Source organism: Telmatherina bonti (genome assembly GCF_933228915.1).
Source record: "Telmatherina bonti genome assembly, chromosome: 10".
In the NCBI taxonomy this organism is placed as follows: Eukaryota; Metazoa; Chordata; class Actinopteri; order Atheriniformes; family Telmatherinidae; genus Telmatherina; species Telmatherina bonti.
The window spans coordinates 5,721,373-5,787,542 of NC_136628.1; the positions used below are offsets into that span (position 1 = coordinate 5,721,373).

The 66,170-nt window shown below is 40.6% G+C and overlaps 1 protein-coding gene across 1 annotated transcript; it reads left to right on the plus strand.

Moving 5' to 3' along the window:
- Positions 1–3,781: 3,781 nt before the first annotated feature.
- tecta (tectorin alpha) lies at positions 3,782–35,245 on the plus strand (the record flags this gene model as incomplete). Its single annotated transcript, XM_079247970.1, has 23 exons — positions 3,782–3,851; positions 3,942–4,081; positions 4,183–4,470; positions 6,536–6,673; positions 6,751–6,916; positions 7,013–7,425; positions 7,538–8,108; positions 8,200–8,810; positions 8,895–9,465; positions 11,228–11,856; positions 12,401–13,052; positions 13,971–14,170; positions 14,303–14,683; positions 18,672–18,958; positions 19,183–19,463; positions 19,953–20,063; positions 23,799–24,001; positions 24,124–24,287; positions 24,388–24,636; positions 25,761–25,923; positions 26,004–26,088; positions 26,582–26,701; positions 35,163–35,245. Exons 1-23 carry the CDS (start codon positions 3,788–3,790, stop codon positions 35,243–35,245), a joined length of 6,570 nt encoding a protein of 2,189 aa, XP_079104096.1. The 5' UTR covers positions 3,782–3,787.
- Positions 35,246–66,170: the final 30,925 nt, after the last annotated feature.

Sequence of the window (66,170 nt, forward strand, 5' to 3'; positions counted from 1 at the left end):
GCTATCTCACCAGCATCTATGGAAATGAAGTTTCTTGTATAACCCTGTAAATGAGGCTGTGCCTAATTAAGAAAGGGGGTACTCAGTGTCCAAAGTGACTCATGTTAATGCTGTAACTCTATCCATCACTGAGCTTAGAAATCAAGGTTGCAGATGGTAAGTGTGTGTGTGTGTGTGTGTGTTCTTTTTGTCAATTAATGTCCCCAGAGTGAGACTGCACTGTTTTGGTGCTGCTTTAAGTGAACCGAGTGACTGAACTTGAACAAAAATTACACCACCACCTAAGCCAAATTGGGGCAATGTTTTCCTTATTTTGAGCCAAAATTTGCATTTTTAATTTACACCAAAATTACCACCAGATGGGCTTTATTTAGATCCACATAACCAAAAATGTTGGGCATCTGCTTAAAAGGGTGTGTGGGTTGTTAAATAGGCCTGTTCCATCTGTTATCTGTTATCATTTCAAAATAATAATAATGACCTCAGTGTTTCCTACCAAATTCTACACCTAAAGACATATTTTATCATTATTTGGCACTTTCTTGGCATTAATGACAGATTCTACCCAAAAGGCTTGCATTCCTCCATATGAGAGCCTCCCTTTGTACAAAACATTCCCCGCCTCCCACATTTAAAACATGTCTACAGAGTCGCTCTCTTTTATTTTTCCAATGCTCTCTTATCATTTTGAAAACTCTGACCTCCCCTCTCCCCTTCTTACCCCTTGCTTTATTTTCACTCCCTCTCTTCCTCAGATTCCAGCGCCGTCCCTTCCCCTTCTTACCCGCCTATCCACCAAACAATGATCTCAGATTAAGCTGAACACTATCCCTGCTAAAGTTTGCTTCTTTTAGGTAAAAGCTTCTTGGTCAAAGCTTCAGCAGGAGCCCCTGAATCTTGTCGCTTTATGCCTCAAACAGCATCACAGATCTGAAGCAACTGTCTGGATTGTTCTGACATCTGCTGGTGGAGAAAGTTGTTGATCAGTTCTGAGGAGACGTCCAGATGCAGTAGAAGTATCACTTCTACTGCCTCCATCACTCTGCACTCTGCTTTGCTGGATGGGAGTTACAAGGCTAGACTTCTGAGGTGCTAGAAGTCCCTGTTCTGGCAGCAGGTGAGTGCATCATTTTCCTCTTTTGTGTTTAAGTACATTATCTACTATGGGTGCAGAATGAACCATCAATCAGCAAGTTTATTACACATTTTTTAAATAATTCAGCTTAATAAAGAAAGCTGCATGCAAATAGAATTTTTAATTAATATTAGCAACTGTTTTTTTTTTTTTTTTTTGGTCTGCTTAATCATTTTGTAAACTTTCATATTCAACCGTAATAAAGGAACAACGTCATGATATTCCTGCTTTTACTTGCTGGTCCATTTCTATTGATGTTATAGTTACATAAATAAAGACTGAAAAGAGATATTTCTTTAGGCATTTGCAAATGGCATTGAACTGGAAATGAATAAATTAACAGTGTTTGTGCAGCTGTTCAGGTTTTAGCTCAACTGCTCCCATAAAAGCCACTAAAAGGAGTTAGTGCCAGTCAGATAAGGTGCTGAGCTTCATTGAGTCTAAAGAGCAATTGTGGTAATCTTTGTGCTGACAGCATATGATGAGAGACCGATGACATAATAGCGGCTCTCTCTCAGCAGGGTCCATTAACCTTGGCACACTTGAACACAATTTAACTGAAGCCTGAATAAATTTCACACATAAGAGAGATGATGGAGAGCCGACACCAACAGAAAACGGATCCCATTTTTGTGCAAATACAGTCACATTTCAGTGGCTGTGAAATTCCTTCAACAATTTCAAATTAGCAAAAAACATCATAGTTTTGAAAATGGTATTAATTAGTGTTTATATAAAGTTGATGTGTAAATAGTCATCTTAGCCAGGTTTCCTAATAATATTTAATCACAGTTGCTATTTCACTAAACTTTAACTTCATTAAATTCCTATCCCAAAAATCAACATATTACTTCATCCAATACCAATATGATTTTATCTATAGCATTTTTTTTTTTTTTATAAAAAGCATTATAAGAAATGGTAGTTTCTCAATACAATAAAACTTTACTTTTCATGGTTATTCTCTTTTTCCCCAAGTCAAATAACAAGACGGGGCTCTGTAGACTGGGATATATATATATATATATATATATATATATATATATATATATATATATATATATATATACACGTATATATATATATATATATATATATATATATATATATATATATATATATATATATATATATATATATATATATATATATATATCATAGATGATAAAGGCTATATCTGTTTTATGTTTTATTACACAAGTAAAGTAACAACAGCAACAGGTGAGTTTAGCTTATTTTATTCATTCATGAGGTTGCTCGAACAATACTAATGTTGAAGATAATAAGCCTTTTGGCTAAATATGGCATATTTACAGAGGTGTAAGAACAAAACAGGATGATTTTTTTTTTTTTTTAGTTAGATGGGTATATCAGCCTTAAAATATCTAAAATTAACTTCCAATGCATGACTTTAGAATGAAAAATATCTGTACTTATTGTGTCTGTATATGTGTTGTATGTGGGCTTTTAGGAGGCCAGCTCTTTGAAGAGAAAAGCAGAAAAGAGAATTAACTCCTCAAATAACCAAAACAAAAATTGTCTCAAGCTATTTGAGATCATGTTTCTCTCGTTTGTTAAAATTTAATTTATCTTTTTTAAAGTTAGCATCACTGAGAAGAATGAATAATTTCTGATTGTTCCACATGTCCAGAGGCATTTCTGTCAGCTACAGTGGTGATCAGTCCAGTCATATGAAATGTGAAAAAGCTGCCATGCCAACAGGTTTATTATGTCTGTTGAACATTTCATCCATTTGACAGTCACCATCTTGATCTTTTCGGAGCAAAGAGAGAGCACATTTGAAGCCTTGTGAAGCTGAAAGATCCAACTTATCAATATTGACTTTACATCTCATCCTTGATGTTTATGTTAATCTTTAATACACATCTTTCTAGTAGTTATTTAAATAAATAAACATTTACAACTACTAAACAGAATTTCATGATAAACAGCAATTGCTGTAAAAACACTTATTTTATTCACTCTGACTTAGATTTTGTACCTTATGCAGTTTTATTACCAGCAAACAATCCAGTTTAAAGTTAAATCTGTGGTGACAAAATCTGCCATCTTGGCTGTGCATTTAACTTTACCATAGGGAAGCTTGCTAAGACTGACAATCCAGCTAAATCCAGCATGGACTTGCTGCAAGGCAACTAAAAACCTTCCCTTTTCACGCTCCTGTCCCTTTAGCCATCAAAACATGGATTGATCCCAAACAGAAGTGGTAATGAGGTCTTAAGCAGCTTCACAGATTCAGGCAGTGAGAGCCCACAGCAGAGCAAGCCAGCCCCATCAGCGGCTGGGAACCAAGGCAAAGCGAGACCTGGGCTCCACTCCTGCCGGTACACATGGGACTGTAGACAAATGTGATCCTTATACATTGTTCTGGCATGCATAATGGGGCCTTTTCAGGGATCCTTGGGAGACCTGGGAGCCTGATCTTAAAGAAGTAACGCAGAGCTGGATGGATGTTGCTCCCTCCTCTCTGCTTTGTTTAACAGTCTCTTTTTTTTAATTTTTTTTATGCAAAGTCATCTTATGACTCAGATTTTCCTGCAGTTCCATCAGTTTTAAGTGAAACACAGCAAAAAATTAAGTTACAAGATTTCAATATAATCACTGTCCTCATCTATTAGTTTTTTTTCCAGAATGGTCAGGTTATGCTGTCCAGTAATTCTGCTCCATCTCTTCAGCATCTTTGCACAGACAGGAGGTACTAAGACACCCCAAATTCCATAACAACCCATTTCTGACAGAAATGTCCTCATCTTGCTGTAACCAGTTACTGTAATCCCCCTGTTAGCTAGCACTCAGGATGTCCTGTATCCATACGGACCAGCTCATAGGGATCTAGAGACGCCTAAGATGGATGATGGGAGTTCCCCTGAAATTACTCTGCTTATCTCCTTCATTTTCTTCAATGTGCCCTACCGCTCCATTTATGTAAGCCTTACATTTACTTACATCATCAACTATAACAGAGTACATGAAGTTTTATAGTTTCTGAAATTTAAAAAACAACCCTCTTACTTTCCTGGTTGCAGGTTAACAACAATGGTGTGATCTCCTTCAATGTACAAGTTAGTCAGTTCACACCTGAAGCTTTTCCTTTGAGTGACAGCAGATCCTTCATTGCTCCACTTTGGGCAGATGTCCACAATGGCATCCGTGGAGATGTGTACTACAGAGAGAGCACCGAACCAGAACTGCTGGCAAAAGCCACACAAGATGTCCGGAAGCACTTTAAGAACATGGCCACCTTCACAGCTTCATGGGTGTTTGTTGCAACATGGCACCAAGTCACCTTCTACGGAGGAAGCCAGACAACCCCGGTAAAGTCTCTAGCTACATATCTGGGTCAGTCATTTACCCATGTTATGGTAAACATGTTGTTGATGTTGGAAAATACATCACATTTGTGTTTTGTATTTAGTTCTAGGTGATCAAATCATGAAATTGATCAGTACTTCTTCAGGGTTCATGATGGAGTCATTCAGAAAAGGACATAAGCTAAAGATTAGACAAAAATTCACCAAGAAAAGCAGCTTTCAATCCTCTTTTTGGGATCAAAGCTGAGTGAAATGAGAGTTTGCAGTGATGACTTCATTAAAGTTTTGCAAATCACTTCAGTTGATTAGGGTCTTCATTAGCTTCATGGGATGATAAAAGCTGTAACTGTTTTTATGTTTTACGACACTAGTAGGGTAACAACAGCAACAGGTGAGTTTAGCTCATTTCAACTTCATAATGTTTCATTTTCATTCATGTGGATGCTCGAATTTTATGCTGAAGACAAGAAGCCCTTTGGCATATTTACAGGTGTAAAACAGGATGATTGAAATATATCACAAAAGTGTAACAGAAACAGTTTTACTGATCATTTACTTGTCCCCGGACACGACGCAAGGGTCAGATGGCGCTGCATGGACCTAGCAACAGAAAATTTCTGAGTTTTAGAAAAGAAAATGAGGAAGAAAAGCTATAAAAAGCTGTTGCAAATAGTCTTCAGCAAGTAGAAAACCCCCAAAATAACGCTACATGGCTACCTCGCATATGTAGATTCTCGTGGTCTAGCTGACGAGATGTTACGAGAACTGGAGCTTATGCACAAAACAGTGTTCAATGGAAACACCTGTAAATAGCAACTGTTGTTTGTCTAAACCTAAAAATATCACTTTTATTTTGTAAAAAAAAAAAAAAAAAAAACTGGAATGGAAATGTGGAAGTTTAAATCTACATGTCCACCAATCAGATGTTTACGTTTAATAAAAGTGAAATGTGTGGGTTGCAATGTTGGAGGAAAAAATAAAAATCATTTAATTTAGATTCAGTCCCAAAGGAGAAAACATACATGCAGGACACTAAAAGTTAGTTAAATACGATGGTTGCTGGGATAAGCTCCAGTCCCCCGCAACCTTTAATTGAATTAGGCATAGAGAAAATGAAGGAATGAATGAATACATCTTTAAGTAATGTAATGTACAAGGCCATGACATCTTTAACGTTTATTTCATACTGGCTGATAACTCCAATATTCACTTATACACCTAGTGTTTAAACCTTATTTTAGTTTAAACCTATAGTTTAAACCTAAACAGATGCTGTTTAACCCATTCAATGCACATTCTCCCATCTAATAAACTGACAGATAATGTCCTGTATCTAAGTGAGACTCCAACCAACTCAAACAGAGTTTTCCCCAACTGAGGTGGAACTACAAAATAACCCGCTTTCTGAAATAGAACCCTAATGCCATGATGTCAGTACATACTCTCAAATATGCACAAGGTTGTACAAAGTACAAAGATCACAAAACATTAAAACCACCAAAGTTAAAAATCCAAAGTCTACAATGTCAAAAGTTTATAAAATTCAAATCCACTCTTCTAGCTGATAGGCAAAGAAGACAATGAGGCAAACTGTGATGAACCCACACGGCTTCCCTGCCAGCCTGGGGATGAGCCATGACCAGCTGGGGATGAAGAGGAGTAGAGCTGTTAATTTGTCTAGATGTAATCACTCACACAAAAGGCTGTGAAATGTAAAATTGACAGAAGTACGTCAGCCTCTTGATATCACATGACTGAATATGAGCTATGAGGTGGACGTGAAATGGAAGTGGTACAATTTATTTATTGTGTGAAAGGTTTAACTCGACAAAAATAATTATTTTTCATATTTATCTGTTTCCAGAGACATAGAAAAAAGGGTTTTAGCAGACAAAACAGTTCATGTCTTGTGTTTTGGTTCTGGATGGATTTGACCATTCTGGTTTTGAGACACGAAAACATGTTAACAACTTATATATTTTATTGTGATGTTATCTTTTCACTGATATTTTATTTTGCTTCATTTTCTTTGTAATAAAACAGTTCCATCCTTTCTTCGGTTTAACAGGTAAACACATTCCAGACTGTACTCATCTCAGATGGTGTGGCATATTTCTGTATGTTCAACTATGGCGAAATAACATGGAGTACGGGAACAGCCAGTGGTGGAGATCCTTTAACAGGACTGGGCGGGACAACAGCACAAGTATTCTTATATCGCCCCACAGATCTCATGTTACAGATATTATATGAAAACTTCAATCGTATGTCTCCCTTTTTCAGTCAGGTTTTAACGGTGGAGATATTGGACACTTCTTCAACTTGCCTGGATCGCGGTCAAATGACGTGGTAAACATCGAACAGACAACCAATGTCAACATTCCTGGACGGTGGTTCTTCCGCATCGACACTGAACTCATCAATCCTGCTAATGGTTGCAGCTACAATGGCAAGTACAAGCATCAAACGCTAAAAACACCCAAGACTTTACAGCTAACCTCAGCTTCCTAATAACCTCTATATGTCCTCTTAACTTATTCTCCAGGGCGTTACTACAGACGAGGGGAGATCTTTTGGATGTCTGACCAGTGCTCACACCGATGTCGCTGCCTTGACATTAATAATGAGGTGCAGTGCCTTGAGGCTCCATGTGGACAGCTTGAGACCTGTGAACAACAGGAAGGGGCCTTCTACTGCCAGCCCTCCCGCACCAGCACATGTGTGATTTTTGGTGACCCACATTATCACACCTTCGATGGCTTCCTCTATCACTTCCAAGGCACCTGCTCTTATCTGCTGGCCCGGCCCTGCTGGGAGATGGCGGGGCAGCCATTCTTTAGCGTAGAGGCCAAAAATGAGAACCGAGGGGTTGCCTCTGTTTCCTGGCTCAGAGACGTCACAGTAGAGGTGTATGGTCACAGAGTCATGATACCCAAAGGCAGTCTGGGATCAGTTCAGGTGAGAATCTTGCGGAGGTTAAGATAGAAAGCAGACAGAAAATTAATGATCATTCCCATTTCTATCATCATACACAGCATCTTATCAGAATTTTCTGCTTTTTACTCTTTAGGTGGATGGCTTGATGAAGACTTTGCCTGTTCAGCTTGAGCTTGGTGCTCTGAGGGTGTATCAATCTGGAGTTGCAATTGCTTTAGAAACAGATTTTGGACTCCTGGTTACCTATGATGGCCAGCACTATGCATCTATTTCACTACCCAGCTCCTACTTTAATAACACCTGTGGGCTATGTGGGAACTATAATGATGACCCAGCTGATGATCCCACGCTGCCTGACGGCTCTTTGGCAGAAAGTGTGGTGGAGCTGGGTGGCAGCTGGCGTGCAGAGGATACCGACTGGAGGTGTACAGATGGCTGTGCTCAGAACTGCAGTGTCTGCGACCATGTTACAGAAGCATTCTACTTTCGTTCAGACTACTGTGGGCTCATCAACAAAACCGATGGACCTTTTCGGGACTGCAGACCTGTTGTGGACCCGACAGCCTTTGTGTACAGCTGCGTTTATGACATGTGCAGCAATAAGGATAACATCACAACACTATGTCAGGCCATCCAGGCCTATGTTTTGGCCTGTCAGGCTCTTGGCGTCACAATACGACCATGGAGAACTCGCACCTTCTGTGGTGAGGTTCATTGCACATTAAGTATTTATTACATCTTGAAGTATTCTCATGCCTCATCTGAAATAATTTCTTTTTTCTAATTGGCTCTAAGCATTGACATGTCCAGAGTTCAGCCATTACGAAGTATGCACAACTGCCTGCCCAGCTTCCTGCTCAGACCTCACCGCTCCCCTGTATTGTGCTCACTCATGCACTGAAGGCTGCCAGTGTGACCCCGGTTATGTTTTGAGTGGCAGTCGCTGCGTACAACATGACGAATGTGGCTGTGAGCACAACGGCCTCTATTACCCTCTTAATGACACTTTCTGGGCAGGCCCCAGTGGCAAGGAAGCTGATTGTACCCTTCGCTGCACTTGTGGTCTTGCTGGGCAAGTTTCCTGTTTCAATGAGTCGTGCAAGGAGGGCGAGGTGTGTGTGGCCGAAGTGGGCTTGTTGGGCTGTTACCCTCGGAGGGAGGGAGTGTGCTCAGTCACCCAGAACTCGGTGACATCCTCTTTTGATGGCACCTTCCTGTCATTCCCAGATGACAGCTCATACTACCTGCTGAAGCTGTGTAGTCCTGCACCTGCTAATGCCTCGATGGTAGAGGTGAAGATTGGCAGGCAACTGGTTAACAAAGGCCCAGCTTGGAAAAGGCCGGTGGTAGTTACTGTAGCTAATCTGGAGGCACACATGGGAGGCTCCGATTTTGATACTGTAAAGGTCAGAATACTACAATCATCTGTTTTCTTGTTTGTTTGTTTTTTTCATTAGATAACATAACCTTAGCAACTCTTTCCATTCCAGGTGAATGGGGAACAAGTGATACTCCCATATGTTCATCCAATGGAGACAATGATGATCTACAAAGCACCAGGAAATGCTACTGTGGTGGAGTCCCGCGGTCTGCTTCGGGTCCACTATACTCGCCAGGGATTTCTCAACATTTCCCTTACAACGATATTCTACAATGTTACATGTGGTTTATGTGGCGTGTTCAACAGTAACACCACTGATGACCTACGCCTCCCGAATGGACGCCTGGCAGAGTCTGCTGAACAGTTCACTGAGGGCTGGAAGTCGATTGCTGATGACCTCACCTGCAATGGGGACTGTGATGACCTGTATCGCATGTGCACAGACTTGCGTCTTTACCAGAGCCCTTGGATGTGTGGCAACATTAACGATCCAGGGAATAGCTCCTTCCTGGCATGCCATACAGTAGTCAATCCTTCACCGTTCTTTAGAAATTGCTTGTATAACATGTGCGTAAGGGAAGGGAACCGTTCGGCCCTTTGCTCTTCACTGCAGGCATATGCCACTGCTTGTCAAGATGCTCAAGTAGGCCTAGCATCCTGGAGAAGTGCCACCAACTGCCGTGAGTAAACATTATTTTACTATACTAAAAAAAAGTCCATATAATGCTTTTAGGTGTTTGCTATTTCTATTAAGGCCAAATGTAGGTTTTAATGCATGTAAGTAGTTTGCAGCATTCCACTGCTCCTGAAATTCCTGAAACATCACATCTGTAGCCAATGCTTTTCTACTCATCACTTATCTCCTTTCATATATAAATTACTTAGAAAATAAAAAGTTTACCTTCCACCATTTATGACCAATCTCTTGACTGGTCAGAGCAAAAAGGAGGGAGGTGTGTCAGACATTAAGGTGATAAGAGGTCCGAAAGTAGACATATACACACAAATGCACTTATATACTGATTGGGCAAGATGTGAGGATTTATAGAAACAGGCTCTTGTTTTTATGAGACTTAAAGTGTGGCCAAGACAAGCTGTGTTGCAACAAAAGAAAAAGGCAACATTTATTGAAGAGTTTATATTAACCGTTTCTGTCTACTTCATGTGCATCAGAAACAGCTCAGATATTTCTTCTGTCCCACTCCCTCCCATCTTCCCAAGACTAAATGGAATAAAATTTGTATTTATATTGTCTAATATTGAACGATATACAATGATACATGAACATGTCAACTATCAACTCTTCCTGGTTGTTTTCACTTAGACATGATGGATTCTTGTTAATCAGAAACAAAGTAAAAGCAGGGCAGCAGTATAGGAATTTCCCTGTATTGTCATTCTAGCACTGTGGCAACTTCAGGAAATTTTGGGACTCAGGTAGCTCAAATGAGCAAAAAGCATTTGGATGTTTGTTCATTAAAATATTCAATACTTTTAACAAGTATCCCAATAGCACTGAGCTAATACAAAACTTGTCACTCGTCTTCACTTCTGAGAGTTTTAGGCAATAAAATTACAAGCAAAAACTAGCAACAGAAGATCAGCACATTTTTGGTGTAACTTTGGTCTTTCTGCATTGGTTTAGGAGTGTTTCTCATCTTTGTCATCTGTTTCATTCAGAATTTATGACTCGTATTTCATCTTATTGTTCTTGTATAAAAGAAATATATTTCTTTATAATTATTCTTGCTTTTGTTTTGTTTTGTTTTTTTTTACAGCTTTTTTGTTTTGTCCTGTACATCTGTCTAAATGTTTTATAATTTCCAGAGTAGTTTAAATACTCCAAAAGTAATCTACAGAGGTGAACAGGTAATGGATTTGATTTCAGAATCAAAACATCAGAGCAATAAATATTTGATGAACAAATAAGTCATGAATGGTGGTGTAGTGGTGTATTCACCTAAGTGGTTGTAAAGTGGCTGCATGAATTTAATGATTGGTAGTTTTTGGATTCTTGACAGGTGTAGGAACTGCCACCAAACACCAGGTAATCACCCATGTCTGAATCTAAAATAGGTGGCAAAGCGTATAAACCTGAACCTCATTTATTGTTCAGCAGCTTGTAAAATCTAAGTTACTAATGTGTTTCTGAATTTTTTTTTGTTTTTTAAAAAAAAAATCTATCAGGGTTTTAGGTTGTTTCTTTTCAGCATGTTTTAAAATGTATTTAGTAAAATCTATTGCTATTATAATAAAGATATTGATGCACATCATGTGTTTAAGTGGCAAAAAGTATGGTTATCTGTGCTTTTCAGCATTACTTTAAATAAAATGACAACCCCCCCACACACAATCCAGAAATCACTTGGTGTTTTGTTACTTTCCATTTACATGAGTCGCTGTATCTTCATTTTCCCATTCATTCCTCCCCTCTGCTTTCAGCTCTGCCCTGTCCAGAGAACAGTCATTTCGACGAATGCACCACCGCATGCCCTCTGACCTGCGCCAACTTGGACGAGCTTGAGGAGCCATGTGCTCTGCCATGCCAGGAGGGATGTCAGTGTGAAGAAGGCTTTGCAGTGCGGGATGGTCTGTGCGTGGCACGCAGTGATTGCGGCTGTATGAGTCATGGACGCCAGCTAGCCACTAATCAGACTTTCTGGACAGACTGGGAGTGCCAAGAACGCTGCTACTGCAACGGCTCGGACAACAGCGTGTACTGTCAGTTTGCATCCTGTCACCCTGAGGAGTACTGCCAGGAAAGCGATGGCCTGTATTTCTGCCAACCACGCACAGAGGTTTTGTGCGTGGCTGCTGGATATAGCCACTTTCTGCCGTTTGGAGGAGTACCATTTGAGTTGCAGAGCTCTTGTACTCTCAGGATGGCAACCACCAACTGCGGGACAGACAACAGAGACCCTCCGATGATGAGTGGAGCATTTCCTAACTTTAAACTGGCAGTGCGTAATGAGGAAAGAGACACAGGACAAGCCATCTGGGTGAGGGGCTTTGTACTGGAGGTCTACGAGTATGAAATTGAAGTGTCTCGAAGCTACAAGAACACAGTAACTGTAAGTACATGAGCCAAGCCAAGAATATCTGATTGATAATTTAAACACATTTTCTTCATTTTTTTTAAATTACGATATTTGTGTTTGTGAGGGCATGTTATTTCAAATCAAGCCGATAGAATATCCAGGCACAGGGTGAATTCGTCTTTGATTGGCTTAAGGAGGATCTCATTTCAATGGGAATCTATTATCAGGCTGGATTTGGCTCAGACAAACCCTGACCCTGAGTGACTCTTGGACAGGGTTCACAAACCAACTAAAAGATCTGAGGAAAAATGAAACACACTTACACACAATACCAACCCACGAACACACACCTTTCCCCCACTATTTCTTCTGTCACTCTCTTTTTTTTATAGTTATACTGAGAGGAATCCACAAACCCTCTTAGTTAGTTCAGCAACAATTCATTACCTGGGTTTCCCCACATGCTTTGAAAACTGTGGAATAAGAAGATAATTTAGATGCTAAAGAGTTGAACATTTAGGATTGTGTGTGTCCTGGAATAAAATATGTTTAAACTGGTTTTACTCTCCTCACTCAGGTTAATAAGGAGCGTTTGTACCTTCCTCTGAAGCTGGGCCCAGGAAAGATCAACATGTCCACAATGGGCGTGATGCTCATTGTGGAGACCGACTTTGGCTTGAAGGTGGCATTTGACTGGAACACCCTCCTCTTATTGACTTTACCCCGAGACATTTACAATACCTCTTGTGGGCTCTGTCAGGGCATGCCCCTATCCCCACCCACCCTGACCACCACTGACTGGGGCATGACCTGGGCGGAGAGAGACACCTTCTGCCAGGTGGGTTGCGGAGACTCCTGTCCACGATGTGGTCTTGGAGACAAGATTTTGCTAAACGACGGCCCTCTTATTGTGGCCGGTGGCAACATGAATGCAGATGAAGAGGGAAATGAAGTGGCCACAGGAATACGATTCCACATTGGAGATGGACTGTATGTGTTTGTGGAACCTGAGGCGGTGAGGTTATGTGGGCTGATTGTGGATCGAGGAGGTGTCTTTGCACGCTGTCACAGCAAGGTGGCGCCAGCATTTTTTTACCAAAGCTGTCTACAGGATACTTGTTTGGATCAGGGGGCCCAGGATACCATCTGCAATTGGCTGCAAAACTATGCCAGCACCTGTCAGACTCTTGGAGTGCCTGTTACTGGCTGGAGGAGTGAAGCACCATGTGGTGAGTGAGTTAGTTTGAAATTTCTACGACAGCCTATAAAAAGTGTGGAAACTGCAACATTCAGCACTGAATTAAAATTCTTTTTTTTTTATCTCACTGCCAGCAAAGAAAACAATTGTTTCTGCAGAACTCCATTAAACATTTAGAGAAATATTGCTGATCATTAATTTAATCTCTAAGTCTATTACACTTTTTATGCAAAATGCAACATCTTTAAAGATTCAGGACTGAACAAAATCTGTAAAAATACAAGTTACAGAGGGTGACAGTGGCCATGCTGGAAAAAAAAAATCTTCTAAAAAAAGTTATCTTGGGATAACAAATTAAATTACCTGAAGAAAATAACATTATTTTCCCCAGACAGTACTTTTTTAGGTTTTAAAATTTTTAATAAACTAAAGATGTCCTGTTGTTAGAGTTCAAGGAACCAAATAGAAAAACACGTTCAATTCAATGGATATGCAACAAAGAAATAATAAAATACAGTATAAGAAAATACAATTTTTTCACATAAGTTTGTATTGGATTTGGAAAGATGCATGGTGGTGACAGTCAGTAGTCATGTGATCTGCGATGAGAACAATGTAGGCAATTGTGTATAAAGCATAAGTGCACTATGTAGTAAACTTTGGGAAACGGTGGACATTCGGACACAGCTACTGTCTGTTTTTTGTCAAGGATTGATGAAGCTCTAATGGTAAAATGATCCCCATCCCTTCATAGTGAAGAATCTTTGAAATATTTTTTAATTTAAGTTTGAGTTTCCCAATAAATTGGAAAAAAAAATTAACAGGTTCACACTTAAAAGTCTATCTTCTGTACCAAACAGTCTATAAATTAATATATTGTGTAGTGTATATTTTACACTATAGTTAGCATGTTTCTTAGCTAATATTTTTCCAACCTTCCTGCTTTCAGTCCAAAACTGCCCACCTAACAGCCATTACTCCAGCTGCATAGCAGTTTGCCAACCTCAGTGTGCCCCAGCTCGAGGCCAAAGAGACTGCAGCCAGGACTGTGTGGAAGGGTGTCAGTGTGATCAGGGTTATGTGCTCAATGGGAAGAGCTGCATCCTGCCTCAAAACTGTGGCTGCTACACTGATGGCAAGTACTATGAGGTCAGTCTCACAACCAGTCTGAAGTGTAACAAACATGATTGCACAGTCCATGTTTCATTTGGAAGCAAAAAAAATAACATTATTCATTACAGTTCAGGCTGTTTTAAAAGACTGAAAAGTTTTTCTTTTCAGCCCAAACAGCTGTTTTGGAACAGTGACTGTACCAAACGCTGCCAGTGCATCGGAAGAAACCTGATCCAGTGTGACCCGAGACGGTGTAAGGCAGAGGAAGAGTGTGCTTTACGGCATGGAGTTAGAGGCTGCTTTGCAAGGCGTTCTCAGCACTGTGTATCATCAGGAGGTGGAGTCTTCAGGACATTTGATGGGGCATCGCTGCGTCTTCCAGCCTCTTGCTCCTTTGTTCTGTCCACCAACTGTCACAAGCTGCCTGATCTTTCCTTCCAACTCATTGCTAACTTTGACAAGTGGAGCACACCCAATCTCACCACCATCTCTCACGTTTACCTTTACATAAATGAGGAGAATATACTCATTTCTGGTAGCACTATTAAGGTAAGAGAAAAAAAAAACTCTTTGGCAATTGTTTAATTCTGTAACATACTATTTTTACCAACTTAAACTGGAAAAAGGGAGAATTTTAAATATGGCAATTTTTAAGTATCAAATACATGGCTCAGATTTATGTTGATACTGATGTCAGTCTGCAGGACTCCAATCCAGCATGATGAAAGTAAGAGCCAGTACAGAAGCACTCTAGAAATCAGCTCCATCTTATACGACATAAACCTGATGGCCTGGTGCAACCATGATTCCTACCGGTTTTTCCAAAGATAACTAGGTAGCTGCTCTAACAGCTAAGTCTTCCAGTACATAAGCTGATCTAGTGGAACCTGAAGCTAAAAACACAAGTTGGCTCTATTAGGTCTTTCTTCAACTATTAGTCTTCATAGACTATTACTTCTATTAAGCCTTTGCTAGCCACTATAAACTTAAGAGATAAAGCTAAGCCCCTAGTTTTAGAGCCATAGCTAGAGCTGGTTGTTCTAGTCACCAATCCCACAAATAGCCCAGTCTTTGATATGTAATTTTAGACCCATTCAAGTTGCCTAGCTGCTATAGCTGTTCATAAATAAGGTGGCTAAGCAGGCTAGGACATCACTGTAAACTACTAACAGCTGCTTGCTAGCAGGACTCTAGTGGGGGCATATACAAATGAGAACTTCTTCCAGTAGTTTTGAACCCATGCTAAACTTTGTCAAGGGTGTGTGGGACATTTTCACACTTTGTCGTGCCCTAATGAAAGTAATTCTGTCCTGCATCCTAGCTTTGCTCAGGGCACAAAGTTGCCATAACTCACAGTTTATGAAATAAATGCTAAAAAAACTCCACAATCTTAGTTTATAAACATCCCACTACTATTTTCATGAACTTACGGCATTGCCCCAGTGATGATTGACAGTGGATGATGTTGGAGGAAGTTTAGAGCACCCATAACATGTCTGCCATGCTTGTCAAGAGAGCCAGGAAGAAGAAGGTAGTTACCCAACAGTAAGTGACATCAACTGCTGGCTCTTTCAAAATAAAACTTCCTGTGTAACTAAATCTTTAATTGAAATGAACTTGTCTCTTCTAATAAAAAAACAACAAGCTAGCAAAGAACTGGATCAACCAAAAATATAAACACATGCCTTAAAGTCATCACAGTCATGATATCGCTGGACGTGTCCGTAGCTTTTGATACCGTCAACTATCAGATTCTCCTTTCCACACTCTCTGAGCTTGGCATCTCTGGATATGTCCTCTTGTGGTTTACAACCTAACAGGAAGAGCCTTTAGAGTATCCTTGCGAGAAGTGTTCAGATCGCTTGAGTTGAAAACAGGGGAGCCAATCAGACCAAGTCTTGTGGATTATCCTGATGTGAATGCACCATAAATCACCAGCCAGACTACTTTCCTCTGTTGTGCCACAATGGTGGAATGACCTCCCAAACTGTCCAATCTGCAGAGTCCTTGTCTTCTTTTAGGAAAAAGACTCAGCTCTTCAGTGAGCACCTACGCACTTACTTTAACTATATTTGTCAGAGGAGTTGGAGAACTTAGCCTAGTTGTTTGCAACAAACATTGTGGTATTGTGGTTGCATTTTAACACAGGGAATATTATGAGGTGGGAAGAAAAAAAAGCCTGTAGCACTACTTGTGAACACCTTCGTCCAACTGGACGCAGCAGCTTGTTCTGTCATTATGCCTTTGCTCCTGTTCTCCAGACCACAAGAACAAAATTACATCACTTTGTTCTCTCTTCCAGGTTGGTGTAAATTCTTCTTCATTAATAGGAAATAATACAATTTTCATGGAGTCACAATCCTACTGCAATACAGTGATGCATGGAAGATGGTTCATACAAAAAATATCTAGCTACCTGATGATGGGTAAAAGTAGTTAGTCATGTCAGATCAGTCTAATTGTAGATGGAATGAAATGAAATTAAATTAAATGAAAATGAATGAACGGTTAGGGTTAGGGGTAAGGGTAATTCAGATACAGTGTATCTGAGAAAAGCTCAACTTTCCTGTTAGATCCATGCATCCATCCTTTTTCTATACAACTTAGTCTAATTGGGGAAGCTGGAGCCTAGCAATTAGCAGGCAAGAGACATGTACACCTGTAAAGGTCTCCAGTCAATGTTACTAGATATTTAGTTTGAATCCACTTTACTTTAGGAGTTAACACTCACCATGCATCTTTGCTTCCCAGAAACAAAACCTGTTCCATGTAGAACATCAGCAGCAGCAGCAGCAGCAAAGAAGCAGAAGTTACATAGATACTTAGTGGTTACACTGCAAAAACTCAGCCTTAAAAAAACAAGAAAAAAATATACAAAAATGTTGCTTAAAATAAGATAAATTATCTGCCAACATAACAAGAAAATTTGGCTTGTCAGGACTTCAAAAACAAGTAAAAATACTCTTAAAACAAGAGGAATTCTCTGGCATAAAAACTAAGAATGATCTTACCTTTAAGAAAATAAGCATATGTGTACTCAATTTAAGATTTTTGATCTAACTTAGATTTCAGTTTTTGCAGTGTAGCATTCACTGCTTCTGTTGTGTTAGGTTTATGAATATGCCGTGCACACCTAGATGTGCCATTAAAGGTTTAATGCCCATGAGAGCCTGACAGACACACTATATTGTTTCTGTTTCTATTTGTGTTCTCTCCTGCACAATTTCATTCTGCTGTTGTGTAAATGTTTTTTTTTTTTCAAATATGCACGGCAAAACTTTTTGTGTGGAAATGTGGTGTGAACAGACCATATATAACATGACCGATGTCAAATGTGGCCCATGAGGAAATTGGTGGAATCTATGTCCTGCCCAGCTCCTTATATTTGGAACAATATGGCCCATACAAGATTTGCCAGTGCTGTAAGTGAGCCAGCGCTGTATTCGGCTCAGTCTGTCTGGCTTTAGGTTGAATATGCATGTTTTGAAAAAGATTTTTACCAAGGCTGCTTACATTTTTGGTGACTGATTGTAAATATTGTGATGACAAGGTTGTTGTCTTATGATGAAAGTTAAAAGAACATTTTAAAATATCAGCTTTTTTTCTCTCTCTTTTATCAGGATGATAAAGGTGCATTTCAGATCATTTTCTAAGGCTGAAATTTCATTGTGGGGATCAAGCTTGAAATGTGACAGAAACATATATTTTTCTCTGCTCAGATTATGGTCAAGTTACTTTCTTTTGCCTACATATCCAAGAAGCTTTTACTAAACTAAACAATGTATCTAATTTCAATCGCCCTTTCTTTCCAGAATACTTTAAAGTTCTTGTGGTTTAAATGACGATTTACTTACCACTGATAGTCTGTTAGAACTCCTCCAGTCCTGGATGTAGGTCATACCATTCAACTGAAAGTGCACTAAGAGGTAGATTATGACAAACCAAATTCCAGTGAGCTCTAGTCTTGCTTCATCCAGGTGAGCTACAGAACTAAATTGGCATCAGATGTAGCGAGGTTGCACTGGTCATATTCTCTTTACCATTGAGAAATCACTGCGCCATCACAATCTGTGCTCCTGGCTGTCTCCTTCCTTAGTCACTGTAGAGCGTGCCGTCACTTGGTATTGTCTTTTATGCATATGGACCAGCTTACACAAATGATACCAAAAAAATTTAATCACTGCTTAAGGAAACTGAACATATTCAAGCTTAAACACACCTTATTTGCTTCAGCCCATCAGCCAGTAAAATAAGGCAGAACTCTTTGTTCAAGTGTTCACTTTCAGATGCCACCTTCCAGCTAAGTGCAATTACTACTAAAGTTTCTAAAATTACATAGTTAGGCGACACCTTGAATTCTTTTTACAACAAAGGAGATAACTGAAATCACGTAAAATTTTCTAGGAAGGACTTGGGTCTCCCAGAGGTCTTATTTTCCCAAATGAACACTCCCATGGCCTTTTTTAAATCATTAAGCTGAGTTGATGTTTAAAAGAAGGGTTATCATGTCATGGTGCTGCTTTTGGTGTCTTCCCAGGTCAACGGCACACCCGTGTCAGTGCCGTTTCTAACAGGGCTGTTGACACGTCTGTCCACATCTGAAGGCTTTATTGTTATTGACACACCGCTGGACATTCAGGTTCGATACAACCGCTTCAACACTCTTAGCATCTCTATGGGCCAGCGACTTCAGAACAAGGTGTGTGGTCTTTGTGGGAATTTCAACGGGGACCCCAGCGATGACTACATGACCTCCAGGGGCAAGCCAGCAGTCAGCGCCCTGGAGCTGGCCCAGAGCTGGAAGACCAATGGTATGCAGAACAGGTGGGTGAGATTTACAGATACAGTGGAATTTATGGTGCATTTTACAAAAAGCAAGTAAAACCTTTTTTTGAGACCATTTCTAAATAGTTCTACTTTGCTACTGAGAAGAAAATAATTACCAATCTGCGCAGATGTGTCTGCAGATGTGTGCAGATTTTACCTGCCCCAAAAATCCAGTTAAAAGTGATGATCTTAAAAGCTAGAAGTTTCTCTTTTTCCTCTAGTTGTGATGAGACCCAGTATGTGGCTTTGGCTCAGTCTTGCGACAACACCGCTGTGCTGGCTCTGCAGAGTGAGGATGCCTGTCAGAAGCTGACACAACTGAAGGGCTTCTTCCAGCCATGCCACGGCCTGCTGGATCCCCGGCCCTTCTACCAGTCCTGCTACCTGGATGGCTGCTACAATCATCGCAAGGCTCAGGTCTGTGGTTCACTGGCTGCCTATGCGGAGGCCTGTCGCTCTTTGGGCACCCTCACCACCAAGTGGATCACCCAGGAGAACTGCTGTAAGAGCACCGTGAGATACCAGCCTCATGATGGCATTATGCTGCACACACAGTGGCGTTTTTTAAAAAAATGTTTAATTCCTGCTGATTTGATTGGCAATTGGAATCTAGTTCTGAAACATCTGCAATGCAGGTGCACATGATTTAATACAGTTACACACCTAATTTACGACAAGCACACCTCAAAACACACAGTCTCATAACAACACAGAGAATTAGGCATGAAAGTCAGATGCAGAAGTACAATATTAAAAAAAAAATTCTATCAAAGATAGACATATAGATAATGTGATGGAGAGCGAAAGAAGTTATATGCAATTTTGAACAGGTAAGTTCTGAGTCTCAATTATACATTATATGATTTGCTACTTTAACAGATGCATGTCGAATAGTTTTTAAATGAGCCACAGTTGAGCTGATTCCTCAGCTTTTTACTGTATCTTTCCTTGTGTGTGTGACAGCTAACGTTGTGTGTGGACTCGTCTTTAGCAGAATGGATCTATGACCCGTGTGCAGGAGAGATCTGCACTAACTTTACCTGCGAGCTGGAAAACGGAGGGGACCTGTGTGGCTGTCCCGAGTTACCTACCAGCCCAGTGGGTAAGATTTTGTCCTATTTACATGTGAAGTCCCACTTCAGCAGTTATCAGTTCACTAAAAAAGTAACATATTCATTTTGTTTTTTTAGTAAATTGGGATTTGCCAGTAGATGAACTTCTTGTCTTGTTTAATCTTAGTCATGTTAAGGCTTTGTGCCAAACAGTGAAATAAGAGACAACAAACTGCACAAATAAGAAATAACAGAAAGCATTAGTGATTACCGTATGTATTTTTCACTTTTTTATTGCTACCAGGGTGAAAAAAAGTAACAATAGAAAAGTATGGCCTAACCACAAACAAGCAGCTATCTAGTTGCTGGGCTAACCAGTAGCTGTTAAACCACAACAAAATAGGGACACTATAGGAAGTAGTGATGGAAGCATGACCCAAATGGGGCTCACTACATTGAAATATTCACTCTTTACAGTCACCTAGCAGCTATAACTGTTCATAACTGTGGTGTCTAAACTGGATTTATATCCCTGCTGCCTAGGAGGGCCAGCACAACTGACATGAGTGAAACCTAAGTGTCTGGTTGGGGCATTGTGTTGCAGGTTCTCTTCTATGCTTACTGCACATAACTTCCTCATAACTGCTCTGCAAGCAGGGGTGCACGTCAGATTTGGAATAAAATGAAAAATACTTTATTAATTCCCAAAGGGAAATTCAATTTTGTAGTATATAATTAACTTGAGGAGGTCTTGTTCTGGAGGCTGAGGGCTGCTGGCAGGAATGATCTTCTGTATCTTTCAGTCTTACATCAGACCTGAAGAAGCCTCTCACTGAACACACTTTGTTGATTCATCACTGTGTTGTGGAGAGGGTGTGAAGAATCCTCCATCATCTTCATCAGCTTGTGCAGCATTCTTCTTTGGACAATCAGCTCCAGCGGCTCCAGAGTTACTCCAAGCACAGAAGCAGTTTTCTGGATCAGTTTGTTGATTCTCTTCAAGTCTCTGGTTCTGATGCTACTACCCCAGCAGATGCTGCAAAGCTGACTGCACTCTCCACAACAGACTTATAGAAGATATGCAACATCTTGGTGCAGACGTTAAACCATCTCAGCTTCCTTAAGAAGTACAGTCTGCTCTGACCTTTCTTGTAGATGTAGTCAGTGTTGCATTTCCAGTCCAGTTTGTTGTCCAGCTGAACTCCAAGATACTTGTATTCCTCCACCACCTCCACCTCCTCTCCCAGGATGGAAACAGTGCTTTGTTTATTCTTCTTCCTCCTGAAGTCAACAATCATCTCTTTTGTTTTGCTGCTATTTAATATGAGATGATTGTCACCGCACCATTTAACAAACTGACTGACCAGTTCTCTGTACTCTGCTTCTTGTCCATCCCTGATACACCCCACAACTGCAGAGTCATCAGAGTATTTCTGCAGATGACAGGACTCAGAGTTGTACTGGAAGTTTGAGGTATACAGAGTGAAGAGGAATGGCCAGAGTACAGTTCCTTGTGGTGCACCAGTGCTGCTGACCTCCATCTCAGACACACAACCTTTCAGTCTCACAAACTGGGGTCTGTTTGTGAGGTAGTCATAGATCCAGGTGGTTGTGGAGGTATCCACCTGGAATTTATGGAGCTTCTCACATAACAAAGCAGGCTGAATGGTATTAAAAGCACTTGAGAAATGAAAGAACATGACCCTCAGAGTGCTGCCTGAATGGTCCAGATGAGAGTGTGCTCTCTGGAGCAGGTATATGATGGCATCTTCAACCCCAAGTCCATTACGATATGCAAACTAGAATGGGTCCTGAAAGGTGTTGTTGTTTGTTGAGGTGAGCCAGTAAGAGTCTCTCCAGTCTCTCCAACTCAGCGGGGGGCAAATATGGCTGGGGAGAGGGAAGTCTGGGCTTCCCTGCTTAGGCTGCTGCCCCCGCGACCCAACCTCAGATAAGTGGCCAAAGATGGATGGATGGAATGTATTTTGTAAATCATAAACCATTCCCAGGCCAGCTGAGAGATATAATCCCTCCAGCGTGTCCTGGGTCTTCCCCGGGGTCTCCTCCCAGAGGGATTCGCCTGGAACACCTCACCAGGGAGGTCCAGGAGGCATCCTGACCAGATGCCCGAGCCACCTCAACTGGTTCCTCTCGATGCGGAGGAGCAGCGGCTCTACTCTGATCTCCTCCCGGATGACCGAGCTCCTCACCCTATCTCTAAGGGAGAGCCCGGCCACCCTGCGGAGGAAACTAATTTCAGCCGCCTGTATACGAGATCTCGTTCTTTCGGTCACGACCCACAGCTCATGACCATAAGTGAGGGTAGGAACGTAGATCGACTGGTAAATCGAGAGCTTCGCCTTCTGGCTCAGCTCCTTCTTCACCACGACAGACCGGCGCAGAGTCCGCATTACTGCAGACGCCGCACCGATCCGTTTGTCGATCTCGTGCTCCATCCTTCCCTCCACCGTGAACAAGACCCCGAGATATTTAAACTCCTCCACTTGAGGCAGGACCTGACTCCCGACCCGGAGAGGACAATCCACCCTATTCCGGCTGAGGACCATGGTCTCAGAATTAGAAGTGCTGATTCTCGTCCCAGCCGCTTCACACTCGGCTGCGAATCGCTCAAGTGAGAGCTGGAGATCACGACCAGATGAAGCCAACAGGACCACGTCATCCGCAAAAAGCAGGGACCCAATCCTGAGGCCACCAAGCCGGATCCCCTCAACACCTCGGCTGCACCTAGAAATTCTGTCCATATAAGTTATGAACAGAATGGGTGATAAAGGGCAGCCTTGGTGGAGTCCAACCCTGACTGGAAACGAATCCGACTTATTTCCAACAATGTGGACCAAGCTCTGACACCTGTCGTACAGGGACCGGACAGCTCATACAAAGGGGTCCGGTCCCCTGTGCTTCCGGAGTACCCCCTACAGGAGCCACCGGGGTACACAGTCGGACTGGTTGAGCAAACTTCCATGCCCCCTCCAGGACCCCAAAGAGGTTGTAGAGCTTGTCCACTGTTCCGCGACCAGGACGAAAACCACACTGCTCCTCCTCAATCCGAGATTTGACTATCCGGCGGACCCTCCTCTCCAGGACCCCTGAATAGACCTTACCAGGGAGGCTGAGGAGTGTGATTCCCCTGTAATTGGAACACACCCTCCGGTACCCCTTCTTAAAAAGTTTTAAAATACATTCCAATTTCAATTACTTGTCATGACTGAATTATGTAACTACTGGCTACTGTTTATTATTGAAAATGAAGATGTTAAATGCATTAAAAATGGTGTGAAACAAGCAATGTACTAATTTTCCATTATAAACATCCTCGCCAACCTGGCCTTATGAACCTGACAGATCTGCCAGTTTGGCGCTCACAGTCATTTCTAGGGAAAATTTTGGGTAACCAATTAACCTAATGCCTTCAGACAGTAGGAGGAAGCCAGAGTATTTGCGTGTTCTCGATGCATAAACATCGAGAACATGCAAACTCCACACAGAGAAGCCGTCGCTCGAGCCTCCCCCCAGGTGAGGCTTGAATCAGCAATCTTCTTGTTGTGAGGCCACAGTGCTTTAGCTTCTTATTTCATTGATTACTCAAAACATTTTATATTTCAGATTTAGCATCCTAAAAAAATAACCATTTGTTCCATCTGTGTTCTACATGCATCATATAACCTTCCATCTCTGAGACTGTGGTGTCTACAGGTTCAGTGAGGGAGGGTCATTTAAACTCTAAAAACATGTAACACACATTAATGACTGTATGTTTGTAGCAGGTGAAGATGACATCATTCAAGCTGAGGTGAACTGTAAGCATGCTCTGATGGAGGTTTCAATCTCCAAGTGTAAGCTCTTCCAGCTGGGCTTTGAACGGGAAGATGTGAGGATCAACGATGAACGCTGTGCTGGCATCGAGGGAGAGGACTTCATCTCCTTCCAGATCAACAACACTAAGGGACACTGTGGTTCCATCGTACAGGTTGGCTTGTATGCAGTTGCTTCAATGCTGTTAGCTGATGCTTTTCAGCTGGATTTGCTTTTCCAGAGTCTCCATACAGTCCCCTGGTCCCTTCATCAGTTAGCTCTTTGGTTCTTTGACAGTCAAATGGCACACACATCATGTATAAGAATACCGTTTGGATCGAGAGTGTAAACAACACTGGTAACGTCATTACCAGAGATAGGACCATCAATGTGGAGTTTTCCTGCGCCTACGAACTGGACTTGAAAATTTCACTGGAGACCGTCCTGAAACCAATGCTCAGGTTAGACTCAGAAACCAGTCATGCATTCACTTCAGATTCATTATGGCAGGACTAGACCAGTAAGAACTTTTATCACCTTCCTCTTTCCTCTATTTTCCAGTGTGATTAACCTGACTTTACCGACCCAAGAGGGAAACTTCATCACCAAGATGGCTCTGTATAAGAACTCCTCCTACCGCAATCCATACAAAGAGGGGGAGGTGGTGCTTAGTACTCGGGATATTCTCTACGTCGGTGTCTTTGTAGAGGGGGCGGATGAAAATCAGCTTATCCTCATAGTGAATATGTGCTGGGCCACACCATCCCGCTACAGTAGCGACCGACTCCGCTACATCATCATAGAGAGAGGGTAGGCGAAACTATTTTTATTTCTTGGACCCACACATGAGCCTTGTTTTCACCAATGGGTGCATATCAGGATGGTTAACTGTAATGTTGCTGCATTCCCAAAGCCAACTGTAACCTTGCCTGAGATGAATATCAGCCGCACTGCATCTATTGCAATCCGGTTGGCATCAGGCATCAGCTGGCATCAGCCACAACAGCATGATGCCATTGTAGCACGATGTCTTCTTTAAAGTAGAAACCAAAACATGACTCAGAAATAAAGGAGAAGGAACAGTGTCATCCAAAATTTTCTTGTCTTTTTACTTGGCGTTTGACTGTTTGTTATGAAAAGATGATGGGCCTTTTTCCAGAGATTTAATCAACAACAACAAAAAATACCGTTGCTCAAAACTAGGAGCATAGAAAGTGACATGCTTCTGTTTTTTTGAACAACCAAAAGATGGCAGTGTGCAAGCTTCTACCCTTTTGGGTCAAATTGGTTAGATTTATTCCTCAAGAAATGGTTCCCAAAGAAGTAGGATGGGTTTTTGAGTTGTTGAAGGTGGTACCCTTCCAGTTTTCACTAGTGGAAATGCAAAAACATGCATCCCAATCCACACCCGTGGGTGGAAATGAGGCTATTAACATTGTAGGATTCATCTGTGGTAAAAGATTGTTTGTATTTCCAATGTTGTGGTAAACGATAAAAAGGAGTCACCTAATTAGTATAAGTGGTCATTAGATTATTGCCTGAAATTTAGCAGGATTGAAAGATTGCAGTTATTTCAGATCATTTCAGACAATCTCACCAATATAGAAATTTTAAACCAGCAGGTTTCTGCATATTTACAGCAGCTGAAAGATTGAACATAGCAGGATTCTGCAACCACTGTCAGTTAGTGCTTTTCAGTTGCATGACTAACATGTTACAATATTTTTCTGTCACTTGGGGGAAGTCTAGTAAAGAAGCAGTCTGTGCTGCACTAATGCTGTCGGACACTTTTAGCTTGTGGCCTTGTCTTTGCTGTGGGAAAAAAAAAGTTGTTAATCTAGGATTTTGATAGATGAATTTCAGACCATAGATAGGATAGTAGCAAGTATGAAGCAGAACTTTCAGAGTTTTATGTAAAAATAATCCCTCTGTAGGTGTCCAAACATTAAGGACAACACCATTGGCATGGCAGAAAATGGTGTATCACTCACCTGCCGCTTCCACGTCACTGTATTCAAGTTCATCGGAGATTATGATGAGGTCCACCTGCACTGCGACGTTTCACTGTGTGACTCAGACACAAACGCCTGCAAAGTGGTGAGATTTTTTTTTAATTCAGCTCTAAACCCCAGACAATGGATCCCTCTGCTGTGTTACTGATGAATGTATGTGTCCAGAACTGTCCACACAAGAGGAGAATGTACTCAGAGGATGGCAACCATAAAGAGCACATACTGAGTGTGGGGCCCATAAGAAAGAGAGGTGGGTGTGGAGTTTAGTGATGGTAAACATTTTCACACAAAACAAGGTGTCTTTTAGATTTTCATGTTAGGAATAATTTGGATCTGAAACATGTAGAAGGTTGACTATAAAACCTGGATGAGAACCCCGGAGAGAAAGAAAATAAGAACAATGAGTAAAAACATGACAACAATGGAACAAGGAAAGTTCGGAAAGTATCAAACAGAAATCACAATATTTTATAAAACTGAACAAAATAAATACATCAATATTCCAGTAATACTGGATATTACTGCTTCATGGTGCAGGCATCCGAATTTTATGTAACTGGTTCACTTCTTCCAGGCTTGTATCACCATGGCAACTGATGATGGAATCCTGACCTGCAATAAATGTTTAATTTAATTTTATTATATCTCATCCATTTTCTTTCTTTTTTCAGTTTTTCTGTAATTATTCTATTCAGAAACTCTCTGCTGCAGATTTCCACAACTTGGTTCCTATCTTTCCTCAGAGTCCGACTGGTGTGAGGAGGAAAATGGAGGTTGTGAGCAGATCTGCACCAGTAAGGGAACTGGACCCATCTGCAGCTGTGTGACTGGGATGCTGCAACATGACAAGAAAAGCTGCAGAAGTGAGTTACACAGTCTCTTTATGCCCCAAAATGTTTATGGATATCTATGTCACTAAAATAATTTGTATCAGTTCAAAAGCAGCAAGGAGAAAATTTATGAATACCAAACAAAGTTACCATGGAAGCACTTTTGTTTAATCCTTAAGTTTCCAAAAGAGTCTTCTCCCAGGTTGTCCAATGCCCCTTCACAGTGACACTCAAATTAAGTTTAGCTAAATAATCTAAATAATATCCAGTGTACCCTGAATGCAGCATGTGTGCTTTTCACATGTTTATGTCTGCATGCATTCATAGTGACATTAGTTTGACACCTCCCTGTACCTAAAGACTTTTGTAGCTATCAGATTCCAATCTGATGGGATCTGTGGGAAGCAAGCCACATGCACAAGAACTGGGTCCAAATGGGTCAAACTGGTTTATTGCTAACATCCAGTTATCATGACTCTCAGGACAATCTGGTTGAATGTCTTCTGATGGCTTCAGCAGGACTTGGGTAATATCAACCACTTAGGTATAACAGCTGTAAAGCCTGTTTACAGAAACTTTACGCTTGGTGATGTGAGTTCTTTTTATTTGTATATCTTTTTTTTTTTTTTTTTTACCAAAATAACATCTGAACAGTACTGCATACCTGGTAATAGGTGTCAAGGGTCCCAGCTTATAAAAAAAAGAATTTCCCCTCAGGGACAATAAACTCTAAATCTAAGTCAACTGCAGGTTGTTAGCTTTTATCTGAAACAACAATAATGCCTGAATCCAAGATAATACAAAATCATTTTCACTAATAAACAATGCAACATTTTTTATGTGAAAATAGGTTTTTGTCCACCCTTTAATTCTTTAATAATATCAAACTTGTGTTGTTTATTTTAGATATTGTTTAGATATATAATTTATTAGATTTGATAACCCAATTTTCTATTTCAGCAAAACTAGGAAGAAAGGCATAAAAAATGTTAAAATATACAAAATACAGTTAAAGAAAAATGAAATAGCAATTGTTTTTGCAAATTGTATTTATTTAAACGATGAATGGAGTAAAATTGTGTTTTTCTTTTTTTTCCAGCTTCAAGCTCCAGCTGTAAATTTTGCCCTCTGCTGAGCATCAGCGCTCTGATCTCCGTTCTCCTGACTTGTTTTCAAACTTGTTTCCTTTCTTAACATCAACAACAAATGAAAAACACACAGACTTGAAGATACAGAAAAATCAGCCGTGTTTAGCCAGTAGATGAACCGACAGACAGAAAACTGACAGAGGAAAAATCCAAACCCATTCCAGATGTTGAAACTCTGGTCTGGTGGAGAGAAAATATGGGTTTGCATATCTTCACTACCTGACATGTTTTACATCTTTGTAGCCAAACTGTGGTGCTTCACCTCCTCTTATTTACATGTATCAGAGAACCTCACTGTATTATTCACTTAAATCTACAATGTTTAGATGTTTTTTGATGTTATAACATTTTTCCCCCAAAAAACCTTTTTCTCTTCATAGAAAATGGACCTTTCACTGAGTTTAACCACTAGGTGGCATCAAAGAAACATGATTTCATTTCCCAAGCCTGTAAAGTTTTACTGAAAGCAAGCCAAATGTGAAAAATCTGTATTATTATTATTATTATTATTATTATTATTATTTATTAGCCAAAACAGAAACATATTTGACATATTAATCTCTCAAAAATGTAGAATAATTGTGAAGAATGCTGCCTTGATTTTATATTTGTTTTTAGATGTAATGCAAATATTTCTACAGATTCCACTGAGGTCAAGAAAAGTGTGATGTACAAAGGAACTGAAAATTATTATTCAACATTTTTATAAATAAACAGCATGATTGCATCCAGCATGAAGAGCAGCCAACCTTCACATATCATGCATGTTAGTATCGAGTCAGGTTTAGGGACTTTGCACCTTTAAGGCTGAAGTTTCTGCCTAACATAAGCAGGTATCACTTGATCAGAGTGGATGTTCTTCAACCATTTGTAAAAACTGGATTTTTTTTTTCAACTTTGAAGGAGTGTTAATATCAGTGTAGCTGATTTTGAAATGACCCAGCTTCACTCAAATGTTCTCCATTGCTGACTTAAGGCATGGATAACCCCTGCCGGTCACACGATGCTTGTCTTGCATCTACTCTCCTCCATAGAAGGTCTGATGCTGCTGTTTTTTTCCTGAAGAAAATATTATTTTTAGAAAACATGAAAAAAAAATTACCATATGAAACAACTTTTTGTATAAGTCTTCACATTGCATAAAAACATTGTGGATTTTCAATCATAATAGAGACAGAAGAGTCGTTCCTAGCAACAGCACACCTGCTGGCTGACTTAAACCAAAGCGAAACTTATTTGACTTCCAAACAATCTAATTATTTGGGCTAGGGTTGGGCAATATGACCAAAATCTCACATCCCGACATAGCTTATTTTATATCTCCATAACAATATGCATAACAATATAAAATTGTGTGTGTAATTTTGTGTCAGTCATCAGTTATTTGTTAAATGCACTTGGCAATGGCAGTAGGGATCTCCTTTTATCTGCGGGAACTTTGGCCGCACGGTGTTTCATGGGTAAATGCCTGTTGCAGCGTTTGGGTCTGGAGTTTATTATAAGCACGTTCGCCTCCACTTGACGCTGCTTTTGTGGCTTTTGCTCGTTGACTCTCTGTATTCTTTGTCCTGATTCCTGCGCAGGTGATAAAATGAGTTAGTTGTGTCGGGGTCCGTTGTTGGGACTGTGAGCTAGTCTGTTGTCGGTTTAGTGAATTATCCTGCTCTGAAACGCTACCATCTTTCTCCAAGTTTATGTATTGCAGCGTCCATGCCGTAAAGCACATCTTGACGTAAAATACTGCAGTAAAGAACCTAACCTTGGCGTAAACGATAGGAAACGATAAGCATTGTCCAGAGGATAGATCTCGTCATATCACCCAGCCCTAATTTGGTCTCAACCTGTTTGTCACAAAGATTTATCTAAAGAAAGAATAAACAAGTTACAAGTCTGAATAAATAAGTCTGAATATCTCATGATTTATATTAGTCTAATAAGTCTTTTCTGTGGGTTTTTTTTTTTTTTTTTTTTTTTTTTTTTTTTTTTGTAAAGAGACTTTTATAAAAACCATAAACATGACCAAAAACATTTTTTTTAGCTGATGATCTGGACATTTAGCCTCACAATGTTTTGGTTTTGTCAGTTGCAGCATTGCTCTCTTTTAGTGCATACTTTTTTCTACAGTTTCTACAGTTTTACTCTGATTGGAACGATAATTCATAAATCGACATCTGTTCTAAATACAACTTTAAATTAGCCATAAAGACACAAGTTTATGCAAGTGTATACTGTGGTCAGAATAAAGTGATGTTTGTAACAGACCTCTGCAGCCACTGCGGGTGCTCCCTATGGCCATTGGACAGAATGCAGGGTTCAGGAGTCTCACCACCAGCTGCAGACCTATGTTGTTGGAACAGAACAGAAATTTTGGATTGTTGAAATTTTGGAGAGACAAAAAGTTTGTGAATGAGTTTTGAATGACATTTGAATATTTATGTGGGAGGAAAGCACCTTGTTAAATCATTACTCTTAATTTTAGATGATAGATTATTTTGTGTATATAACAATATTTAGTGATAACATTAATTGAAATGTTTCATTTTAGTCACTTTAATCTTACTTAGAAATCTTTTTTCCACACTGCTGACACATGAACCCCGCAGTTTTGTGTCGTGGTTGACATGTCAGAAATGTGGCTGACTGTTCATAGTTTAAACAAACTCTCGAGGCTCAATGAGGCCATGTTGGATTAGTTATAAAACCAATATGAGCTTTTCATATGTTTGTAACGCTCAGTGTACAAATGTACAGTGAGTTTGCTGGTTTATGACATTACTTTTTTTTTTTTTTTTTTTTTAAAATAATCACTTTATTTTTAAAGCATGACCAAAAGATGTTTTATTCTTTGTGAGAAGCACCACCCTTCCATGAATAAATGTTCTCAAATTTAGTATGAGTGAAGTTCTTTTAATGCTTGACGACACGAATCGCTCAAGTGAGAGCTGGAGATCACGACCAGATGAAGCCAAGAGGACCACGTCATCTGTAAAAAGCAGGGACCTGAGGCCACTAAGCCAGATCCCTCAACACCTCGGCTGCGCCTAGAAATTCTGTCCATATAAGTTATGAACAGAATTGGCGATAAAGGGCAGCCTTGGTGGAGTCCAACCCTCACCGGAAATTAAACTGACTTTCAACTAGTAAGGCCGGGCGGACAATGTGTGATTTTAGAAATCTGACTGTCGGGGAAATGCTCCCACTGCACGACTGGGTTTGTCCCTCGTACTCTATCTGACCCGACGACATGTGTACTCATACTGTACGACTGCTGTCAGCCACCATTACTGACAACCACGACTAGTTGTCGGCGTCAGTCGGTGTGTGACGGCACGACGTGCTCGAGTGTGAACAACGAAATACAAAGGTTCCTAGTTCCTATGACAACCACAGCGTGCCTGACAAGATGGCGAGCAGGCAGCAAGTTGTTGCAGTTGTGTGCGCTGAAACTTAAAACAAAAGAAAACCTCGTGTTCTCTCCATAGCTCTACTAATCTCTCTTCTAGCAGCTGTGTCCACCGCACATGTCTGAAGTTGGGGTTGCCCGCCATTGTTTAAAGCTCCACCGGTGTCTTCTGCGCAGGTGCGAACGTAGAATCGTGATGTAACACCACTCACACTGTACGGGCTACAGCGAAAATTTCTGACATGCCAGAAGTTTGATCGGGAGGTCGCAGCATCATCGTTAGAACGTAGCAGCAATGAATCCTTCCTCGTGAGTGTTCTCACACTGTACGGCTTACGACCTCCTGACCGGACATCCCGACGCTACGATGTTTCCACGATGACACAGCGTGGTCTGCGACAGCAAAACCGCCTGAAATCGCCTCGAAATCGCACAGTGTCCGCCCGGCATAATACGAACCAAGCTCTGACACCTGTCGTACAGGGTCCGGTACCCCATACTCTTGGAGTAACCCCTACAAGAGCCCCCGGGGGACATGGTTGATCGCCTTCTCCAAGTCCACAAAGCACATGCAGACTGGTTGGGCAAACTCCCATGCTAGTTTGCCATTTTCCCATGCCAGTTTGAGGGCATAGAGCTGGCGCAGTGCTCTACAAAAAAGTGAGTTTTAGGTGCAGACTTGAAATCTGAGACAGATTGGGCAGCTCTGATGTGATAGGGAAGGCTGTTCCACATCTTAGGATCAGCAACAGAAAAAGCTCTGACACCCCTGGATTTAAGTCTGGCAATTAGGGTTAGGGTTCTCTACTTGCTGCAAATAAAAAGCGCATGTAAAACAGACGTGAAGAGATGCGGCTGCAGCGTTAGTGAAGATGTTTATAAGTCACATTGTACAACGTGACAGCAACTGTTAAGTCGCGCACGGTGGACTGTCCGACATCTAACGGCATCAGGAGAGCATGATCATTTATTTATATACCGTCGGCATATACTTATAGTTATAAATATCATATATAGCCATTAAAAATGTACTTTCAATGGATGAAAAGTTAATAAATACACGCAAATATATATATATATATATATATATATATATATATATATATATATATATATATATATATATATATATATATATATATATAGCTAAGCTACAGGGAAACAATTATTTTATATGCATTTCCTGCATTAAAATGTTTAAAACTTTATGTTTTTATGTCAGCTTTTGATGTCAGGAATCTGTAGTAAGTGATCAATTCAATAAATGAGCCTGTTTATTATGTTGTTAAACTGTTATGACATGAGTGGTGTCTGTCCCTTATTTTAATTTATGAAAGGTGGCAACCCTATTTCCAGTCCAGTTTGTTGTCCAGCTGAACTCCAAGATACTTGTATTCCTCCACCACCTCCACCTCCTCTCCAAGGATGGAAACAGTGCTTTGTTTATTCTTCTTCCTCCTGAAGTCAACAATCATCTCTTTTGTTTTGCTGCTATTTAATATGAGATGATTGTCACCGCACCATTTAACAAACTGACTGACCAGTTCTCTGTACTCTGCTTCTTGTCCATCCCTGATACACCCCACAACTGCAGAGTCATCAGAGTATTTCTGCAGATGACAGGACTCAGAGTTGTACTGGAAGTCTGAGGTGTACAGAGTGAAGAGGAATGGCCAGAGTACAGTTCCTTGTGGTGCACCAGTGCTGCTGACCTCCATCTCAGACACACAACCTTTCAGTCTCACAAACTGTGGTCTGTTTGTGAGGTAGTCATAGATCCAGGTGGTTGTGGAGGTATCCACCTGGAATTTATGGAGCTTCTCACATAACAAAGCAGGCTGAATGGTATTAAAAGCACTGGAGAAATGAAAGAACATGACCCTCAGAGTGCTGCCTGAATGGTCCAGATGAGAGTGTGCTCTCTGGAGCAGATATATGACGGCATCTTCAACCCCAAGTCCATTACGATATGCAAACTGGAATGGGTCCTGAAAGGTGTTTACTTGCTTGTTGAGGTGAGCCAGTAAGAGTCTCTCCAGGACTTTCATGATGTGAGATGTCAGGGCAACTGGTCTGTAGTCACTTGGTTCAGCTGGTTGTGTTTTTTTAGGCACTCGAACAAGGCAGGAGGTTTTCCACAGCACTGGGGGTGAACTGAACCTGTTGAAGAATATGTTCAGTGTGTTCTGGTCCATGACTGAGCAGCAGGATGACAGATTGGAGGTGTGACAGGAAAGCAGTGGGCTTATGGAGGGTGTGTGGTCTGTTGGGCTGGAGGTAGGGGGTGAACTGAAACTGTTGAAGAATATGTTCAGCTCATTAGCTCTGTCCAGACCTCCATCAGGCTCGTCCTCCTTTAACTTGAAGCCGGTGATCTTCTTCATTCCAGACCACACATCCCTCACGTTATTCTGCTGGAGCTGACTTTCTAACTTCCCCCTGTAGTCCTCCAGTCTGTAGCCTCAAAGCCTCCTCTAAGAGCATCTTCAGCTTCAGCAGACCAGATTTTGATAGTCTTTGTGATGACTGGTTGCTGCTGAACGATGGGCTTGTAGGTGGAGGTGAGAAGAACCAGATTATGGTCAGATCTTCCTAAAGGAGGCAGGGCAGAACAACTGTATCCATTATTCATATTTACATAAAATATGTCCAAGATCTTCTTTTCTCTTGTGGAGCAGCTGACAAACTGCTGGAATGTTGGTAGAGTTGCAGAGAGGGAGACGTTGTTGAAGTCTCCGGAGATCACCATGAATGAGTTTGGATGCTGTGTTTGTAGCCGAGCAACGACGGAGCTGATGACGTCACAGGCTGTGTCTGGTGCGGTACCAGGTATTATATAAACCGCTACCAGAATAACACAGGTAAACTCTCTGTGTAAATAATATGGACGGAAGCTCACAGCTAACAGTTCCATGTCCCTTGTGCATATCTTCTCCTTGACAGTAACATGTCCAGATTGACACCAACGCTGGTTAACGAGCACTGCAATTCCACCACCCTTTAGCTTTCCGCTGTGTTGTCTACGGCGGTCTGCACGGACCGTTTTAAAGCCCGGTACAGACACATTACAGTCAGGGATGTGTTCATGCAGCCATGTCTCGGTGAAGCACATAATATCTAACACCACTATAAAGTCAGGAAACATTAGTTATTTAGGTATAATCAAGTCTACCAGACTAACAGAATTAATAAAGTTAAATTACGAACAGCTATTGCAAACAGTGGCGGATGACCTCTTCAGGTGGAACCGCTTGCCCATATCACTTATTTGAAGTGGGGAGTTTCCACCATTAAAATAATGGTTCTACCGAAAGTTAATCACCTTTTCTCAATGATTCCCACCAAATCATTCTCCACTTGGTTTAAATCATTAGACTCCGACATATCCAAATTTCTCTAGAAAAACAAGCCACAGTCCAAATACTTTACAACAGACCAAAGACAGAAGTGGGTTGGACCTGCCCAATTTTAATAAAACTTTCTAATGTAATGGGCTGCAATTCATCTCCAAGTGGATTACTCACCCTGGGTAGAGCAGGCATTGAGTGAGTATTTAGTTTGACTCTGATTTACTGATTTTTTCATCAGCTCAACTGTTAAATCACATATGTGTTTTAAAAGCATTAACATCAGTTCCTCTTTATGGCTTGGTGGGAATTCCTGAAAGTAACCAAGTCTGCACTCATTGCATGTAAGCTATCACCCAACTCAAACAATCCAGACATTCTACAAAACAGAAAGATGATAAACTTCCCTCAGTGGAAAAATAAAGGAGTAAAGCAGTTTGAACATATTATAGAAAATGGAAACTTTCTGCCATTGGATGCAATTTCTTCCAAATATGAAATCAGCAGCACAAAATTCTTAGAATACCACCAAATTAAATCTCAGTGGGGGTCCTGGGCTCTGGTGCCTGGGGCTGTCCCCTGTCTCCCGGAGATAGGGGTTCGGCCTCCGCTGGGGGGCTTGGCTGACCTGGATCTGCTGCTGCGGTCGGGGGCAGGTCCGTGCCCTGGTGCCTGGTAGTGGGCCCCAGGAACAAGATGGTTGAGGATGGTGTGTGTGTGTGTGTTTGTGTGTATGGGGGAGTGTAGTGGTGCATGAGTGTGTGGGGGGGTAGGTGTGTGTATGGTGTTGGGGCATGTGTGTGGGGGGGTTAGGGTATGAGGGAATGGGGTGGTGTGTGTGGGGGGTAGGGGTTTGTGTAAGGGGGGTCTTGGTGGTCATGGAGGTCCTGCAGGTTTATTCACACAGCAGCAAGTTTATTTTGTTTGTTTCTGTATATTTGGTGGCTGTAGCTCATGAGGAAGAGTGGTTGACTTGCAACGGGAAAGTTGGGAGTTCAATTCTAGGCTTCTCCTGACTATGTGCCAAAGTGCCCTTAGGCAAGACACTGAACCCTAAGTTGCCCCCCGATGTGCCTATCGGGCTATGAGTGTGTTTGTAAGTTGCTTTGGATAAAAGTGTCTGCTAAATAAAGTATCTTTGGATTTGATACACACACACACACACACACATATATATATATATATATATATATATATATATATATATATATATATATATATATATATATATATATATTATAAATGCATTTGTATGTTTTTTCCTCTCTCTCTCTTTCACTTTCTCTACAAGGTGTTTTCTCTTCTTTCTCTGTCTGTCTCTCTTCTGTCCTCTCCGGCCCGGTCTAGCAGTGCAAACACTACAATGCAAACAATAATGCAAAATAAATAGAAAAATAAAATAAAAATTCTCAAAGTCAAGGGGATCACTATATCTATAAAGCTTTCCTTGGCAAAGTAAATTTGCTCAGCAGAACACAGCATCCAGATGATCATTTAGCTTGTTTAAATGCTGGACAAGACACACAAAAAAATGAATAAATAAAATCATTTTAAATAAAACAATTGTGTTTAAGTCACACAGTGTTCAAATATGTTTTACAGATTCCATTTCAATATATTGTTACATCTATAAATAAAAGTATAAGAACAATAAAAAACAGGTTTTAGCTGTAAAGAGGTCATTTTGACCCCAGGCAAAACATTTTTCTGACCCCTGATCTACACTTTTATCTAAGCAGTTGTCTGAAAAGATTAATTAGTAGTGATGTGCACATCAATACCAAAATATCTATTCCTCCTATTCCAACATTTATATAACATATAAAAGAATTTTGCGAAAAGGTTAAAATGAGTTCTTCTCAAGCAGTTTCACGTCACTCACTACCATCAGTGTCCATCAGTCTGACACACAGTGATAATGGACATAATTTAAACAGCAAAGATGTGCAGGACATATGTGAAAAATTTCAAATAAATTTTTATGACTAATATATAACCTGATCCTGTATACATACATACCAACTGCATACCTACTTTTTTTAAAGGGAATATTACATGTATATAACTTTATAAGGGGACTTGATTGAAAACAGGCTTTGTAATTAATTAATCTTAATGAATCGCATTTTGATCGCAAAATAAACTATGCTCCAAAAAGCAACTTTTTTCATTTAAATGGATCTAAGCAATTATTCAGTCAAATAACAGTCAAAAAGAATAATATATTAAACTCAGGCTCTATTAATGTTTGGATTAATTAATTTAATTTGAAACAGTAAAAAAAAAAAAAAAAAAAAATAGAAAACTTATTAGCCAAAACTGAACAGGCCAAAAGTTAAAGTATTTCAAAATCTTTAACTAACAGCTGCAGCTTCAGTTATTCTTTAATTAAGAATCTAAATGTTCCAGTAATTTTAACTTCATAAAGATTGTTGATCTAAACATTTATAAATACACATTAACTCTTAAACACCAACCCATTTATTACTGTTTTTTGTCCACCTGACCTCACTGTCTATTATGTGTAATCTCAACCCTTTTATGCACAATCAAGTAATGAACATCTTTTTTTCAGGACAGCCTGGGCAATCACAATATGTATTTTAAAATGATGCAGCATGGATGGATCAATATTTATATGAATATAAAAAAAAAGAAAGACAAAACGGAAATTGAATCTCACAGAATTTAAAGCTGGGGTGGGTAGTGTTGGGGAGCTAACAAGATTTGAAAGCGGCACACTGTCTTGACTCCTCCCAATCAATAATCTGGTTTTGCTCCTTGTGTCATCCAGGGCTTTTTTATCCGCAGCTTTTCCACCAACGATTTTGTTTTTCTCGGCTGTTTAGCGGGAGGAGAAAAATATACTGAGCTGGCCATGTTTGCCTTCCGAGTTTCTTCTTCACTACTTTGTATTTTCATCCTAACACGCTGTTTATATGCAGGCTGTGGCTATCAGGTATGCGCTGTGGGAGGGAAAGGAGGGGAGCCAGGAGACGAAGCTTACGAAATATAAGAAATGAACAACTCCATTTCGGTCCGAATGTTTGGATTAGTCAGTTTTTACAGATTTACAGTAAACTGAGGGGGTCTAACTATATTTCTTACTGTTCATGATTACAAAATGTATAGATTACTATAAGGACGATAAACCACTTCAACCAGAAAAAAAAAAAAAAACTCTGTGCAAGATTACCAACTATAGCTTCAATTTAAAAACATAGAGAATGAATGAAAACTTTTGTCTCATTAAACAGCTGCACAGGAGTGTCAAACTCACAGTGGGCCAAAATTAAGCAGTGAAGTAAAGTCATGGGCCAAACTCAATATTTATTGAAAAATTAACTGTAACTGATATGTAATGTTTAAACTTTTCATGTGGAAACAAACTTTAGTTGTTTTTTTTGTTTTTTTTTGTCTTGTCCAGCATTTAAGCAGGCAAAATGGATTTTCTGGATGCTCTATTCTGCTGGGCAAATTTACTTTGCCAAGGGAAGCAACATAGATATAATGCCCCCCTTGATATTCTGGATTTTATTTTATTTTTCTAATTATTTAACATAATTGTTTGTATTACAAAGTTTGTAGGGCTGGACCGGACTGGAGAGCACAGAAGAGGGACAGAAAGAGAATCGAAAGAAGAGAAAACAGAAAAACACCTTGAAGGAAAAAAAAAAAGATTGAAAAAGAGAACAACCTACTTACATTGCATGTATATAAGCACACATATACACCCACTTATATATACACACACCCATACACCTATACACACTGGAGTCATGTTCCCCCTGCGGGAGGACGAAGCCATCAACTATCAGGAAAACCCAGAGCTTACAAGCTAAATTAGACACACAGGAAGAAAACCAGTTGTTAGTAAATAACCTGCAGGCGACTCAGTGACTGTGTCACATGCAGAACATACAGAGTGGAACGTGTTCAGAGAAGAGTGATCGTTCCAATGTGGCCCCGCCCACACGCAGGCAAGAGGAAGGCCCGGAGAACCCCGAGGCTCGAGCAGCTGGCGGCCGTCCCCAAGCACAGATCCCAAACGCCCCGCTCCGGAGCCAGCCATGCATCCACCCAGCAGAGCCCCCCACGGTCAGAGGGAACAGGCCCCAGCAGGCCTGGACCGGCAAAGCCTGGCTCCGCCGGGCACCGGCCACCCAGGGCAGACAGAGTGCAACCCCCCCACCCCCGCAGGCAGAAGGTACAGCCCACGCCAATGGAGAGCCAGGACACCCAGACCGCCACCGAATGGCAGCCAGGCTGTGCCCCAGTGCACCAGCCGCGCTCCCCGGGTACCAAGGCCCTTTCACCCCTCTCACTCACTCACACACACACACAGAGAGACACGCACACACACACACACACAGACCCACACCCACACGCACCCACACATGTGCGCACACACTCCCCTCCCACCCCGCCGCCCACAGACACCCCATCTCGCACTCCCCTGCTCCTCCGCCCCCCACCCCACCCACAAGCACACCCCACAACACGCCCCACACGCTCCCCTCGACACACCCCCACACCCACCACGCACCCCCCACTCAGTCCCCATCCACACACACCTCCGCTCCACACCCAATCCACCCCAGCTCCCCCCACACACTGCCCCCCCACACCCAACCCACCCCAGCTCCCCCCACACACTGCCCCCCCACCATTGCCCACACTCTGACCCCATCTCTCCACCCTGCTCCACCTCCACACCACACACACACCCCAACCCCCCCTCCATCCGGCCCCACACTCCCCACACCCAAGCATACCACATCACACACACATCCACCCCACCGTGTCCCCCTCTAAAATGCCCCCACCCCAGCCATCCCCACCCGCGTCCCACTGCCCACCCACCCAACCGAACCATTTCCCCCTCATTTCTCCCCCCCCCCCCCCCCCCCCCATCCACAAACACACACAACTTCACCCATTCACTCGCAGTCACCCTCCTCTCTCCTTCCCAACATGCCCCGAGTGCGACGGCCCATGGAGACAGAGGGCAGGCAGGCCCTGACAAATGTCCCCATGACCACCGCCCAGCACCCCCAGTGCCCCCCCATCTCCCACAGATGCAGCCGCCCAGCACCCCCTCAGGGCCAGCAGCGCCCTCTCCCAGCCAAGCTAGCCCGGGCCCAGGTTTATCGGACAGCACCCCCTTACCCCCGCCCGAAACCCCTCCGGCAAGGCCCCGGAAATGGGGGCATGATAGGACCCCCATGCCCCTGCTTCCCTCCTCGCCAATGAATGATTGTGAAGTGTCTATTAATTGCAATTAAAATTGAGGGGGGTAACAGCAACGTGTCGAGGGAGGAGCCGCCTAAGCAGCCCCACCCTCCGTACACTGCATGTCCCGCCCCCCAAAACTTGACCATGAGTGTCATTGTTTTGTGTTGTGGTGACTAAATGTGGTTAAAACTGAGTGGTGAGCAGAAACTGGGTGCAGTGATCAAGACTGCCTTGATGGCCTTTCTCACCACCCAGCACAACTTGCCCACCTTCCAACGCCCTACCTGTGTGTGATGGAGAGCAGGGAAGGAGAAGGGACCGGGGATTTTTTGTCCGGAGGAGAGTGGGTTCTTCCTCCAGAAGATGAGCCACCAGTGGCACTAGGCACGCCTCCCATCTCCGGGGCCTGGAAGGACCAGGACAAACCAGGGGCAGCCACCCTATCAACCAGAGCCCCCAGCAACCCAGACCAGGGAGCCGCCACCGGCCCCAGAAGGCACCAACCAGCCACACGCAATGGGGGCGGGAAGGCAGGGAAGGGGAAGGGGAGACGGACAGAGACCCCAGACCAAAGGCCCACCCCCCCACACCCGCAGGGACGCCACTACCCGAGGACATGCCGCAGTCCCTCCTCGCCCACACACCAGCACAACCATACATTTCCACCATCGCCATGACATGCACTCACACATTAACACACACACTCACTCACAGGCACACACATCCCAACCCATACAACCCCACCCTCCAAAATCAACTCCCAGATGTCCACATCCCACCCATACCCCCACACCCACCCACCCACACCCCGTCTCTCAAAAATACCCTCAAGCCCAGATCCTTGCCCCTCTCCTCCCTCCACTGCATCTCCCCCGAGATATCTCCCCGCAACGCCCCCACCCATCCCACCCCCTCCCAACCACATCCCCTCCACCCACCGACATACACCCACCACCACAACCACACAAGCACTCCCTCCCACACACACATCCATCCCCCACATGTTCACACACCCCCCGACACCCCACCACATACGCACCAACCCACTCCTCCACACACCCACGCTCCACCACACTCCCCCCACACACACCCCCACCACACTCCAAACCAATACACCCTCACACTCCCCTACACACACACCCCACCCCCCCACATGCATCCCCACCCTCCTCCACACAAACATCCCCCTCTCAGCCACACCCAAGCACCACCTTACCTCCCGCACACACATTCCTACCCCCACCCCACACACACACACACACTCACACACTCACCATACACACACCCAAACATCCACGCACAGACCTCCACATCAACATACACACACGCATGCTGAGACCATCCACTCCCTTTGTCCCAGGGCCACAACCAAGCACCAGGGCACAGGCCTACCCACCACAACAGCAGCAAGTCCAGGCCAGCCCAGCCCTCCCGGTGCAGGCCGACCCTCCCCCCCACAGGAGACAGGAGACAGCCCCGGGCACCGGAGCCCGGGACCAACACCCCGCAGCGGCACGGCAACCCGCCACGGAGCCAAGGCCCGCCAACCCCCCCCAGGACAGGAGACGCAGCCACTCCAGCAGCAAGGCAGCCAAGATCCCCACCCAGGAGGCTACCACAGACCTACAGACATCAGAGATCCCCCACCATCTCCCAACAAGTGCAACAAGGTCACATTCTCCCCCTCACACTAAGTGATGAAGCTGATTACAGGGGACCAGAGAAAACAAAATTCATCCAACTGATCTTTTGAGGAGGCAGACATCATCTCATTACTGATGTGGTCTGAAAGGAGGTTTCTAAACTGAATAATGCTGAAATTCTTTTTTGTCTTCCAATTCATGAGAATAGTTTTCTTTGCGATACACAAGGCAGTTAGGACAATACGTGCAGTGTTAATTTCCATGTTAACATCACCCAGGTGACCAAGTATACAGAGAGAGGCAGAAGCTGGGATTGTACAATTGAGCCATGTTGATAAATCTCTGCACACCTGAAGCCAGAAGTTTTGCACTGGTGAACAGGACCATACAGCATGCATGTAGTCATCTGGTCTATTATCTGTGCACTGTGACCACAGTGCACAGATAACAAACTTTAGTTTTGCTTAAAGACAGATTCTGGAACAACCAAAGCTTGATATTACAAACACATGAAAAATTAAATCTGCAATAAAAGACATATCAGTGGTTTATCATTTCTTATTTAAATAAATAAATAAATAAAGTATGTCTCTCCCCGTATCCTTTCAAGTTCCTGAAGTAAATGTTTTTCAAAGCCAACAACAAAAGAACCAAAAATAATAATGTTGTTCAATAAAAATCCAACATTTCAACTATGAACAGACCATGTATTGCAGTAGAAAAAGTGCATAAGAAACAGATATCAAGCTCAGTTTGCTACACTCTGATTTACTCTGCACATTGGTCTGAACCAAGCGGCAACCTTAGGCGGTAAAAAGTGAAGCCTATGCGGAAATGCATAAAACTGCAGTTCCCCTTTCATCTGCTAGGGGTTGGCCCCAAAACAGAGTAAATCCCCATAGACTCCCATGTTAAAAATTGCATTGGATTATTAACATGTATGTCTCCTGTCTCAGCAGGTCTCCTGGCCGGGAGTAGCAGTTCCTGTTGTCTGTTGTCTTTCTGTCCTCTTCCCCCCACACAGCAGAGGCAGATGGCTGCCTGTCCTTGAGCCGGGTTCTGCCGGAGGTTTCCTTCCTGTTAAAACGGAGTTTTTTCCTTCCCACTGTTGCCAGTGTGCTTGCTCAGGATGGGAGATTGAGTTGGACTCAACTCAATCTGTTGGTTTCCTTATATAGGCTGTTATGAATTGGCTTTCACTATGTTTTCCTCTCTGTCTGGAAAGCGTCTTGAGATGGCATTGCCGTGATTTGACGCTACATTAATAAAGTTGAATTGAATTGAATTGAATTGAATTAAAAAGTAATTAAAAAAGTAAAAGTAATTTAATCCCGAAGTTCGGCATATTTAGGGGCGTGTCATTTTGATTGCCAGGTACGAATCTCTGGCTTCAAGTAAGAAGAACACAGAACAACCACGGTTTTTAGCCAGTTAACAACGTGACTTAGCTTTAGCCTGTTTACCTCGGTTAGCTGGTTAGCTCCTGTTATCTCGGTTAGCTTTTTGCTACAGATGGGTCGGAGTTCGCTTGATGTCAATCATCCACCATGACGCTCACAGCCCCCCTCTCAGCCCATATTTATATTTTCCGGGTGAGACGACGTGCATGACGCTGCCAAGATGGCGATGGTAGGAACCGCCCACCAAGGTTCAATTCAGCTCTTCAGAAACCTACGGGTGACGTCACGGAGGCTCCGTCCATCTTTCTAAATACAGTCTATGGTCTAAACCCAGCATCTTTTCTTAGATGCAAGTTCATCCAAGTCCAGGTTCAGGATCTGAGCTGAGGAAATCCTCAGGACGGAGTGAAGCTGTTCATCAGTAAGTCGACTTCTGTGAGGTGTTTTATTCACCTTTATCACAGAGAAAAGTTGTTCACATAGATCTGTGCTGCCAAACATTGAGAGCGTCTGAGCAGCTTAGGTGTGTAATTGAGACATGGGGGAGGAAACATGGAAACCGCGCCGTACCAACAGAGTCATATTTTGATTTGAGCATGTCATTGCGTTTAGAGTTCAATTAGCTCTGTTGATTTCCACGTCGATCACAAACGGTTTAAGGAGAAGTTCGAATCTCCATTTCTGAGCCTCAAAGTTGGCAAATCAAAACTCAGCACTGACCACGATTTTTTTCAGCAAACTGTGCGCTAGGCAACATGGCAGGAGAAATATGCTCTGCCATAGTTTGGCAGCACAGAAAATGACCCAGTTTCCTTGCAGCATCTGAGTCTTCCACAGATAAAACTTAGTTTTAACGGTCCTCACTGATGTGTACATGGTAAGTAACAAAGTACAAATACTTTGTCACTGTACTTAAGTAGATTTTTCAGGCATTCTGTTATGTATTTATTTTTCTGAATACTTTTTACTTTTACTCAGTTACATTTTCAACATAAATATTGGTACTTTCTACTCTTTACATTTTTGCAAATAGACTAATTACTTTTTTACTTTTTTTTTTGGGGGGGGGGGGGGGGGGGGGCAACACTAGTGCATGTGAACTGTTTTAAGTTTTGAAAGTTGCAGGAGGAGACGGTACCTGTGTGTGTGTGTGTGTGTGTGTGTGTGTGTGTGTGTGTGTGTGTGTGCGCGTGTTTTTGAGTATGTTGTTGAAAAAAACAACTCCTGGCAAATGCATTGTATCTTGTGCAAACCAAAACCCTAGGGAATATTGGCGTTCAAGAACAGTCTGTCAAACCTCAGGAAACACTTAAAGGTAAGTCATTATCGCTAGCTACATGTTAGATAAGTAGTTAGCTAAGCTAACGTTGGAGCACTCAAAGATTGATGCAGGAGCAGTAAGCTAAGTTAGCTACCGTTATCAGAATATGCTTAAAGCTGGGTAGCTTTAACGTTCGCTGCCACAGTCAGTTTGGATTTGAGTTTATATGGCTGAGATTGCACAGTTTTTCTAGGCAGCTGTAACGTTATGACCAGGTTTGTGTGTAAGATGGTGCTCATTAACAACAAGCACTTAAAATATTAAAATGAGCACCACATCCAAGTGTATTAGTTCTCATATGAATTCTTGTTCTCAGGGATACAAACATTATCTGGGGAAAATATTTTAGGTGGGCAGTGCCACTGTAAAAATTTTGAAAAGTTAAACAGTACTGTTAACAGCAACAATGTTGTAGTGAAACTTGTGGGTACTTTCATTTCATGAAGTCAGATGTTAATCTGTATGTTTTTATTCAACTGTCAGTTTTGTATTCATGCTTATTTTATCTGAAAAAAATTTGACCCATGACTGATACATTGGAGGGGGAAGAGCACCACCTAGAAACAACTTCAGGCGCTCCTTAGGAACCAGATCAAAAATGTTGTGGGGACCGCTGGTTATGACGTCTAAAGCTAACATTGTAAGCTAAACTCACATTTGAATCACTTGACTTACTGCTCTCCTACATCTGTCCCTCTAGAGAAAGCATGAGAGATACCTGGAGAGGTACACCAAGCTAGCTATTCAGAAAAAAAAAACATGAGGAAGATCCAAATGACCAAGCAACACCCAAGCAACTGAAATTGTGGGATACGCCTCGTGTGACACAGAAAGGTGTAGATGAGCATCTTGTTAATTTTGTGGTTAATGGCCTAGACCCTCTGAGTATAACAGAAGAGGTGGACTTTCAGCATCTAATTAAATACTTCATTCCAATACATCTATCATGGTTTGCAATACCACGAAGAGCTGAATCAACAAAGCAACTACAGAGATGAAAGACAATCTGAAGTTGGAGTTCATAGGGACCACTACAGATTGCTGGACAGCAAACCGACAGAGCTTCATTGGTGTCACAGCCCACAGGATACAGCTTACAAGTCTGCAGCGGTGCTAGTGGAAAATTAACTAAAAGGACAGCACAACTTCACTGCTCTTGCAGAGGCTTTGACAAAATCCATTCAGGTGTAGCCCCAATACAGTGCTCTTGTATTATGGGATGGATGTTTAAAATATTAGAACACGTGATATAGTGTATATAGTTTCTATTAAAAAAAAGAGGTTAACTTGTCTAAAATTGTCATTGTTAATTTTCAAAGTTTACCAGCAGTTCCTTTGTTTATCTGCAGTTTGTATATATTTCCAATGTTAAAATCAGACATTAATTAGTTTATGTATAAGAAAATAGTGCTACATTTGAACACAATCTAACTTGGTTATGTCTTGGTTATGTCAAACCAATGCAGAAGGTGAGAGGTGCAGGACTAGATAGCATTATTGCATACACCGTAGGACAGCCCGTTAAGTAGACATTATGACGAGAGTAAAGAGAGGCTGATGGAGAAAACAAGTGTTTGACCCAGATGATGGTGGGTGCCGAGTTTACCGTTGGTGTAGAACTTTGTAACTCTGACAGAAGGTAACTGCTTCTTATTGTTTTGCCTTGAACTGTCTTAGTATGGGACAGAGTGATTAGGTTATGTATAAGCTAAAAGTAAGTAAGTAAGTAAATTTTATTTATATAGCACCTTTCACAGACAGAAGTCACAAAGTGCTTCACAAAAAAGCAAAATACAAAAATAAAATACATATAAAAAGATACAACAAAAACACTGTATATAAAAATAGACACAGAAACTGCTGGTCATAACACCCCTAATCTACACAGCTGGGTATGCCTGCCGAAACAAGAAGGTTTTAAGATTGCACTTAAACACATCAACAGACTCAAACGAACGTAGGGAGGATGGAAGATCATTCCAGAGCCTCGGCGCAACAACCTGAAAAGATCGGTCTCCTCGGGTCCTAAAACGAGAACGAGGTTACCATGAGTAAGTTTTGATCCAACGATCTCAACCTCCGCATGGGGGTATATGGACACAACAAGTCTCTTAAGTAGGAAGGGGCCTGGCCATGCAAAGCTCTAAAAGTGAGCACCAGGATTTTGAAATTCACACGAAAAGAGACAGGGAGCCAAAGGAGAGTTTTCAGAATTGGCGTGATATGAGCCCTTTGGTTGCATCGAGTCAGCAACCGCGCAGCAGAATTTTGGACCTGCTGCAGACGAGACAACTCTTTTTTGTTTAGACAAGAAAACAAACCGTTACAATAGTCTAAACGAGAAGACACAAAGGCATGGATAATCATCTCGAGCTCACCTTTGGATACCATTGTTCTAAGTTTAGAGATTTTCCTCAGCTGAAAGAAACAATTTCGAGTGAGCTGCTTTGAATGATGCTGTAATGACATTTCCTTGTCAAAAATTACTCTCAAGATTTCTGAGACTTGACTTACAAGACAAGCTGTGAACACTCAAATACTGTTTGATCCCTGGAATAGCTTCATCAGGGGTGATCACCAACACCTCAGTTTTTTCTGAATTAAGTTGAAGGGAATTTGCGCCGAGCCATTGTTTAATTTGCACTAGACAGTTCATTAAAGAGTTCAGTTTCTGAATCTCCGAAGCCTTAAAAGAACAGTACAGTTGAATGTCATCAGCAAATAAATGGTAGGAAACATCATCAAACTCCTGAATAATCCTTCCTAAAGGGAGGACATAGAGCAAAAACAAAATTGGACCCAAAACAGACCCCTGTGGTACTCCACACAGAAGATCAGCAGAGTCAGATAGAATATGGTTAGCTGAGACACTAAAACTCCTGTCTGATAAATAAGATGAGAACCATGCTAGGACAGAGCCAGACAGTCCGACCAAGTCATGTAGTCTTGTTAGCAAAATCTGATGATCGACAGTATCAAATGCCGAGGAGAGATCTAACAAGGCAAGTACCGTGCATTTCCCAGAATCTGCAGACATCATAATGTCACTAGACACTTTCAGCAGTGCAGTTTCCGTTGAATGATGTTTGCAGAAACCAGACTGGAAAGTGTCAAAAATGTCATATTTTTGCAAGTGGTTAGCTGATTAGCTGTTAGCATGTTAGCATAGTGCGATGCCTAATTGTATGTATGAAGCATTTTGTAAGTTATGTAAGCCACCTTGTGATGAACTCTTGATTTAAATATATGAATATGGTCAAGTAAATTGACAAAAATTGAGTATTTGCGTGCTCCCAAAGGAAGAAGCCCGGGAGATTTTCCTTGGACTTTGTGTGGAGCATAGAAAGTCCAAGTTCTGGCTTACAGCACACCATGTGGAGGACCGCAGCTCCCAGAGACTGTGCACCGACCAACGCGGTTGTGAGTAACTAAAACTGTTTTGCACGTGCTATTTTAGTTTATTAGTTTTTGCTTGCTTGCAAGTGAAAGGGTCAACCAGTTTTAGACCACAATGTTCCCAAGCTTCACTGCAGGCCTGCAACTATTTGTTGTTTTCTTTTTGTTTGTTTAGATTGATTTTTACAACAGTTTACAAAGCTGGTGTTACCTTAATTGTTAACTGGACCATACGTACAACATGTCAGAGACATGTGATTTATTTTCATTCTCCATATTTTTTTTTGTTGTAAGTGTAAAACACCCTCTGATCTTTTATTTGTTTCACTAAAATTTATGTGAACCTTTTTAATAATGTGTCATCCTTAAGTTGTTTAGCTTTTGTCAGGTTTTTAGTATTCATTAGCTACATTTTATTAAAGTGGAGGCACTGACTTAGTTTATTGAAACCGGTAAGGCACACAGGTGTGTTACTAGACAAAAATAAATAAAAAAAACCCAGAAGTTATTTGTTACAAAGACTCCAGCATCATAGTATCATAACATCTGTTTAGGTAAGAGTTAAATGGGATGGGTGTTGCACAGGTATGTCAGTTTGCAGCTTTACTGGCATTTTTCTTGAGGTTATTCCTTCATTTTGATACTTTGCCTTTTAACTCTTAATATTTAGATTCTTAACTGCTTATGTGTGCAGTCTGTTACTGTGCTTTTTCCCTTGCTACTTTGAACTTAAATTTCCTCTGGGGTAAATATAGTATCTGTATTTTTTTTTCCTATTCATTTGTCTGGAGTCCAACATCAGAGACAAGATTGTGCATACAACAGATAGTGGGTCCAATTTTCTGAAAGCCTTCAGAATGTATGTGTCATGAAAACAATGCGGAACCACTCAGGGCAGAGTCAAGTTAATCAAGTGAGTATTGCATAATATTTGTTTGTGAAGATGACATAAATATTGTCGCGTGTTTGGATAACCCTGTTGAAAAGCAATCTTTATTGCTAATTCATATTATTTTATTGATAAGGACACATTGATGATAAGAATATGATGGAGGCTGTTGAAGCGGGCCCCTTGCTGGAGCAGGAGGATGGCCTGGAATACCAACTGCCAAAGCACGGTCACTGTGCCTGTCATCTTATGAACCTGGTGGGGATGACATGCAAGTCTGAACACTTATCTCAACCTGGTCCTTTTGATATTCACAGGTGACAACAGTTGATATCGAAGCAGTGAATGAAGAGCCGGTCTACATGAAGCTCTCCCTCTCATCATTTGCAAAGTGCTATACTCTCTGGAACAAGAGCAGCGGATCCACTGCAGCTACAGAAATAACTGAAGAACACTGCAAACTCCAGTTGTTGAGGCCTTGGAAACAAGGTACACTTTGCCTTTTGAGATGAGTTCAGCTCTTTGAATCTGTTTCAGATATGAAGTACTGTAAAAAAAAAAAAAAAAAAATTTTTTATTGTGGTAGAATTCTCTCTTCTATGCCATTGAGAGGATTGTACGGATTGTGAAGGAACAAGGCGAAGCCGTCATTGCAGCGGTCTGCAGCACACTAAAGATTCCAATGTAAGTTTACTTTGCATTATCCCTTGGGAAGCACAATATCTTTTGAGATTGGTCATCGCAATGCATTTGTACACAATAGTCAAATTGTAGGTGAAATCGCAATGTAGGAGGCAAATTAACTTGATGGGTTATCAAATTTTACCTGACAAACATTGTGCACAGTGATCCACCAATCCCCATCAGTTGGCAAACAAACTTTTTGTGGTAAAATGATTTTCACATTTGTACATAATAAATGATGAGAACAAATAACACAAACCAAACTTGAAACATTTACAAAGAGTTAAGATCAGTGCGTCTCCATCTTTGGTCCTCATCAGCTACCATCCTACAATGTTTCCCTGGTACAACACACTTGATACAAATGAAAAGGTTCAACAACTTGTCATCTTCTTCACCTGCCTGTTAATGAGCCATTGATTTGGGTCAGGTGTGTTGCAGTGGGGAAACACTAAAACCTGCAGGATAGGATGGTAGCTTACGAGGGCCAGAGTTAGAGAACCTTGTTTAGGCACTGATTGTTTTGTGCATCTGCATGTGTTTCTCAGGTTTAGTCCTGCTGAGATTGCTTTTCTGACAGAATATGCAAAGACCATGAGTCCAGTTGCAAAGGCAGTTAATGTTCTTCAGGGTGAGGCAAACGTGCAGATGAGGTGGCTTGTACCCACCATCACACTGCTTAAAGAACTCATCGCCTGGAAATTGCCCTTTTTAGAGTTAAAACGTGCGTATTAGTGTTGGGCGGAAGTGGTAACATCCCCGGAAGCCTTTCTGTTGAAGACAGCCGGGTTTTTACGTCTGGGTGCTTTTTATTGCAGCAAAACTATCCGCAACACTGAACTCTCACAAACGCATTTTTTAAATTTCCCCCCCGGGGAGCTATTTGCATTAACCAGCCCCTTTTCCAGCCTAAATACACCTGCTAGACCTGCCTCAGTTGCTATTAGCAACAAGCTGTGTGAAGATGTGTGAGCAGCGGTCCCATGTCCACTGCTCGGTTGTCTGTTACCAAAACCAACATCGGAAGGTTTTTTTCTCTCCCTTCATCAGTGGACCAAACTACCAGGGACAGATGGATTACATTATTTTTTACTGATAATGCACCTGCATCTCTGCCAGCTGCAGCCTCTGTTTGTGCCAAACATTTTGCTAACATTTGGGAAAATACCAAGGGAAGATGGCATCAACCCTGTTGGAAAGAGGGGTATTCCAACTTTAAGAGGCTCAGCATCAATGCAGTTGGTAAGTGTCACTACTGCTATAAAGTTCTGCTTTGTGTGACAGACGTGATTAAGCAGACTCAAAAATGCTAACGGCTATGCTAACAGGACGAGCCGGTAAGGTTTAACTTCCTGCGGCGTACAAATGAGCCCCAGGTTTTATTTTCTTATATCTATCCTATGCTCTGCCACATAAATGTTTGTAAATGACTTCTCTATTTATTATTTCTCATGCCTGCTACCACACAGTAAGTATGGTATTCATGATGGATGTAGCTTGCTCTCCATGACATGGCAGCTGTAATAATGATTATTTAACAAGGTGACTGTCTGATATTGCGACCTATTGGATATCGGCAGGGAGGATATTTTATTTCCAATCCTCGTACTTATTCACCAAACCAGAATGCAAACTTTTTATTTCTGACATCTTCACGTCATGTTTGTAAAACGGGAGCTGTGCAAGGTTAATATCTGCAGCTGCAGCCTCTGTGGATATGGCGGTATGACTCCTGGTATGATGGATCTGAAAGATATGTTTTATTTTATCTATATGCAGTGAAGACACAGAGGTTAGGGAAAATTATGTCTGTGTATAACTGTGAGAAATAAAATTAGTGTTTTTAATATTCTATGTTAATATTTCAGTGTGTGAAAACCTGTTTTATTAGTTCAGCTTTTTAAAAATAAAAGTCCGCAAAGCACTTTGTGTTGCCTTTGGCATGAAAGTGCTTTATAAAGTTTGATTTGATCTATTTGTATTACAATATTAGATTACTCTTAAACTGCAGCTATTTACACCTACAATCTATTTATGTGATGATCTGATATTTTTTATGACTTTTATTTGCAGATTTTAGTCCAGCACATCTCACGCCATGCGCAGCACCACCGGTCTACTGATGTCTAAAAGTTGGTGTTGGAGCAGACTGACCCTACAATGCAGGCAACAACTGGAACACAGCTGTCATCAAGGACTTTCCACCCTCTCTTCAGAAATACAGGTTTGTCGTTTGTTTGATTAATTTTACATCCAGAAAATGATAATAAATCAAACACATATACATTCTTAATGGAAGCTAAGAGGCACTTTTATTCCTTGTTCTGATGTCACTATCTGGTTCTGTGCAGAAAAGGAACCCAGATGACAGCAGAGAAGGTGAGATTTCAACTCAGTCTGGAGGAAGATGATGATGAAGACAGTTCTGTGGATGCTTGCTCATCTGGCTCCAGCACCACGAGAGTCCACATAAAACCCAGAAAACTCAGCTATCGTGTCAACAGAATCAATAACTAAAAGTGAAAATGATCCATTTTTTTTTACATTGAAAATGAGCATTGATTTTATTTCTGTACACTAATAAAGATATTGTGTTTTAAAGAGCTGTATTTTTTTACTTCAGCTTGACATTTTACATTCAGAAGTCAGATCCATGTGTATATGGTAAAGTTGTGTATTTACTTTAATTCAATTGCTTTTGTCCTAAGTGACTGCAGCAAAGCTACAATTTGTTATATGTCATATGTAATGGCAAGAACATATATAATCACCTTTTACAGTTATTTGCCATTTGATTAGCTTTATTTCCGAATTTTTGGGCATTGAAGAGAAACTTGACTCTCATTCCCTCTGACAGGTAAAATGTACATAATCCTGCTTATAAATGTTTCCTGCATTTTGTAATGAAAAAGCGTTGAAGCGGACTGGTTCTACGCCAGGATGTTGGGTCAGACACGGAGGAGTTTGGACCTGCTTTATCCTTCTCAGCACCTAAGGAAATGAAAAGAGAAATTTTATTTTCTAAGCACAGTAATGATATCTTGCTGTCTATTTCTGTTGGCATGTGCAGCTTAACAGAGACAATTAGACCAACATAATAGATGGTAAATGATGCTGGAATATATAAAACACGAGTCTATATTAGTTAGCAGGAAGCGTGTTCAATGATACACGATATCTGACTTCATGTTATTTATCTGTACAGTAACACAGCAGCCGACATCAGTCGTTGCATCAACCAGAGATCTGTCATGTTGTTAACATTTTTCACACTCCTGGCTAAAACGGGAAATCTAAATAAGTTAATTAATTTAGAAAAACATGTGACGGTAAATAAAACCTCAATAAAAAGCGCAGCTTCGTGAAACTCTGTGTCGTTAAATGTGTGTGTGCTTATCTGCAGACCGGCCGGCAGCTGGACATTGAACGTACCGACCGGTTTAGTCAACATCCATTTCATTTTTTACAACTGTAACTTCAGAGTTTTTAAAAAGTACATTTATTGTTTAAAAAACAGTCCAACACGGAATAAAACTGAGACATATTAACATGAACGACATGCCTCATTGTCAACGTGCTATCTGAACAGGCAAGGCGAGCAGACATTAAAAGTGACAACTTTACCGTTCAGAGACAGTGTGTTGTAAACGTGCTCCTTCCACCATCTCAGTATTTTCTCTCTCAGGCTCAGAGTCCGGTTCAGACATAAATGCTGAATTCAGAAAGCTGCTGCTGTCAGGTTAGCTGCTGTCACTAGCCGCTAATGTTTTTAGCATGGAGACTACTGGCCTCGCCCCCCTTCCGACTCTGGACTTCCAGCGATCAATCAGCGAGCACCTCATTAACTTCATTTTAATCGATATCCAGGTTAGTGAAACTCTTGCGTGAATTCTCGTGAGAAAATATTTATTATGAATAAAGTGTCAGGAAAAAGCAGTTTAAAATTTTTTTTTGTTTAATAAGTTTTTAAACAGTGATTTAAAAACTGTTAGAGGACAGTGGGCACATGAAAAGACCAGGTTATGACACCTTTAGGTCCAAGTTCCAGAACCTTCACACCACCTCCAAGTACTGTGGGCCATTGGTGGATACTCTTCAAGGAGGGCTTGAACGTTGCTTTGGTAAGATGCTCGCTGATCCAGAGTTGATTGCTGCTGCCATTCTTATTCCCAAGTTCAGGACACGTTGGACAACTGATGAAGGCATCTTTAAATGTGGAATGTGCTGCTGTCTTTTGGGAGTATCCCAAAACAACTTTTTGACTTTTGATGCAATATGACAGATTTCCGTATTCATAAATACCGATGCCGGCACAAATTCATATTTTTTCCCATTTTGTAGAGTGGAATGTGTGAAATATTTGATCAAGTGATATTGGTCAAACAGAAAAGTAAGCAGCAATAGTAAGCTGCAACAGTAAGCACTCATTAAATACTGCTACTGGAAAGAATAGCTGTAATGGAATTCAGCATGGAATAGAAAAGATCAGACATCTTTGATGCAGTCCAATATAATAAGATTATTTAGTCAGATATGACCTATTTTTTAAATCTGATGGGGACATCGCTATTGTATTTTTTTAAATGGTTGAGTATTAACTCCCTAAAAGTCAACCTCTCATACATATGTAAAGTGGACTTTAACAGGTGCAACAAACCGTAACTGTTAAATTCCATTCCTTCCCTACCTTCTCCTTCACACCTCCCTCCATCGTCCCTCGTTTCCATGCCCTCCTAAGCTCTCATCCCTCCTTCCTCTGTTCAGCCCCTTCTCTTGTTTGCTAATTTTGATTTAATTTGGTTTTGTACTCCTTTGGACTTGACTACATCAAAGTTCACCTGAAGGAGCAGAGTATTGCAGCCCAGTCAGGTGACATTCTCTCATCGGCGGAAGAGGAGGATGACTTCTTTTTGTCAATCAAGAGACTGATCAACGGGACAGTAACACCAAGCAGCTGGAGTCCTTCCTAACCAGTCCAACTACCATGGACATCCTAAAAACATTTCCATCTGTCTGCCACCTGTCCCTTAAGCTCAACACGCCACTACCTGCCTCAGCTGCCTGTGAAAGGGTTTTCAGGACAGCAGGAATGATTTTTAGACCCAAGAGGGTTAAGCTACTTTCTGAGAACTTGGAAACCCTGCTTCTCATGAAGCTTAACAAAAGTTTTTGTTTGATTTGTTTTACTTTGCCTTTACATTTAACTCTCACATGAAGTGATGTAGTGTGAAGATGGAGAGGGAAGTATGTGTTGTGTAGCTTCAAACACATGACTTCTGATGAGCAAGTATCATCTTTAATTTAAAGAGTTTTTCATTAAGTTTCACTTAATGTACAGCGTGCAGCTTTTTCTTTTTTCACGTTCAATTCATTGGGCAGGGAGATAATGTTTTTGCATAATGTTTTACTAGAAAATAGCTAGAGAAGCTTATTTTCATCTAGTTTCTGGGTGTTCCACTCACAATAACAAAGCTGTACAGTGTTAAATTAGTAAGTTAAAAAAAGAAAGTTGATTTTTGTTTTTAACTTTTTATTTACATTTTTAAACACATAAGTAAACAAAGCATGTTACCAGAGACAAGTGACCAAAACAGGAGAAAATAAATTAATTTAAAAAAAAAAACAACCAAATGTATGTATATATATATATATATATATATATATATATATATATATATATATATATATATATATACATATATATATATATATATGTATATGTGTATTTAGTAAAATATACATAACATATTTTCACAACGCAGATAGATGCGCAGTATGTGTACTTGGTTATGTCGGACAGAAGGTTTTGTTATCTTTGTGTTCTCATTGTTTATTGCTGAGCTGTCAAACCAATGCAGTGTACCTATATGCCATCTCCGGTTATGATCGTCCATTTTCATTTGTAGTGATGCCGTCATTTGTTCCATTATACACACCTGTTTCAACCTTTGTTTCCATTCAGTTACAGTTGGTGGTTTAACATTCTTCTAATTCAAAGTTATAATCTTCTTAGCAACCAGTAATAATATACGCAGTATATATCTTTGATCAGCACTGAAAAGTTTGACTGGTATTACACAAAGCAGATAAAAAAAAAGAGTATTTGAAGGGATTTCTCTTTTTAAAATGTTTTCAATTTCTTCTTTGATCTTTTTTTCCAATACCCAACTATCATTGGGCAGTCCCAAAATATATGTGTATGATCACCTATTTTGCCTCATTGTCTCCAACACATAGATGCTGAGGAGTTTTTAACAAAATTAGAAATGACCATTGGAGTATGAAAGTATCTGACTTTTAGTTTCCAATCAACTTCTTTCCACTGCTGACCAGTGATACCTTTATGACTCTCATTGCAAAGTTTATCCCACAGTTCGTCTTCTATTATACTATGAGATTCTAATTCCCATTTTTCCTTTATGCTGTAGGTACTCATAATATCTGATGAAAGTTTTTTATAGAAAAATGAGACATATTTAGACCTCGGAGAATGTTTTTCTATAATTGTAATAAACTATTGTTCTATGTTATTTGGGATTTTGATAAGTCGCTAATTTGAAGGTATCTATAAAAGTCACTTGGCTGGAGATTAAATTGTTCTTGAATTTGTGAAAAGGACTTTAGATGTGTTCCTTCAAATAACTGATTCAAAATAATGAGGCCTTTAGCGGCCCAACTCTTAAAGCCATGATCCCATGTAGAAGGCGAAAAATCTAAAGTACCCACTATTGGCATAGCTCGAGAGATGGACCCTGTCTTTGATCCATTTTTTAACATCCGCCCATATTTTTAAAGTATGTTTTGTCCACTCATTTCCAATTTTCATCTTAACCTGTTTTAAGTCCACAAATGGAAGGACAGATAACGATACATTTTTAACTTCACCTTTTGGGTCCATTTTGCGTCATCGTCTCCACTGATCCATGTCACAATAGCTGATAGTTGAGCTGCCCAGTAATAATGTTTTGAATTTGGCAAACCCAGACCTCCTTTATTTTTAGGTAAATAAAGTGTTTTCAATTTAATTCTGGGTTTCTTGTGTTGCCAGATAAATTGAGAAATTGATTTGTTTAAAAATTTGTTATTAAAAATAGAAATGGAAACTTTAACAGGCAGCGACTGGAATAAAAGCAAGAGACGAGGAAGCAGATTCATCCTCACAGTCTCAACAATGCCAAAGAGGGATAAGGGTAAAACTTCCCATCATACTAGATCACTCGTTATTTGTTTAATTAACTTATTGTAATTTGAATCATAGAGTTTAGTGTTATCAGACGTTATAATAATTCCCAGATATTTGAATCCTTGTTTCGACCAGTGAAATGACACTATCTCATTAAGTTGGTCAGGCCACTTTTCTGATATCATCATTGTCTCTGATTTATTTTGGTGCATTTTATAACCAGAGATGTCTCCATAGTTTTTCAGACAGTGCATCAGACGAGGTATGGAGGTAAGGGGATTTTTTATAAAGAGCAGGATATCATCCACGAAGAGAGAGATTTTATGAACTCTGACCCCGCCATCCTCAATCCCTTCAATCTGTCCTGCCTTATGGCCTCTGCCAGAGGTTCGATACTAAGAGCAAAGAGAATTGGGGAAAGAGAGCCGCCCTGTCTCACACCTCTCTCTATGTCAAAAAAGTCAGAGCAATGCCCGTTAACTCTAATTTTGGATTTAGGATTTTTGTATAACAACTGAAACCAACTTATAAATTTTTCACCAAAGCCCATCTTGATAAGTGTTTGTTCTAAAAATTCCCAATTTACCCTATCAAATGCTTTCTCAGCATCTAAGCTGAGGAGCATTGATGTATGTGTATCCTATGTATTACTCTCCTTATATTATTCATCCCATGGCGGGCAGAAATTAACCCTGTCTGATCTGGTTTTATTAATTTCTTAATATATTTCTGTACTCTGGCTGCTAAAATAGATGTTAATATTTTATAGTCCATGCACAAAAGACTTATAGGATGATAGCTAGAGCACAGTTGTGGATCTTTTCCATTTTATATAGTACAGTGATGATAGCCTCTGACCATGATCCAGGAGGATTCCCTGAATTTAACACATAATTATATATCTTGCATTATATAGGAGTAATGTCATTAACAAACACTTTGTAATATTCTCCGGCAAACCCATCAATCCCTGGTGATTTATTGTTTTTCAATTTAATGATTGTATCTTTAATCTCTTTTTCTGTAATTGGTTCTACTATGAAAGAGGCCTCGTCATCTGTCAATTTATCTAATTTAATATTTTCAAAGAAATCTTATATTTGGTCTGTTTTTGAATTTTGGGATTGACTTTTATATAATTGTTCAGGTGTCTGCTATTGTTTTGGGGCTAGTTTCTACCTCATTTGAGTGAAGTTGTTTAATTTTGGGAATTGTACGACTGGCCTGTCCTTTCTGTAACTGAAAAGACAATAATCTGCTGGCCTTATTTCCGTATTATAATATTTCCTATCAATGAACCAAAGGGCACCCTCTGCTTTGTATGTTAAAAACTAATCTAGTTTGTTTCTGTGCTCTATAAGCTTATCCAGTACTTCTTATTTTCCATGTTGGTTGTGTTCGGTGTCTAGCCTTTTGATTTCCGTTTCTAATTTCAATTGTTTTTTAAGTCTGTCCTTTTTTTTAACCGTGATCCTATAAAGATTATTTTTCCCCTTATTGTGGCTTTACCTGCATCCCATAAAACTGAGGGTGAGACCATTCCATTATCATTCAGAGCGTTCCTTATTTCTTCTCTTGTATTAACATCTGTTAGCAATGAGACATTAAGTCTCCTATACTTAATACATGGCTCCAGTCCCAAGTCTAATGACATTGTAACCGGGTTATGGTCTGAAATGGTCATGGTTCAATCACACAGTTTTTAACCTGGTATGTATCTTTTTTAGAAATTAAGAAGTGATCCAGCCATGAGTAACTGCCATGCCAATTTACCCTATCAAATGTCTATGTATTGTCCATATGTACTCAACTCATGTGACATAAAAGTGAGGTCTCTCTCATTTGGATGAATGTGACGCCACACATCAACCCTAATTCTGTCATTACCTTTGATAAACTTTTGGACATTCTGGTTTGAGGTTTTGAGGATGATGGTAATTTATCTAATCGATTATTCAGCACACAATTGTAGTCCCTGCCCGTAAGAAGAACACCTTCCTTGTTGTCCGCTACCAGGTATGCTAGCTTTTTAAAGAAATGTGGACAGTCTTTGTTGGGTGCGTAAGCATTCAAAATAGCCATTTTAAGTCCAGCAATCATCCCTACAACCATAACAAAGCGGCCCTCTGAATCCTAAAACACCTTTTCACAGTTAAAATACATAGATTTACCAAATAATATAGCTACTCCTCTTTTTTTATGTTTCCCATAAGAGCTACATTAAACCTGATCCACCCATTCTCGTTTTAATTTTTGGTGCTCAATTTCTGTAAGGTGTGTTTCTTGAAGTAAAGCTATGGAGCAACACATTTTCTTTATCTGTCCCAGTATCTTATTCCTTTTGATTGGGTTATTGATTCCCTTAATATTGTAGGTAATTAAACTAAGTAATGCCATCACTGTATGAACATTGTTTCATGTAACAAAGCCTTTTGACCGTACATTGCGGCACAATATCTGTCATCAGTCTCACAAGGCAAGCTCATTTTATTTCCATTTGGATACCTCTTCAAAGATATCTTTTCCTGTGGTGGTGCCATGCATTGATTTTAATCCTAAAAGTCCCTCCACACAGGCTCGAGTCTACTCCACGGATGAAGATTGATGACTTGGCAGTATCAGACGTGTCGCTGCTCTCCTCCACAATAATGAGGATGAGCGCAAAGATTGTATGCAATTAAAATCTTTTCTCTTTTTTATTACTTGTTCATGTAGATTAATGGAAAGCTCACACGCGCCCAGCCACAGTATTTTTGCTCAGGCTTACATTTAAAAATTCTTGCTTTTTATCTGGGCACACAATGACTTTGACCATGCACTGACCATGACAAACTCCCCCCCATTAAAGGGCCAGGCTGATTTTGCTATCTCTTCTGCCACAATAAACCTGGCCTTTACAGCAGCTTCACTTTAATTTTGCTTTCATGAACATAGTCTGCTGGCAAACCAGACTTCTGCAGCTCCTGCTTTCCTTGTACTTTTCATAATGTTTTGTTTTATATTGTCTTCTTATGTTATATACTTTCATTACAGCCATGTTAGCTCCACACACATGACAAACAGGTCTGTCCTTTATAATCGTGAACAGATAATCTGCTTCCCATCTGTCTTGAAAGCTCCTGTTGTCCATCTTCCGTTTTGCCATTTTTGTGGAGGGTTAAATTAATTTGTCCGATATGACTGGAGCATGGTTCTCAACAGAAAAAAAGAGCGCTTGCCGGTTTGAACTGCACACCAACTTTCTAGCAAAATGTAGGATTTGTAGTATTAGAGGCAGAGCTCTAATGCACATTCGATATGATCTTGTGGGCCAATTACAATTACACTGCGGGCTGATTTTGCGTATGTAGGTGCCTTGTTACAGCAGAGAACCCAATCCACATAAAACCACTTTATCCTTTTTGTTTTTGAATATTCAAGCCTTACATAAACACACATAATCACTCAGTTGTCACATGAGGGTGGGAGTCACAAACTCCCTAAAAAAAAATTGAGAACCCTTGCAGTGGAGAGTGTATTTCACTGCAAAAAAACTTGTCTTTGCTGTTGTTTAATTTTATTTCTTACTTTGGGCCATTCAGTGCCCTGCCTTGCTAATTGTTATAAAGAAAAATAAACTACGGTAGTAGCATCAGAACCAGAGACTTGAAGAGAATCAACAAACTGATCCAGAAAGCTGCTTCTGTGCTTGGAGTAACTCTGGAGCCGCTGGAGCTGATTGTCCAAAGAAGAATGCTGCACAAGCAGATGAAGATGATGGAGGATTCTTCACACCCTCTCCACAACACAGTGATGAAACAACAAAGTGTGTTCAGTGAGAGGCTTCTTCATGTCCGATGTAAGACTGAAACATACAGAAGATCATTCCTGCCAGCAGCCATCAGCCTCCGGAACAAGACCTCCTCAAATTAATTTTTATTATCTACTACAATATTGAATTTCCCTTTGGGGATTAATAAAGTATTTTTCCTTTCATTTATCTATCTTTCCATTTATTCAGCCATCCATCTATCATCCATCTATCCATAAATCTATATCATCCATCTGTCTATCCATCCATTTGTCCATCTATCCAACTATCCATCCATCTATCCATTTATTTTTCTATCCATCTGCCCATCCATTTATCCATCAATCTATCATCCATCTGCCCATCCATTTATCCATCAATCTATCATCCATCTATCCATTCATCCATCTATCATCTATCTTTCCATCCATCCATCTGTCCATCTATCCATCCATCTGTCCATCTATCTGTTCATCTACCTTTACATCCATCTATCCATCCATCTATCTATTTGTCTCTCTTTCCATCTATTAAGCCATCCACCTATCATCCTTCTGTCTATCCATCCATATATCCATTCTTCTGTCCATCTTTCCATCCATCTATCCATTTGTCTATCTTGCCATTTATATAGCCATCCATCTATTGTCCATCTATCCATCCATGGATCTGTCCATTCATCCATGCGTCCATCCATCTATCCAGCTATACATCACTCTATCAACGATCCATCAATCTATCCATCTGTCTATCCATATCTGTCCAGCCAACCATCTATCCATCTTTCTGTCCATCCATCTATCCAGCCATCTATCCATTTATCTGTCTATCTTTCCATCTATTCAGCCATCTATTTATCATCAAACTATCCACCCATCCATTTATTTTTCCATCCATTTATCCATCCGTCAATCTATCTGTCCATCCATCCATCCATCTTCTTTTCTATCCATCTACTATTTGTCTATCTATCTTTCCATCTATTTAGCCATCCATCTATCCATCTGTTTATCTGTTTAGCGAATGCGTAAATCTGGTGTTAATTGTGACATTTTTAATATAAAAGAGTGCATCAGTTCAGCGGACATGTAAATCTGAGGGGCAGGAGAGGTGGACAAAAAAAAGTAGACCCCGACACGTTTCATGTTGGTGTCTGACCTTCCCCTGGTGCTGCAGATCAGATCAGATTATTTTCATTGACATAATATTCTGTAGAGATCTGACAGTTACAGATAGTGTCGACACATATAACGCAGCTACACTCAGTTCAGAATTTACATTGCTGCTGCGTGCGACTGTTTGGTCCGATAACATGTCACAGTGCTGTGGAGTCCAGACACAAGCAACTCCAGAAACATTTCACGCTTCTGTAGTTTTTTTCCATTATAGCTGGTGCTGCGCGGAGCAGAAACTGTACTGCCCTGCACTTTTAAATAGTTCAAGCCTCAGAAATAGGGCAGCGTATATATTTATGTATAGCCTATAAAAATAGCTATCCTTTATTTTCTTTGTACAGATCAACAACTGTCTGTAATATCATCTGATATGCTGACGGCTCAGCTGCCATGTGAATTCACTCCAATACCGCAGATCTGGCAACACAGATGTTTTATTATAAATGTTTAATTCATTAGGTTCATTATAAACATGAGTTTTTTTTAGTGCTCTCAAGTAAAACTCTCAAGACAGAGCCATGAGCTAAAACTTTGTCCCTGAAGGTGGTGGAATGGTTCCTCATGAAAGCAAAGGTGCATTTACATGAGAAAGGGGATTACTGAATGGGATGGGGGGGGAGTGAGGGATGACGAAAATTCTCGTATCTCTTGGCCTTTTAGTCTTTAACGTAAAAAACAGGACTAAGCAGATTGTGTCAGGTTTCAGCACTTTCGATTTGTTTTTAATTCTTCTGACCCAGCTTCAAAGTTTGAAGCCTGTTTCAGTAGGTTCCATCTGGTTTCAGGAGTTTTAAGTAGTTTTTGACTCTTTTGACCAGTTTTGAAGGTTTGAAGCCAGGTTTGGCAGTTTTCATCTGGTTTTTAGCAGTTTTGAGTAGTTTGTGTCTTTTTTGACTAGTTTTGAAGGTTTAAAGCAAGTTTCAACAGTTTGTATCTGGTGTCAGCAGTTTCAAGTAGCTCTTGACAGTTTAGAGCAGTTTAAGCTTTATGAACAAGACTCAAAGGTTTCTGTCTGGTTTCAGCAGTTTCGACTAGTTTTTGACTCTTTTGACCAGGCTTTAAGGTTTGAAGCCCGTTTTCAGCGCTTTCCATCTTTTTTTCTTTAGCACTTTTGAGTAGTTTTTGACTCTTTTGACAAATTTTGAAGGTTTGAAGCCAGTTTTGGCAGTTTCTATCTTGTTTCGGCAGTTTCATGTAGTTCTTGATGGTTTAGAGCACTTTTAACGTTATGAACGAGACTAAGCAGTTTCCATCTGGTTTCATCAGTTTATAATCGTTTTTGACTGTTTTGACCAGTTTCGAAAGTTTGAAGCAAATTTCAGCAGTTTACATCTGGTTTCAGCAATTTCAAGTAGTTATTGACAGTTTAGAGCAGTTTAAATGTGAAAAACAAGACTAAACAGTTTGTGTGCGGTTTCAGTTGTTTCGATTAGCTTTTAATTCTTTTGACCAGGCTTTCAGGTTTGAAGCTAGTTTCAGCACTTTCCATCTTTTCTTTTTAACAGTTTTGAGTAGTATTTAAATCTTTTGAGCAGTTTTGAAAGTTTGAAGCCAGTTTTGGCAGTTTTGATCTGGATTTTAGCAGTTTTGAGTAGTTTGTGTATGTTTTGACTAGTTTTGAAGGTTTGAATCCAGTTTCAGCTGTTTCCATCTAGTTTCAGCAGTTTCAAGTAGTTCTTGACAGTGTAGAACTGTTGAAACGTAGACTTAAAACAGTTAAAAACTATTATATACTGATAAAAACCAAATGGAAACTGCTTACTCTAAACAGTTGAAACTCTGCTCTAAACCGTCAAAAACTACATGAAACTACTGAACAAGATAGAAACTGCCAAAACTGGCTTTAAACCTTCAAAACTGATCAAAAGAGTCAAAAACTACTCAAAACTGCTGAAACCAGACACAAACTGCTTATTCTTGTTCATTACATTTAACCTGCTGTAAACTGTCAAGAACTACTTGAAACTACTGAAACCAGATAGAAACTTCTGAAACGGGCTTCAAACCTTAAAGACTAAGCAGTTTGTGTCTGGTTTCAGCAGTTTTGACCACTTTTTGACTCTTTTGACCTCCGGCTTCTTGAGTTAGCATCAGCTTCTCTGAAGTAGTGGCAGGTTGAGCCAGGAAGCCTGAGAGTGTGGGGGAAACACCAGCTAGAACGCCCTCTTCGGTTTCTCCCAAAGGTGCAGCGTAAGTTTCACCAGAAGACGCGGCTTCAGTACCACCTGTAGAAGCTGGTTCACCAAACAAACCCTGTTCATTCAGCTTTTCACACAGAGCTCTTTTATTTCCCTTTTCTTAGCATTAAACTCAGATATATATATATATATATATATATATATATATATATATATATACATATATATACATATATATACATATATATACATATATATATATATATATTATAACTCAGATATAATGAGAAAAATAAGTTAGAAACGTTCAACTTGTACATCTTACTCTTGACTTGCTTAGACTGTCCTGTGCTATTTACCAAAATGCTCGTGTTTTAGAGATTTGAAAGATTTATGCTGTGGGTTTTTAATGCTTCCTTTTGTTTTGGGCGGCTTGAAGATGGTTCACTTTTAAAAACTGTTTTGAAAAATATAAAGAAGCCATTGTTAAATAAAAATGGAAACTACTGTAATTTCATATTGCCCTAAAGTATTTTTTCTTTTAAATGGTAATTTTGAACAGAGCGTTTTTGCCAGCATTCACCTTATGCTGTTTAATTGTTAATAGTGTATACAGTCATTTTGCTACTTTCTCTGGCTGTCTACCTTGAACCCTGCCTTTAACTGTTTCTACTTGTCCACCTGACCGTTTCAATATTTTATATAATATAGAAATATGTCAGGTAGTTCCATGGTTTGCACATCAACCATGTTGATAAAGTTTTATTAATTAAAAAAAAAAGAAAAAAACATTTTTGTGTCCTTTTTTCCGTCAAAGCTTGACACCTACTGGAAGTGAATGAATTCAGATTGCTTAATGTGTAATGACTGTTTCTGTTTAGATACTCCATTGTTTGGGTGGGGAATGGGTATTGTTGAAAATTTAAATGCATATTTTATGAAATTATTAAACTACCAATGCGATATAAATATATCTTAGCCTAAAGTATTTATGATGAATATGTGTTGATTGGTGTTTCTATCTGGTCTCAGCAGTTTCAAGTAGTTCTTGACAGTTGTTTAAATGTTTTGAACAAGATTAAATAAATAATGATCTATCAATTTTAAGCAGTTTCCACTAGATTTTGACAGTTTGGAACTAGATTAAGTAGTTTCTATCTAGTTTTAGCCGTTTCAAGTAGTTCTTGACAGTTTATAGCTATATAAATGGTTTGAACAAGATTAAGCAGTTTCTATTTCAGCGGTTTCAAGTAGTTCTTGAAAATTTGCAGCAGTTTAAATGTTTTGAACAATATTAAGCAATGACTATCTGGTTTCATCGGTTTCAAGTTTTTGACAGTTTCCAGCTTTTGTGTAAATCAGACAACTGAATAAAAATCACGAGACAATGTCCGTTGATAGGAAACAATGTCCCTGGACTACAGACTAAAGGTATTCTTCTCTGTGATCAATCGTTATATAAACTTTACATGTTTTTCTGTCATTATGTCTTTAACAGAATGAATCGGCGCTGAGTGAATGTAAACTATGCTTTTTGGTGGTGGTCACAAGTTGCCTCACACCCCCACCCCCCCACGGACCCTCGGGTCCGACAGGCCAACATTTAGAAGCATTTTATATAGCATTTAGGATAAATGTGTAAACCTGCACCCACTCAAATAATTTTATTTATTTTATTTTTTTTTGTAAATATTGTAAATATTATATGCTGTCATATCAAGATGTGTAAAAAGTAAAATATCTTAATTGCTTTGAAGAAATCATTTGTATGATGAAAAATCTGAAATACAGACAGTTGTGGGACCACAGTATGTGGGATATTTTATCTTTTGATACAGTTCAGTTGAACGGTTATTTACTTTCATTATATTGATTTATTAGTAAGTCAGCATGGAGGTTCTGTAGATGTTGAGGTCTCTGCACGTTACTGCCACTAATGTGACCATACACACAGGTTTTACAGAAGCAGAAATGAAAACTACCAAAATTATTGAAAATGAAATAAAACACTGTTTTGGATAAGCATATGATGAATTATTTGCATTTCTGTCTACAAGGCAAAGAATGAAGGGGGGAGGGGGGGGGGGGGGGGGGGGGGGGGGGGGGGGGGGGGGCAGACAGAACAATCAGAATTGTTTATAGTGACCTTGTTTTGTCTTTGTTCGTAAAACAACCATTTTATTTTGGTAGTATAAACGGAAGCCGTGTTTGTGTAGCTTCCGGTCCTGACCTTGACGCTCGCGAAATGGGAAGCTAACAGCAGACGAAAAGTTTCCTGCTCACAGTTTAGAAAGTCAGTGCACAAACATGCACTGAGTCATGGCAAGCAAAGTGAAATAAGAACTGCTGATCGCCTCTACACCACAGGTACGTGACACCTCACCTGGTCGTCATGGTAACGGATTACCTGCCGGTTAGTTGGCTAACAAGCGGGCTACTTATTCTCAGTAGTGTTAGCCGAGAATCCGTTAGCCCCGATAGCCGCCTTCTGCCGCAAGCCCAGCGTTCCTAACAGTTGGGACAATTATCTCACTTACAATTCACAAATAACATGCATGGTTCCTTTTGGTTTAAAGGTGTAAACGTAAACGGATAAGTTAAATGTCCATTTGTCGTTCACGTAACTGGTTTTAATGATAACTTCTCTCTCGTGACATTGTTGCTGTCCCTGAACTGTCATCAAACGATGTATAATCACAACCAATGCAATCGCTGTCGTGTTTGATTGACTGATCGCGCATCCAATAGAA